Source organism: Cavia porcellus, unplaced genomic scaffold, assembly GCF_034190915.1.
Source record: "Cavia porcellus strain 051 isolate PalLab524CR breed Dunkin Hartley unplaced genomic scaffold, mCavPor4.1 scaffold_17, whole genome shotgun sequence".
Taxonomy (NCBI): Eukaryota; Metazoa; Chordata; class Mammalia; order Rodentia; family Caviidae; genus Cavia; species Cavia porcellus.
In genome coordinates, this window is record NW_026947500.1 from 2,731,132 (window position 1) to 2,803,220 (window position 72,089).

Consider the following 72,089-nt stretch of genomic DNA (forward strand, 5'->3'; position numbering starts at 1 on the left):
TTACAAAAAAAATATTGAATAAATTCTTTCAAGAAACAGAAAATGATACCAAAGGAATGAAGGCCACTCAAAATGTTTTCTTAACTAAAGACACTGGCTCGTGTCTCCCAGATCTTATTAGAGGTCTTCCAACATTAAACTATTTTTTTCGTGGACATAGTGATAAATCTAGCAATGATGACAAATCAGGATACTGATTCAAATTCAGTTTTGTCAACTTTAGTAATGCTGCTCCTATGTCATTTCAAGGGTGTGAGCAACGGGCTGGAGAAAAGCCCACTAACTGTTACGTTACTTTCAAGTAGCTTTCAGTTTCAGGAAGATGAACTTGAATATTTTTTTTAAATCTCAACTTTGGACATTCTTGAAAGAAGAGAACATTGTTGAACAAACATTGCCAAAGAGGTACATTTCAATTTCAGTATAAGTTCCAATATTTTTACAAGCTCAATATATTCTTCTTCATGGCATCCTTTACTCAGGCTTCAAGTATTATAATTATTCAGGACTGGCACTGTAGTGCTATGATTTGTGTGAGTGCTCCCCAAAGGCTTATATTTAAACTTGGTCCCCAGGAAAGCTTAAGGGTATAACCTGCTAAAGGTCAGAGGCTCTCAAAAGGAATTGTGATAATTTCCCCATCCCCTTCCATTTCTAGCTCAGGATATGACCATTCAGCTCTCACATGCACTCTTGCAATGATGTGTCACCTTCACCAAAGGCCTAAACCAATGGGGCTGCCCAGCTTGGGACTGAACTTCCAGAACTATTAGTCAAAATAAAAAGGCCTCTACTTCTACCTGTGTGAGGTATTTTAGTATAATAACAGAAGCTGACTAATAGAACTGATGACTCATATGCCTATTGAAGCATCATATGCAAGTAATACAGTAAAATCACCTTCTTGCCTCAAAATCTTGTCTCTTAATTTAATTGGCCTGTCATGATGAGCAGCCAGATTTGGAGCCATTAATGTTGAATCTAATATATTCCAGTAGTTGCTTCACTACTAGCATATTGGGTTTCTTCGTGGACCTTTTCTATACAAATCTATAATGATTCATGAGGTGTGGAGAGCTTATTTAATCTTCACATTTTACAAAGATTGTTGTTAGAGCTCCTTGGATCTTAGAATCAGTAAAGAAGATTTCAGATGCTGTGTCTTCATGCTCATACTGAGATATCTTTCTTAGATTTGAAGTTCCTAAGCACTATCTTCTTTTTAAAGCACATGATAAATTTTGAGTGTTTTTTGTTTGTTTGTTTTTGTTTTGCTTTGTTTTATTTTGTTTTGTCCATTATATTCATTTTTTGAGACAGAGTCTTGTTCTGTAATTCAGGCTGGCCTGAACTCATTATGTAGCCCAGGCTGGCCTCCAACTTGTGGTAATCCTCCTCCTTCATCCTCCTCAGTGTTGAGATTACAAGTGCACATGACAAATTTAAAAAGATATTTCAAATCTTTTCAACAAATCACATTGGGAAAAATTAGTACCCACGTATAAAAAATGTAGTTTGACCATTCCTTTATATCACATAAAAATGTTAATTCAAAAAGCATCATAGATATAAATGTAAGACCTAAAACTATAAAACTGTTAGAAGAAAACCAAGGAAAGGATTATGACATTGGCTTTGGCAATGATTTCTTATATTTTTTACTTCAAATGCACAGGCAAAAAAGTAAAACTAAGCAAATTAAAAACCTTAGGGCATCCAAGGACACAATCAACAGAACAAAAGGTATCTTTTGGAGGGGAGGAAAATATTTGCAAATAATATGTAACAGTTTAATATCCAGAATATATAAAGAATTTCTACCATTCAACAAAAGCAAGCAACTTGATCTTTTAAAGCAGGCAAAGAACTTGAAATGCATTTTTCTTCAGAAGATATACAAATGGTCAATAAGTATATGAAAAGATACTCAACATCATTAATCATTAGGGAAATGTAATTAAAACCGCAATGAAGTACTATGTCACACAGAATTGCTAAGACAAATGAAATTGTGAAAACAATGAAATACCACCTTATGATAGAATTACCAAGATAAACAAATACACATACATACAAACAGAGAGACGACCGTAGGAGTTGATAGTGATATAGAGATATTAGAACCTTTGTGCATTACTGGTTGGAATGTAAAAAAGTACAACTGCGTGGGAAACGCGTGGAAAATGTAGCTCCTCAAAATATTTAAAAAGAGTCATCATATGATCCAGAAGTTCCATTTCTGAGTATATACTCAAATTAATTGAAAGCTGAGTTTCAGAAAGACTTTTGCACATCCATGTTCATAGCACAATACTAGTCACAATGTTTTATTGATAGTAGTTAAAGGTATAAGCAACACAAATAAATGTCCATCTACAAATAAGTAGATGGATAAATGTGATATAAACACACATGGAATTTAGTCTTTAAAAGAAAGAAATTTTTCATATGTGCTCCAAAGTAGATGAACCTTGAATACCTTGTGCTATGTGAAGTACATTTCTTTAGGAATTGAAAAATACTGTGTGATTCAGAGTGACTCTGAGTGACGGGCCATGGAGGAGTCAGATTCACAGCGGTGGTAGAGGAGCGGTTGCCAGGGTTAATGGAGGTAAAAATGCATAGTTGTTTAATGGATGTAGAATTTCACTTTTGCTACACTAAAAAAAAGCTCCAAGTATTTGCTGTCTACCAATGTGACTATACTTACTTCTGAACTGTCTGCTTGAGAATGGTTAAGATGGAAAACTTTACATTATTTGGCCACAATTAAAAATTATTTATGCCATGTGGCACTCACCAAAGCAGTTCATTATTTAGTTATAACAACACTGGAATCTGACACTACTTTGAAACAGGATACAGCTCAAGCCAAGAGCCGGGGAACCAAGCTGGAGAAGTGAAAGATCCTTGGACCACTTCAGGTTTCTTCCATGACCCACCTCGAAGGAAATGCAGTGATCACACCTTTTCACAATTTGATTAAACGCTACTACCGTCTTCTGGAAACACTAGGGGTTTGGGGTATGAGTGGGACAATATTTGTAGAACTGCAGAGGCACTTTACCAAAAAGAAGACTATAAGTAGAAAAATTGCCATTGTGTCATTATGCTTCTTCTATAAACATTGTCACATTGTTAAAAGGAAATCTGTCTGTTTTACCAGCCTGAGCTGGATGACTATTAATGATAGTTCTGTTGTAAAGATATTGGGGAATGAAACTCCCGACTACTACGTCTGGAAGGAGTTCATGTTCTCTAAAATCAAAGAATGAATTTTAGAAACAACGGAGGTTAAGAGTAGAAATATTTATTGAGAGAAATAAAGCTTCTGTCTGAGAAAGAGAGACAGAAAGGGTCCTGAGTGATTGGCCAAAGATTCTGTATTTTCTCAGGATTTTTATAGAGTAAAAATATGAGGTGAGGCAGGTCTAAACTGGGAAAAACTGGGAACTCGCTATGTTTAGCCAATAAGATTAACAGCTCAGGTAAGATTGATTAAATCAGGAACAAACGGGGAAGCGAGTCATGTAGAAAGTGAGCATTCTTTATGGACCAGTGACTCTTCTTATAAGGGATTGGGATGATGACTCCTGGCTTCTCAAAGTGACCCAGACTTAATCTCTAAGAAACATACTTAAGGGTGTGGTTGCGTTTGTTTTGGCTTCTGTCCTAAGATCTGGCCCACAGCAAGAGGTGTATCTCCTTCAAGGTCATCAAACATCTGTTCCTCTGTGCTGGCTTCTTTTGTGATAGCTTGGACCCTGGAATAAAAATCCAAGGAAGCAAGAAATTAAGAAATTTGGAGCAAAGGCTTTATTTTAGGACAGGCCTGGCAACGCAGCCTCGGGTAGCCGATATGGAAGACTGCGCACCTGACAGCTAAAGGGTAGGGTTCTTATCTTGTAAAACCGCTAACAGCTGCTGGTCTCACAATGCAAGGAGGGGGGCTGGATTTGTGGCGCACTACAGAACAGGAACACGGCGATTACATTTCTTGGGAAGAGCAAGGTTCAGGTAAGGGTTGGGCTAACAAGCAAGTTTAGATTAGGCAAACATCCTCTGGGGGAAGGCACATCCTGCAAACAAGCAAGTTACCCTTCAAACAAATTTAGATTAGGAAGACATCCTGTAATTTCCTTGTAGTTAAACGTTTCTTAAGGAACAGCACATTTTATTTCTGATGGGTGGAAGAAGGCTGGGGGGGAGGTTTACAAGAGGCGGAAACTTAAGGTCTTTATGGGAAATAGAAACTTACCTAACCTAAAGGGATGGGGGGTGCGGCGCATACAGAACAAGAAAGAGGTGCATAGGTTAGAGCTAGGCTACAACATTCCCCTCTGATGTTGTGACTGAATCCAAATCTTTGGCCAGTTGCTTTGGGGAACAAGCTCATAGACTTGTTGTCTAATCATCATTAGTTTTATGCTCTGCATCTGTTGTCTGACATATGCAGTTATACTATTGAGTATACAAGGACCTACTGTGACCAGGAGTAGTACTCCTAACAATGGTCCAAGCAAGGGCAGGACATAGGGCAGGATTCTATTTTAGACACTCCATACAGGGTTTTAAAAGCAGCATCATTCCTGCAATGCCGCACAGATCCCTCCTTGTTCCACCGTTAGGAGGTCTAGTCCCCTTCTGTTTTGGAGAACTACTTCAGCCAACGAGTCTATTTGGTCTTGAATGACCTGAATGGTACTAGATAATGCCTGCACATCACTAACGATCTGGTTGGAAAGTTGGACAGAAACCCCTACTCATGCTGCCCCCATACCTAAGGCGCCTGATATTCCTAGGCCTACCAATAAAGGAATAAATTGAACTGCCCTCTTTGAGCGGCCTGTAATATAATCTAAACTAGGAATGGGGACAGGCTCATCCCCAGGTAGGATCTCTATATCAGGCAATAGAACAGCTGTTACACATATCCCTGTCCAGTTAGTTGGGAGGAAAGTATAGGCCATATTTCCTCCACAAACAAATACTTGTCCTTCGGTGGGATAAAGGGAGATAGTCTGGTTAACTATGTAACTACAATTAGTAAACACAACGAACCGCACGTCAGTGTTGGAGGTATCGTTATGAAAACCTCCTTGGAGACAGAGCGTCCTTGAAGCCTATTGGTTGTACTCTAAAGGGGGGACCAGCACTACAATTTAAGTACTCTTGTTCCTCCAGCATGATCAAAGAAACACTTGTGGGGATTGCAAGGAGCATGGGGGAGCCCTCTGCCATACATAACCAGCAATCTTCAGCCAAAGTTGGGATAGAATCATTTAAGGCTTTATGAGTAACTTCTAGAATATCAGAAGTTTGAGCATCCAGATCAACTCCCCACAATTTAGGCAGCATCAAGGGGTGGTAATGTATCTGGGGAAACATTATTTTTATTAGCTGCTTGACTCGTTCCTCAACCATGAGTTCTCTGATCTTATCTTGCAGGCCGCCCCCATCAGACACATGTATTGGGGCCACCCTGCTCCAGCACACTGATTCACCAACTGTGCCATGACATGAGGTTTGGGCATACTTTGAATTTCCTATTACTGTTGGATTGGTGGACCAATTGCCTCCAGCACTTCCAGCCTGTGTCCTCATAAGCTCAGTAGTGAAGTAAGTTTTGCTATCTATGCCTATACATTCTTGTACAGAGTCATAGCAGGAGGAATGCATTTCTGAATAATAACAATTCTGAGGGCATGGCCCTGGCTGGCTGCCTTTGTTAGGTATCACACAGGGCTTTAACTTACACATCCACATTTGAGTCAAACCCCCTGTAACTGAGGGTATAGCAACAAGGAATGCTAACTTGTCCCCACAATCTGTCTGAAGACTATATCTAATTTATCATTTATATGGGAAAGCTCATGATCCTTTTTTCTATTGTATGTATAATTCCCCCCCCCCAAGCTGGTGTCTTTACCTTTAGTATAGCCTCCTCCACAATCACAGGAGCTCCCATACAAGGATCTCAAAAATTGTTCTTTGCTTACAGGGGGACCAAAGCCACCGTGCAAGGTCGGCATCAATGTTATTAAAATCTCCAGCAGTGGGATAGAAGGAGCAAAAGCAAGCAAGCTAAAGCAGTTCATGACTGGTATAATCTAACTATGTTTAGTCAATTTTAACTTCAAGGGGTTACCAGTCTGTTGTATAGTCCACTGAGTATGTCCTCCATTGTCCGCTGTTTCCAGTGGCTTTACATGAGTATGGTGAATCCATGCAGTTTTTCCTGCTACCTTGATGGCAATGGGGGTACTGAGCACCACAGTGAAGGGTCTTTTCCAGTGGGGTTTGAGGGAGTCTCAATGGTGATGTCGCACCAGGGCAAAAGTTCCTGGCTCAATGGGTGCTTTGAGTGGCATCTCTGAAGGCAGGTCCAGGTGTTTTTGTCTAAACAGCTGGTGGATCGAGGCCAACACAGGCTGGAGTGTCTGCAGGGACTTAATGAGATCTTGGTTAGTTATTTCAACTAATTTGTCCTCGGACAATCTCAGTACCAGTGGAGGGGGCCTTCCGAACATAGCTTCAAAGGGAGAAATTCCAGAAACATATGGGGTACATCTAGCTCGCAGCAGAGCAAAGGGAAGAAGGCTCACCCGATTATCACCAGTTTCTAAAGACAGCTTAGCTAAAGTGTCCTTGAGAGTTCAGTTCATACATTCTACATGCCCTGAGCTTTGTGGCCAATAGGCCCAGTGGAATTTTCCAATTTATCTTTAATGCCTGGACTAACTTTTGGGTGACTTGGGCTATGAAAGCTGGGCCATTATCGGACCCCATTGATAATGGAAGGCCAAATCGAGGTATAATCTCATGCAATAGCTTTCTGGCTACCACTAAGGTTGACTCGGACTTAGTAGGGAAAGCCTCTACCCAGCCAGTGAAGGTGTCTACTAATACCAAGAGATAGCAGTGCCCCTGTAAACCAGGCTTTACCATGTTCGTGAAGTTTACTTCCCAATGTTCTCCTGGAACAATTCCTCAATGTTGGGTGGTCTCCAGCATAGAGCTCTTGGCTGAGTTGACTAATAAGCACTGTGGGCATCTGGAGCTCAAAGAGGCAGTCAGTTTGGAGAGTTTTGGAATAAAAAACCGAGTTCTGAACAATTCAGGAAGTTTAGTTCCCCTTAAATCAGTGATTTGGTGTGCCTGGTGTAGCAGTTCACGTCCTAATGCCTCAGGTAACAGCACTTGCTTGTCTGGTAATTGGTACCAACCTCCTAGGGTGAGGGACTTAGCTCTAAGTTGAGATGCTAACTGCAGGTCTTTCTTTGTGTAGACCGATTCTGATAAGGTGGGAGGAACCAACATCAGAGCAGTTACTTCCTCGGTTGGCCCCTCTGATGTGGTTGCTATTTTTTGAGTGGGTTGATCTGCCAAATTGTTTCCTAAGGTAACAGATCATCTCCTGTCTGGTGAGCCTTGCAATGAATAATAGCAACTCGTTGAGGTAGCCAGACAGCTGCCAGCAAGTCTAGAATCTGTGGAGCATTTTTAATCTTAGTCCCGGCTGAGGTTAAGAAACCTCGTTCTTGATAGATGGCTCCATGTACATGTACAGTAGCAAAAGCATATCTACTGTCAGTATAGATATTTACCCTCTTTCCCATAGCTAACTTTAGCACCTCAGTCAAAGCAATGAGCTCCGTCTTTTGGGCAGAAGTGCCAGGCTCTAACCGCTTAACCCACAGTACCTCTTTTTTGGTGGTCACTGCTGCTCCCACCACTTGTTTGCTGTCCTGGATGAAACTGCTCCCACTGGTGAAATAGTTCTCGACATTTCCTAAAGGCTGGTCAGTGAGATCAGCCCACAGGTTATGCTGCAGTTCGAGGATGTCAGCACACTCGTGGAGAAGTGAACTCTGAACCTCCAGGTCATCATCACACATAAGGGTGGCTGGGTTTAAGGCTGAAGAGGTCTTGAAAACACTGACTCTGGGTCTAGGAGCAGAGCCTGATAGTGTAGAATTCTAGTGTTTGAGTGCCACTTTTCAGGAGGGGTTTTGATAACAGTCTCTAAACTGTGGGAGGTCACCACAGAAATCTTTTGCCAAAAGTGGGTTTCTTAGCCTCTTTAAGTAACATTGCCACAGCAGCTAGCATTCTCAGGCGGGGGGCAGGGGGGAGTCATCCTCCTGTCACCGGATCAAGTCTTTTGGAGAGGTAGGCTGTAGGCCTCTTCCAAGGGCCAATGTCCTGGGTTAGGACTCCTTTGGCAATGCCCCTGAGTTTATCTATGAACAAGGTGAAAGGCTTGGTAATGTCAGGGAGTCCCAGGTCTGGGGCCTCTGTCAAGGCCCGCTTGAGCTGCTGGGAGGCCTGTTCACATTTATCAGTCCAGTTCAGTGAATTTTGAGTATCTCCCTTAAGGGAGCCATATAGGGGGTGAGCTGTTTCGGTAAAATTTAGAACCCATAGCCTACAGTATCCATCCATCCCCAGAAACTCTTGTACTTGTTTGTTTTTTTTTCTTTAAATTCTCTCTCATAGAGCAGTTCTAACACCTTGGTTATCTTCTTGTTGGTAGCTTCTTGTAAATTCTCTCAGTTCTCAAAGATCTTTTGTGCTATCTCTATTAACTGGCTGAGGGGCATTCCCTCAAATCTCTCAAACCTTTGCAATTTTTGTCTAACATGCGGGGCCGACTGAGTTGCAAAGAGAACAACTGGTGATACTGAGGGAATCTCCTTACTTCTGTTTGTCCAATCAGGGTGGGATAAAAGGAAAACATGGTTTTGGCATTCTGGGTCAGAGAGCAGGCTTCATCTGGATGGCACACCGCTTTTTGTCCCAGGGTGCCGTGTGGCAGGCCATCATTTTACTGAAATTATATACTTAACAAAAAGGGATTCAGTCTGCCCTCCCCGTTTTGTAGTATAATCTCATTTTAATGGAAACATTTTGCAGTAAATGTTCACCAATCTTATGAATAAATCTACCAAAACTGATCTAATACTGTCAAATTCTGAACACACTTGCTTCTTTTCAAACCTGTTATTTGCAGGTACTATAAACCAAGACAAATAAAATTCACATCCCCTCGAGCTTTCTACAACTTACTATATACCCTCAAGTTGAGCTTTTCCATCTTCTTTCACATTCTGGCACAGCCAGACATTTTTACTTGAAGACAAAACCTCTTTCTTTGTCCCTCTTTTTCTTACTTATTACCAGTCAATTACCTTCCCTCTCGCTTTTCAGACAACATTAAAACTTTCAACAAAACCCTTGAAGTGACCTTTTTAGTAGTCTAAAATATATGGAATCATTTCATGTGTTTTCGCCACCTTAAAATGCTATACTTTAAAAACTGTAATTTTTTTAACTGGCTCAAAAACAGTATGGGTTGGCTTCACTTGGTAAAGTTAATATGATTTTTAAAATCTACAAATATATATACACACACACACACACACACATTTCAATCAGAAAGAAAAATACCTTTTAAAAAAGGCATGCCAAGGTTGCAAGTAATTAATTGAGAGCTAAAACATTAAACAAGGCACCACAAGACAAGACCAACGTTAAAGATACAAACAAAGGTTGTTTTGTGCATAGTTTGGTGAGCTAAAGGAAATAACTTTTTATTATGAACCTTGAGTCTAATAAGCCATTTGGATACTGCAACAGAAATGGGCAATGAGCCCCTACGTTAGTATTCAACAAGTTCAAATGGGCCAAAAAAAAACCCTCAAAGTTAGTAACAGATTCAATAGGCAGACAATTCTAAAGTACAAAAACACTGAACATAAATATACACGGGCAAAAAGCCCCAAAGTTATGAACGGGCTGAAGCCCCAAATGGGCCGAAACCCAAAGTTATGAATGGGCCCCCAAAGCCCTAAAATACAAAAGGGGGAAAAAGGCCCCAGAAGCTGTCTCATTTTATTTGCAATTAACAAATGTGTGCACTCAGATTATAAACCCCAAATACTTACAGATGTTAGACAAAAATCAAGTCCCTTGGTTCCCGGGGATTGGGAACCTCCCGAAGTGGGCAGAGTGCTGACACCGCTGTGGTGGAGTTAGGTGAATTTGGCCACGGTCTGCTTCGGGTCCAGATCGGACTGGGAAGGTGGGGGGAGGCCCAAATACATACTGACGGTGAGCTTGGGCAGTGCCCTGTCAAAGGACCCAGTCGGGGGGCCAGACACCATTTGTCTCTATCGGCCACTCCAGAGAAGCAAAAATCATTAGTTTTCCTTTGAAAACAGGCTCCTCATAACCCGCAGCCCACCTCTCAAATCCTTTGAAGTGATCAAGCACAAGGCTAAGGGGCATGCTGGATTTAAATTCAGTTTGCCCCATGGCTGACAGAGATGTCAGTTTTTTTTTTTTCCCCCTGTGGGAGAATCTAAGAGACAGAGATAAGATTAAGAGGAGACAGAATAATAAAGAGATGAAAATAATGGTCTAAATCCCTTTGTCTGTTTTGGGCTCATAGAAGGGGTTCCTAGGAGAGAATGTTCTGTTAGATTTGGGGTAACCAAAAGGAGAACAGTTAGACCAAAGGGGCACACAGACAGACATACAAGACAAGACAAGCTGCAGCAAAAATGGCCTTTGCTCAAACGAGATTTGTCCCAAAAAAACCAAATGACTCTATCCTCGGGAGGTGTCTTCACTCCCCAAATTGAGGGTGTCCCCTCCCAATGGAGTAGTTCCCCATCCAGGGCAGAGTCACAAAACGACAAAATTCATCCAAAAAACAACAATTGACTCTGTCTTCTGGAGGTCCTTGCTTCCCAAATTGAGGGCATCCCCTCCTGAAGTACGAATTGACCGCAGTCCAAACAAACCCTCCAGAGTACTTACTTTTAGGTGTTCAGAATTGAGTCGGGAGCCTTGCTTTCATCACGGAAGAGCCCCCAAATGTGATAGCTCACACCCTGGAATAAAATCCAAGGAAGCAAGAAATTAAGAAATTTGGAGCAAAGGCTTTATTTTAGGCCAGGCCTGGCAACACAGCCTCGGGTAGCCGATATGGAAGACTGCGCACCTGACAGCTAAAGGGTAGGGTTCTTATCTTGTAAAACCGCTAACAGCTGCTGGTCTCACAATGCAAGGAGGGGGGCTGGATTTGTGGCGCACTACAGAACAGGAACACGGCGATTACATTTCTTGGGAAGAGCAAGGTTCAGGTAAGGGTTGGGCTAACAAGCAAGTTTAGATTAGGCAAACATCCTCTGGGGGAAGGCACATCCTGCAAACAAGCAAGTTACCCTTCAAACAAATTTAGATTAGGAAGACATCCTGTAATTTCCTTGTAGTTAAACGTTTCTTAAGGAACAGCACATTTTATTTCTGATGGGTGGAAGAAGGCTGGGGGGGAGGTTTACAAGAGGCGGAAACTTAAGGTCTTTATGGGAAATAGAAACTTACCTAACCTAAAGGGATGGGGGATGCGGCGCATACAGAACAAGAAAGAGGCGCATAGGTTAGAGCTAGGCTACAACACTCTGAGGGCCTAGCCCTGTTTGACTGCTTATAATATTTCTAACTAGCTCAGCTGCCTGTAACAGTAATACCAAGTAATATTTAGCTTCCAGGAACCAATTTTAAAAGCTTGCTTTGGGGGCTGGGGATTTAGCTCAGTGGCTTAAGTGCCTGCCTGGCAAGCATGAGGTCATGAGTTTGATCACTGCCATAAAAAAAAAGAAAAGAAATTAAATAAAAATAAATAAATAAATAAATAAAAGCTTGCTTTGTGCAACTGTTGACATCTGTCAGTACAAGGATTTAATTTGGGCCCTGGATGCTGGAGCTTTGGCTAATAGCAGTTACCTGAGGTAATTCTAGCTTAATTTTGGAAGTGCGACAATGGCAGTAAAATATGTAGCTCATATATCAAAATGACACTCAGCAAAAGAGCTCAACATATGGTAGAGCCATAAGAACATGGCAACTGCACTTTCTGTTTTCCATAATCATCCTTTGTTGTAAGTATTTTTGTTATTTACAATGCAAATTACTTTTCAGAAACAAATTCCATTACAGGGAGTATCCATGTAACAAAAATGTGTTCAACTACAGAAGTTTGGGGGCCCAGGATTTAGCTCAGCAGCATAAGCGCCTGCCTTGCAAGCACATAAGTCATGAGTTTGATCCCGAGACAAAAAAAAAAAAAAAAACAGAACTTTGATCCCCAAAGCCTCCATTTGAATTCCTGAGTTTTCAGAACGATGAAAGAAAGAATATAAAGTAAAAGTAGCCTTTATTCCTAGGAGGTGGAGAGAAGTCTATGACCACTGGTAGCTTTCTCTGGCTGAGGGCAGGCATTGATGAGGTTCGAGGAGCTGATTGGAATTTTCTTCGAGCACAAACAGGAAGGGGAGTTGCAGTTAAGGCTGAGGAAGCAGCAGGAAGTAGTAAGCTTCCCACTTTGGCCTTCTGCCACGTTAGACCACTGCCATAATGGGACAGTAATTTACTCTAGGGCAAGAACCTTTCAGTTCCCTAACGGGTATTTTTTTAAATACTGTGATCTTGATGCCAAAAAAATATCAACAGTGTACAAGTACAATTGTTTTAATGATACTTCTAAATTAATTTATCTTTTTGAGAATGGAATGTCATTTCTCTAATAGCCTACTCAACTTTCTTTTCTATGCTTCGTGTAAGCTTAATTATTACATTTTTGTAGTCGTGAAAAACTGAGCAATCGTATAGGAGAAACAAAAGTCCTTGGCTCCTCACCAAAGAAAGGTATAGCTTTTGTTTGTTTGTTTGTTTGTTTGTTTGTACGAGAGGCCAAACTCACAACCTTGCACTTGCCAGGCAGGTGCTTTGCTGCTGAGCTAAATACCCAGCCCAAAAGTACATCTTCTAAAATAGAAGTGAAAAGCACATCGTCAGTTCTCATAATGTGTAGCATTTTATAACCATTAAAAATTTTATTTTAAATTAAATTATATTTTAAAAACACTGCTATATGGGAAATAAATTTTAGTATTATTACAAGTCAACAGCTTTCTAAGTCTTAGTGATTATTCCATATTAAAGACAGTGAAACAGCCCTCGCTACCTTTTGAGACAGGGTCTCGGTACGTAGTTCAGTCTGGGCTTGAACTCACTATGTAACACAGGCTGGCCTGGAACTCACAGCAATCTTCCTGCCTCAATCTCCTGAGTGCTAGAATTATAGGCATGAGCCACCACACCCAGCTGTTACCATATTTTAAGAAAATGAGTCACAATCTCATTGAACTAGAGATTTCAGTATATCCCAGTTTCCTTGTATCAGAAAATAATTACCATCTACATCTGGATAGAGAAAGAGCAGTACAGATGAAGAATGTTTCCTGTTCTTTCTCTGGAAGTCTTTTGTTTTCAAACAAAAAAAGTGCCCCTTAGAGCCGGCATCGTGGCACAAACCTGTCACTTAAACTGAGGCAGGAGAATGACAAGTTTGAGTCTGCCCTAGGGACACAGATCTGCAGTACAGCTCCCTGGGTTCTGTCTCCAGTACTGAAAAACAAATGGCTCAGAGGCGGGTTGTGGGCTTACTGTCCCAGGAGAGACAGGGTGACACTCCTGTCATCAGGGAGGCTAGGATGGAGTTTTCAATGGCTAATTATTGTTCTTAAAACCAGATTTTGTAAAGGGAGGATGAGTAACCCTATTCTGGATCAGCTGCATCAGTTAACATATCAGGAACCAATACACACACAGAACTGTTGGGAGGAAATGCCAGCATTCTGGATCCAGGGCAGCCAGGGGCACTCTGGAGTCCAGGAGAGAGGGCAGTGTTGGGTGAGCCGAGGGGAGAGCTTAGCCCTGGATGGCTCCGGCCCTACAACTCGCATGTGGTTTCCTGGAAGAAAACTTCCCAGCAATGTGTCCTGGGACAGCCTGGAATGGCTAAGGCCAGGCCGAGAGCCAGCTTTGCTGGGTGACTGTGAGTGACGGGCCATTCAGTGTGGCGGGGACCCAGAAGTGCCTGTGTTCCCTGGGATGAGAGAAAAGCAGCCAAGACTCTACCTGGGAACCTTGCCAGAGTGAGTCACCAAGCCCACAGCAAAAATAACCCTGTGGCCGAGGGCACCAGCAAGGAGCACATAAGCCAGGGGATGAGCAGGATCAAGGCCGAAATGCAAGGGCTCTACTAGGTGCCTGGAAAAGGAAGGGACAAGGAGGGCTGGGGATGTAGCTCAGAGGCAAAGAGTGAGCCAGAGGGCAGGACACGAGCCCTCTGCACTCCCAACAGTGAGGACACTGCGGGTTCTAACCCAGCTCACACACCGCTCAGAGAAGAAAGCCCCCCGGAGAAACGTTCGAAGGAGAGAATTTCAACTGGGAAGGAACTAAGTTAGTGAGAAGCACGGTCTCTACATTATTGGGTCGGTTTGGATTTGGCCAGATGGACTAACAGGATTAACCGTGGTTTTCATACGTCCTTCACACTTTTGTGGGAAACAGGACCAGCTGTAAGAAAGAGGCCTCTTTTTTCTTTGTACTGAGTTCAGGGTGCAAACTTACAACACTTCTGAATGATTAACGAATAATCCCCAGCCCCTCTCCCTGTAAAGCTTCCTTTAACTGTTCCCAGAATAGCTAGGGCCCTTTGGAACGCTCCATTCTCCCTTTGGCAATCCTCACTTTCAGAGAATCCACTCCTCTCCTCAGCATTTTGCCAGGAGAGCGTATTCAGAAGGGGCTGGAGCAACTGGAGTTGTGGATCACTTGGGAAGTCAAAGCAGTGGTTGGTTTGCAACCAGAGGGGGAGAAATGCAGTATTTTAACAGTCAGCATAGCCAGACTGCTGTGTGTTGAGCGAATGCCAGAAGTTCCTACTTCCTTTCACATTTCCACTGTCTTAGCTTTTTGGAAGCTGCTGTTTCTCCTGCCCACCCCTTATTCTACCTTCCCCAGCTCCTTGGTGTAGCCTTGGCCTCCCTCTCACAGCGGAAGCTGTTCTGGGAGTTCTGGGAAATAAGATAAAAATCGTAGATTATCTGTAGTTTTAAACTGCAGGTACCGTAGCTGGGCATTGTGGTGTACACTGGTAATTCCAGCACTCGGGAGGCTGAGGCAAAAGAATCACTGTGAATTCAAGGTCAGTTTGTGCCAGCAGTGAGTTCAGGGCCAGTCTGAACTTCACAGTGAGACTTTGTCTCAAAAAAAAAAAAAAAAATTCAAATTTGGCCTTGAGCTCTCTGCTAGCCAAGCAAAGGAAGCAAAGCACGAGTCTCATGATTCCTGAGATCTTGTTTTGTGTTTCTTTCGCAAGAAAAATCCAACTATACCTAGTATTCTAGGCTGGGGAAAAAATCTCTCCCAAGAACCTTCAGCATCCTCAACACAAATCCTCACACACAGATCCTCTGCAGTCGAAGGACAGAAAGTCTTTGCATGGTTCTCCCACTGGCAGTGTCAAAGCATTCAACCACAGAATGGCTAACTTTAAAGGAATTTTCCACATCCTTTGGCCACATCGTTGCCTGCACTTCTCAAAACAGAACCCAGCCCTTCTTCCTTAAAGACACTGAGGCTGGGAGGTGTTCAGAATGCACCCGCTATGCGATGGGGTTCAGGCCACACTGCGTCTGTCTGTCAGTTATTCCACTCCTTGGTATTGAGTGCTGGCCCTAGTGAGAGCACAGTAAGGTCCAGAGCACATTATGATGAACTCAACAGCCAATAATGAAAATGTGTTACAGTAACAGGCATGGTGGTACATGCCTGTAATCCCAAATAATAAAAAATAAATTTAAAAATAAAAACATGACAAAGGTGCATGCCATCTTCATATTGGAAGACCAAGCGCTGTTCGCAATGCAACTTTGATTTTTTTGTATTATATTCCTACTTTGTACTTACCACTAATACCTTACTAGGAGAAAAGTACTGATGTTTTTTTCCAAGGCTACATTTGTGTCCCTAGCAAATAAAGCAGGTCACATTTTCAAAGTTCTACGTTTTCTCTTTGCTATAGATCACAGCTCGTGGCCTGTGAAGAGTTCTCACTGTCTGAAATTCAAAGAGTTGTCAATTATAGAAGATTCTTCCTTAAATAGACTGCTGTTTTTTGTTAAATTTTGCAGCTCTTTGGAAAACAGCATTTCCCCCCTACTTGCAAGAGGAACATTTCCACTTGAAGCTTGTTGGAAATTTGAGGTAGCTTAAAGTTCCATCTAACAAAAGTGTGTTACTTACTTGCATAGTATTTTGCTTTTGTGTCAACTTGAAGAGTGGTATTAAGGGAATGCCCACAAAGCATCTTAAAGGCTAAGGAAGGATTATGTTCAGGGCTAAACTCTGAGACAGGTTTATGTACCCTGCAGTGCACTTTCCTCGGGCTTAACATCTTTTAGCCTATCTGTAAAGGATATCAGAGGGCAAGTTTCTGTCATGAAATAGAACTAATCAACTTAGTTGAATTTATATTTAAGGCAAGGTTAGCCTTCATTAAGACACCTTCAGAAGCAGTGGTCAGCTGTGCTCTTCACTTGTCTCTGAGGAGCTTCTGCAGCAGAAGACAGAAGGTCTAGATGGTTCGCTCGTCGGCAGGGCCAAAACAGTCTGTATAGAAGCTGTAAGTATGCAAATCTACAAATCTGTACATTGATTAGTTCAAAAGGAAGCCTAGCTACTCATAGCACCATGTTGCACATACAAAATAAAAGAATGTTTTTTATATTACATGAAAATACTTAGGTTAATCTATAAATGTATTGGATCCCTTACTAGCAATATGACAAATTAATGAAAAGTAAAGATGATAAACCACTCCTGCCAAAGAAATACTACTTACCCTTAGGATTCAGTTTTCATTTTTTCAAGTCAAGTAAAAGAAAGTTTACTATCTTAGGTAACTCAAAATTGTATATGTGTTTAATAACTCCAAATAGACTAAGTATCTACTTCTGTTTGTTACTGTTATACTCTTATTGCAGATTAGGGAACTATGAAATATCAGAGGAGAAATTTCTGAAAAACATTGAGGAGCAATCAGTGAGAATCATGAAAAAAGTTATGTTGCTATTTCCTAACCTATTCTTTAACACTAAAATGTTTAATATGCAATTCAATTATTTAAGTACTTCTAGAGTTACATTAGTCTATGAACAAATTGATATCTAATGGACTTTGCTCCACAGTTTTTTGAAGTGAACATAATTTATACAAATCATAATAGCATGCAAATTATGTCAAGCACAAATAAAAAGAAATAAATAATTTCTACTTAATTGTGATAAATATTTTTATCACAATAATTGTGAATGTGCCAAAAATTTGACATTTCAAAAAGGCTTAGGTGTGTCTATTGACAATGAGCTTTCTGGAATGAAAAGAAGCAGGAAATAAAGATAGTCCAGCATATAACCATCTGTGTGCAGACACTCTTTCCACGGATGTGCTGAAGTGACATGCATTCAGAAAAGTGCTAAAGCCTATGTCCCTAGTAAAATGAAATAGACTTCAGTACCATTCCCCGTGGCTTCAGTGTTAACTGTCTAAATTGACAGTGCTACCTAATTCTAGAGCAATCCTTCATTTTAATTTATGCTGTGCTAGTACAACAGAGAAAATACCTATTTCCTCTGCTTTCTAAAGTGTATTAAAAAGGACATGAAGTGAAAGGGAATGAAGAAGTCAAAAGAATTAAGATGTAGTATGTACATGTGCCAACTTGCCATGGTGAAGGTAATCAGTATGTACTGCAGACATATATTAACAAAGAAGAGGAGGAAGTGCACAGTTACTGGCGTAACTCAAACCAGCAGACAATAAATCTCTGAAACTGTTCGTCCTCGGTGTAGAAGGGAAGGGAAGGAAGATACAGAAAGATCCAGAGTAGAAAGCCCACCTAGGTGTTACTCAGAGCAGTCTGGGCAGGGAGACCAGTGCAAAATGAAGTAGGAGGAACAGTTTTAGAGTTGTTGGTGTACCATCAAAGAGAAGATAAGAAAACTATGAGAAGCCAGAGCCTGAGCTATTAAAATTGTTCAAAAGAAAGTTTAACAGTGATGTCTAATGTTCAATTAACTGTTTTGACACCACCATGCCCACCCCAAACCCGCTATCAGCCCAAACCTTAACAAAATGGGTTGTGCACACATACATTGCCTATGTGTGGTTTGATGTAACTACTGATAGAAACTGACTGCATTCTGAACCTGCGTAGAGAAGAAAGAAGGGAACAGCCAAAGGAAGTTAGCCTGGGGCAGACAGAGGACCTCCCAAGAGTAGTAACTCAGAGCAGGAGTGTGCCAGCGGGCAAATCTCCTGGGAACGGGGAAAAGCCTGGCAGATCTCAGATGGGGACCGCAGGTGACCTGAGTCGCTCAGATTCATAAAGCAATGTGACTTCTCCTACTATAAATGACTGATACCATTTGGATTGTGAAGATACCTTGAATGTGTAATTTCGTCTATTTGAAAAAGTACTTAGACTAATTTTAGGATTCTCTTGTAGTCTTGTCAGGAAACATATGCATCTATAATTAGAAAGTCAAATATTTTATGCCAAGTTTCTCATGTAATCTTACCATAAACTATTTCAATTAACAAATGTATTTTGGGTGCTAATATGATCAATTTTATTTTACATATTTAAAAAAATTTCCTTACTGGATATAAAAAAAGATTTTTCACCGTGTGTGTGACACTATGGATTGAACCCAAGGCTTTCTCATTGAGTTACATTCCCAGCCCTTTTTTAACTTTGAGAAAGGACCTTACTAAGTTGCTAAATTACCCAGGCTAGATTTGAACTTGCGATCCTCCTACCTCACCCTGCCACAGTATGGGACTACAGCAGGTACCACAAGGCTCAGCTGATCGCTTCACACTTTTAACTACACTATGAGAAATTAGCATGATCACTGTTCCTCCAGCTTAACTTTTCTCCTAGAAGTATTTGATAATGGAATGTTTTTAGGCAGTTCTCTTGGTTTTCGTAGTCTTAGTTTTCTATCTATTATTTTTTAAAGGAAAATATACTTAAGTGTGAATCACATTTAGCATAAATACGCTTTTCAGAACTCACAGGACAGCTAGGATAAGGAATATTTGAAGTTACTGAGGATTCTTTCATACTTTAAATAAAGTACCTTTAATGTATCTACCTTTAAGAAATGTAAGTTCTTATTAATAAATGTAAACATTTCTTTTTCTCAAAATTGTAGAAACTAATTCTACAATCTATTTCTTAAATATAAAACTTTTCATGCTTCATACGATAAGATTTTATACACAGACAATGGCTCAAATTCAGGATTTTGGACTCAGATTGCCCTGGTTTTTATAAACGGTCACAGTACAGCATGGAAACAAATATACTCAAACTGGCACCTGGCTACTGTGCTCTCGACAAGCACTCAGTAAATATCTGCTGATTCGGCAAGGGCTTTGGTTCATGAGGTTCATGTCTTACTGCCCTAACCAGTTGAGACAGAATTAGCACTATCTAAATCGTCTATGTGCTGCCGAGAGGGGTTTGCTGAGGGTAAGAGTCTGAAGGCAGAGATTAGGGAGTCCTCATCCTCCTAATGTGCTGAGCATCCAGGATTAGAGCTCTGGGTCAGAAAAATCCACCTGAATGCAGACCTAAGCACCACTGTACCCCCTTACTTTAGGATTACCAGGCACGCTCTGCCCTCAAAACTGGCATCCTACTCTGCCCTTTAACTCAAGAGTGTCTCGTCTGCTATAGCAAAGTGACCTTCCTTCAGAGTTGGTCTGCATGTATCTAAAGATGGAAACCATACCCTGAAAATGTGAAAGTTAATGTTTAAAGACCCCTCTGCTTGATCATATAACTTTGCACCCCTGAAGTGAAGCAGTCTATGTTGGGAGTAACATAAATTCAGAGCTTGATTTATCTGGTTGATAAGAGGAAAGAGCTCTTGACCTCAGGACATTTCCCTGAAAGTGTTCTGGCTGTATTTGCTTTAAAATACAATTTAGTTCAGGGCAGTAAAACTATTCTGTGCAGTATGATAATGGTGGATAATGTTATTTTATTTTGTATCAAAACCTAGATACCTGTAGAAGAGTAGCCCTAGGATAAACTAGCACTTTGTGGGACAATGAGGTGTCCCTGTTGCCGAGGGGTATATAGCTCTTGCCTGAGATGCAAGAAGCCCTGGGTTCGATCACCAGCACCAAAACCAAACAACAAAGCCAGAAATGGTACTAAGGACAGTTTTAATGGTATGGCAAATAAGACTTGCCTCAGATGTTCCCTTTTCCATTGGCTTGGTAGTGTTAAATCCTCCACTTGCTCCACTGAGCTTGTGATTGATAGTGAAAACAGTGCATTCGGAGCCTATGCCTGGCCATCTGGTGCTTCAGAGGGAAGGCATTTGTGATTATCCAGCCGAACAACATTCCAGGAGGACCGTGCTGCCTCTCAGCAGCACACGGCACTGCTGCTCTGTCTCACATCTCGCTCACTGTCTTCTGGGTTCTGGGTCATGTACTATCTCAGGCCCTGCATGTCTCTGCAGCTCAGTCTGAAGATGTCCTTCCAAACCTCAGGAGCTTGTTGGGTGAAGTCAGGCATAATCCAGATGTGATAGAGTCATGCTGTCAACACAACCAAGGGCCATAAGAAATCAGTGGATACAAGGCCACTTTTTGTTATTTGGGACAATTCTGAGACATGAATCACAAGGTTTCTCAGAGCGTCCCAGAAAGATCTTTAAAAAAAAAATAAATCAGTGGCCAAAACTAATGTTAGGTGGTCTGTGGACTTGACTTTCCAGTTTGATCATGCATGGTTCCAGGTTTAGATCTAAGGGGGAAAAAAGAAACTAGAGTACCGATTGCAATTTAAATATGCAATTATATTTTAATGACTTCAGTATTTAAAAATTAAATACACAAGAAAGGAAAGAAGAAAAAAAGGAAAGATCACTGTAAAGAAAAGTAGAATATTTACTTGCTAATCTCCTTTTTTTCACAAAAATTATCGCTATCTCAGACTTTTTCTTTCAGTAACACCTGAAGATGCAGGAGAAGCTAAAAAGACTTTTTTTTTTTTTTTGTCTTTTTTCCTTTTTATCGGTACCGGGGATCGAACTCATGACCGCCTACTTGCAAGGCAGGTGCTTATGCCGCTGAGCTAAATCCCCAGCCCTTTAAAAAGACTTTTTGACTAGTACTTTTTAATAATTAAAATTATTCAAAAACAGTAATAATTAACAAGAAAATTATGAGGCAAATATTATGCCTTTAAAGATTATCCTTTTTTCTGTCAGCTAGGTTCTGAACGTAAATTACAAAAATACATGTTTTGTAAATTTGGATGAAATTTGGTCACTTGTACTAATTAAACAATCTCATGCAGTCAGCAAATGCCCTAGATAGATATATTTTTAGCCATTAAGAAGATTCACCTTCCTCATTTTCTGTCTTAATCTTATCAACTGTATAGGAATATTTTTCCAAAGACTGAACATCTGGGAGAAGTTATGTGTTTGCACCTCTGAGAATATAAGAATCAAAAGAAGTTGTAAGGAAGGAAATTGACATTCCTGGACTCTTGCAAGGCTGGTTTCTTTTTCCTATTGCATGTAGTGTGGAATGGTATTACCTGCAGACTACAACAAATTTGAAGGGAACATTTATGAAATAGTAAGTTCTACAGCTGTATACAAGTGCTTCCTATAGAAGATTTTCATATAATTTAAATCTTAGTGTAGCCAGTCTTCTCAAGTGTTGTAAAAATACAAAGGATCTTCATTGAGGTCAAAAAGAATTCACATAGTTCACAAAAAGCAGGGTGATTTGTCTTTGTACCTCTCTGGTCCTTTTTAGAACTCTGTCAGAGGCAAGGGAGATCCATGACAAATCCAGTGATGGCTGTGAACCCTTTACTGACTGCAGCCGGGCAGCAGAGGATCCCACTGATTCCCTCACCGTTTGGACCTCCAGTTGTGGACAGGTATCTCTCTGCCGTACAATCATCCAGTCCGAGGAGGAAATCTTGAACCCTTGTGTTGTTCTATCGGGATCTCGATGAAGAGGGAGGCTGCTCTGCTGGCCATATCTTCACGGCTTCTGCCTCTGCTTCCCCCTCTGAGGCCTGTCTGACCTGCTCACTCACCAATAGCTAGCAGGTTCTCCCAAAGAGACAGAGGTTGTGCAGGTGCAAATGGGGTGCTACCCTTCTGGGGTCGCCTCCATAAAATGCCACAGGCTGGGGAAGGCTTTCGTAACAGAAATTTATTTCTCCAATTTTGAGGAAGTCCAGGCTTGCCCTACCGCCTAGTTGACTTCTGGTGAGCCCTTTCTCCCTGCCTTGTAGCCATATATCTCCTCTTGTCTTCTACCTTCTTTTTCTGGGTGCAAATATGGAGAATTCTTGGGAGCCTCTTAAAACACAACAGCTTTATCAGATTAAGACCCTACCTTATGATCTCATTTGACCTTAATGACCTCCTTTAAAGCATTATCTCCAAATATAGTCACATTGGAGGTTAAGGTTTCAATATATGAAATTAGAGGGAGACAATGAAGCCCATAAAAATTGGGTACCCTAGATTTCCTGTCTTGGCGTAATTCTTTCTTTTTAATAAAAGTAAATTTGAAAGTGTTTTGGTTGCTTACTTTGGCAATAGTCTCTCTTTTTTTAGAATATCTTTAACATTCTGAGAAAAAAATAGAGTACATCATTTATTCTTGTTCATCTAGTAGGAACAGTAAGTAAACTTGGGCTTCTAAGGACACTGAAATTTGGCAAAATGCATAAATTGTCCCATACCCCGCCCACCAAATAGTCAGGCATTGATCTCAGATGGCAAAGTCCACCTAAGTATATCCATTAAATGAGAAAAAATTGTGCTTGGAATAGAATATTGGTCATGAAAACTCAGAAACCCATATTGATTTGACTGGATCGTTTCCCCCAGACATCCCTAAAACTTTTCTTTCCTATTTTCTGTTTTGTTGTCAGTTGGATTGTTCTTTCTTTAGTAGAGTCCTTCCACCTCGCCTTTCTCACCATAGAGACTGCTGGACTTTCATACTTCAGTCTGGAAAGAGATGAACACTATTATCTCTTTTATATGACATTTAAGAAAGACAGAACACCTGGCTGCCTAAGCAAAGGACATTTTGTACCACTGTATTCTCATTTTACTTTTCTGTATCTTTTCCCCCCTAGAGATACTTTGCCTTCTGTTGTACCAACTGATCCAAGACAGTTTTGTGTTCCTTCCCAATACGGATCATCTGTTCTACCCAACACAAATGTGCCAAACATGCTGCCCAATCCCGGCTACTCAGGTACGAGCAGGAGACATTGCCTCTTGGCGGCAGAGCCGCAGTGATTGGGAGAGCTGCGTTAAACTGGCCATGCTTTCACTGCAAGATTTTGGAGGCACACCTGTGTGGTGATCATGCTTATAGTTTCTGCAATGAAGAATTTACTGTGTGTCTTCTACACATGAAGAACAGAGGTGGTTGTAAGGAAAGGAAATCTGACGTGTCCTGGTTGGCAATGAGGCTGAGCGGTCCAACACTTGCCTACACGCATGAGGCCATGGGTTGGATCCCCATCACCACAGGAAACAAAGCGAAAACAACAAAAGCATGTGGTGTTGGGGAGCACCTGGCTCTTATTTTGAGTGAAAGGGAAGTTTTAAGGAATTTGAGAAAAGGAGTGATATGGTCTGACAGAATTTACTGGGCTCCTCCTACTGCTGAGATGGGAGTAAACCTAATGTATCAAAATCCAGGGAGTTAATGGGCTATTTGAGTAGACAAAAGATTAGAATAGTGAGGGCTTGAGTAGGAAATACTAAGAAATGGCTGGATTTTGTAATTATTTTGATATTTTGATGGTAGAAACAACAGGAGTTTCTCACAGTTTGGATATAGGAAGTAAAAAACTGGTATCAGGAATGACACCAAGCCAGGCATGGTGGTATATGCCAGTAATCCCAGCACTCAGGAGGCTGAGGCAGGAGGATAGCCATGCGTTTGAGCCCAACGTAGGCTGCATGAGTGAATTCAAGGTCAGCTTGCACTACCTGGCAAGAGCCTGTCTCAAAATAAAACAAAAGAAATCACCAAAAACAAAAGAATGACATGAAACATCTTGGCTGTATTAATGGGAAAGGCAAAATTGCTATTCAGTGAGTTGCGGATGTAAGAAGAACAGAGTTCTTGGGGTGGGAGGCTCAGCTGGACATCTGAAATGCCAAATAGACACCCAAGCAGAGATAGCAGGAAGGCAGCAGAAGTTGGGGGTACTTGTAGAAAAAATTCTACAGTCATATTATTGGAAGTGATCAGCAGATCTGAGATTAGATAAGACCATCGATAGAATGAATGTAGATAAAAAGTATAGGGAAGGATCCCTGGGACATGCGAACAGTCCAGAAGATGAAGAGGAACAAGCAAGGGAGAAATAGATGGAGCAGCCAGAGCTGAAGGAAGAAACCAGGAGAGTATTCAGACCTGGAACAAAGGAAAGAAGTGTGTTGAGGGGCAGAATGAGCAATCAGAGCGAGTGAGATGAGGACTGGGAACAGACCCTTAGGCTTACAATATGTGGGGGTCATCAGTAATTTTTTTCTTTCTGCAGTGTTGGGGGTTAAACCCAGGTCCTCACACATGCTAGGCAGGCACTGATCTCAGCAGTGATCTTGGTAACAGCAATTCAGTTAAAACAATATCCATGAAAGCAAGACTGGTGAGGCTTAAGAGAGGCCAAGAGGTAAGAATGTCCTCACAGCGTTGGAGATGAGATCGCTGAATTGGATATAGAGAAAAAATGTAAGTGAGAAATCTAACAAAAAAAAAGAAACATGATTTGTGCCTAAGCAGTGAAGAGACTGACCTTCCAGGAATTGCACATGTTGCCTTCCATAGCATGTACTCTACCTGCATTTAGAGCATCGATCCAAGTCAGGCCTGGATCTGAAATTAGACCCACTCAGGGGAGTAGGGAAAGACTACCAGAAGTAGGCCTGACAGCAGGTCCCGGATGGATGCTCCAGCTGGTAACAAGACCTCAATAGTCGGTAGCCCATAACATCAGACGACAGGTCAGCAGACTAGCAAAGCTAGTGTTACTGAGTTAGTCACTGGGTGACACAGAAACCAGAAGGGCCAACATTTGGATACGTAAGAAGACAAAACTGCCATTTCAACTCTCCTGCCTCAAGGGTGAGGTGTGAGAGCAACGAAGGCCAGATGAGGCCTCAGCCCTACAGAAACTGAGCTATTAAGTTAGCAAAATAGCACCCAACCCAAGAATCCATTTCAAAAATGGAGGTGTTAGGCAGGAAGTGGATTAATACATTTGAACTAGCATTATGATTGATAATGCCTACTTGGCATAGAGAAAAAGTCTGAAATAGGTCTGGTGAGTCCACTTTCCAAAGGGCCCTAAAATCTAGATCATTAGCCTTGTGCCTCCAACCTGGACTTCGCACGTGGACTTTTTCTGCATTCATGGGCAGTGTGCCATGGGTTAGGAGTTTCATGTGTTCCAGCTGTCTAAGAGGGAATATTGAAAAGCCATTGAATTATAAAAATCTAAAACTTTAGCTTTAGAGGATTTCTAGAGATCACCTCATTTCTAAATTTCATTTCTAAAAAGATTTAGAACTTCATTTCTAAAAAGATCTCATATTGTTCATTGTAGGGTAGGTCATTGGGAGAAGTTTAATGAGCTCAACTAAGTCAGTCTGAAGTGAGCATAAGAAACAGGTTTTCTCCCCATAATTTTACCCTTTTATTAGGAACAACAGCTTTGTACATGTAAAACTATCACTGAACAAAACTGTAAGTATACTCTGCATATACCACTATTATGCTCTGTACTTTACTGTTCTACACTGGCCTGCTGAACACATAAGAGAGAGCAAGGGCTTAGTACAGCAATTTGACAGAGTAAATTTTAGATCTTTAATAGTTTTTAAATCATTTCCTGCATTTGTCCTTGTTTTTAATTTCCTAGAAATTGTGTTGCATTTTTATAATGCATTGGTCCATGATAAGTAAGAAATGTAACAAGAAACAAACTCTTAAGACAAGTGTGGTGGTACATGCCTGTAATTCTAGCACTCAAGAAGTTGAGGTAGCAGGAGAGCCGTGAGTTCAAGGCCAGCCTAGGCTACATAGTGAGTTCAAGGCCAGCATGGACTATATTGCAATACCTTGTTTCAAAAAAAAAAAAAAAAGAGTGAATTCAAAACTGGTCATTCACCATACATAGTTTGAAAGCACCATTACAGACTGTAAGTACATTAAGAATCCTTGGAATATCTTATTGGATATTATTAGGTATGATAGTATAAACAAATTTTCTATGGAAAATGAGATAATATAGTAGCCATTGTTCATTCTCTGCTATTTGGTTCTGAAAGCCCAGTAATGTGTTCATTCTCTTGAATGGTTTTATACTGTTTTGTTTTGCTTGATACTATTGTATATGAAGCTATGCTCAGCTATTTCAAAGAAAGACACACTATGGTAGTTACTGTTAATTAAGGGTTGTCTTGTGGTAAAATGCTGTGTTACTTGCATTGTTCTGATCTGATCTGCTTTGTTATTTCCTCTCTTGTCTTAATCTCTTTAAAATAAAAAAAAATTTTTTTAAAGTACATTAAGAATCCAGAGAAAGAAGAAATCAGTATAACATGTAGTTACTAGGAAAAAGAGAGTGTTGAAATCTGTAATGCTGTTGTTTTTCAAGATAATCTGGAAGGTTGACATAAAAAAGAATGTAAATGCTTCTCAACCCCATTGAAATCATTCTGGAAAATGTGTTTGCTTTCAAATGCACCCTTTTAATTTGTTTGTGGGGTGGGCTGGTGGCTTTCTATTTTAAGGTTGGGGCATTGTACCATCTGAATCCATAAAGGCAGTGACCAGAAGGAATGAAATGATTCAAAGGCACCATAATGCCAGGTAACGATGCCATTTTATTTATTTTCTATTTATTCACAGAATAAATGTCCATGTGTAACAAGTGAATATGGAATACATACACATAGTCATACACACTGTGATTACTTACAGAAAATATTTCAAGCAGATACAAAAAGAAGTATATGAACATCTACACAGGTTGGCTAATAATAAAAGCAAGATTAAAAATCACATAACAAAGCTAATGATGGTATTATGGAGAGTATAGTAAAAGTTCATCAATATTCCATAATTAAATGTCCAGCTACGATTTTGTGAAACTCATATTGGCATTTGTCTTAAATTTAAGACTTTATTTTTGCCTAAAGATAGGAGCCAGGTTTTCCAGCCCCGCTTTAGGCTACGTTGTCAGAGCCCAAACAATAATATCAGTCCAAGAGTAGCCTTTACCTGTAACAGCCAAGGAAAGAAGGCCCAGTAATAATGACTGGGATATGGCCTGAGGATGAAAGAAAGAATACAGTCCATTTTCTCATCACTGATGCCTAAGGAATCCAGGTGATGACTGATAGAATTGTGGCAGCAGCTGAAAAGATAAGAAGTATGAAATATAAATGACCTTTATTTTAAGAATGCGGGGAGAGACCCCCCCCAACCCCTGGGGCGTGGCATCTCCCCAGGGTCTGCGATCTCTGTGGGACACCTGGAGTGGAGGCATACATGTAGCTTTGGTTTGGGGTGGAGCCTGAGGGGCATTAGGGATGCACAGGTAGCCCATTGGTACTCTTTTGGCACCAGAGGTAAATTCCTAGGGGTGGGGGAGATGGAGCTCCTTGGTTTTGCCTCTAAGGCTTTACTGGCTACAGTGTCCTGTCTGGGCCAAAACTCTTTCAATGACCGTTAAGCAAAGTGAGTTGGCAAAAACACAAGCAAGTCTTCACCCCCTCAGCCACTTACATTGACAGACAACTACTGAGACTTATACTAATCATTTCTTGAGTTCTAGTAGGATTGTTTTTAAAAGTTTTTAAAATGTCTTCCTAGTCCTTTGGTTTGTTTGCTTATTTTTGCTTATTTGGTATTGGAAATCAAACTCAGGACCTTGTGCTTGCCGGGCAGGTGCTTGTGTCACTGAACTACACCCCCAGCCTCATTTCTTTGAACATTAACCTATACTCTGCATTACCGACACCCCTGCTAAATGTGCAGGGGTATTTATTAGAAGTAACTTTCTAAAGACTTGGAGTCTCAGTATGAGATCAGGCAAACCCTTTACCTTCACATCTTCCTCTAAAGACTCCTTCCTGCCGGCTTTGTGGGGAATTCCTGTTCCCACCAAACAAATTTCAGATAAACTATGAGCACAGGGAGAGCAGAGGTATTTATCCCAGGGAAGGCAATAAAATGGCATTTCTAATGGCTTTCATCTTTCTTTCATTCTATCGGTTATGTACATATTATTTTATTTTTAGATCAGAACTAGAAATGTATGCGATTTACCAGCAAAGGAGAATGGAAAAAGTGAATCCCAAGGGACTAGCTGCCCTAGGGGTACCATTTCTTTATGGTTCCGGCATCCCTTCTGGCCCAGTGGCTTTCCACGGCAGGAGCATGCTCCCTGCCAGCGACCTGCACTTTCACAGAAGCGCCCTCAGGCACCTTCCGGAAAACCCCATCCTCATGGCAACCAGACCTCACCTTCTAGAGAACTGGAGACAGAAATACCGGTCCAGGAGAGGCACCGGGAGTCAAAAACCTCTGGACAGTGACACTGAGAGTTCCAAAAGTCAAGCAGAGGAAAAAGTCCTCGGCCAGATGCCTGCAGTTCCCTATGAAGAGGATGAGTACGCGAAAGGTCCAGAGATTGAGATATGCCACAGTCAGAAGTCAAGCGAAACCAGTGAAAAGACAACACCACCTCTCACCAACCCCTGTGCAGCACTCCAGCCCACCCCTAAAAAACCCTGGGGTGTTCACTCCGCGCCCCTGGGAAAGGCCTGGGACTGTGGGAAGGAGGAGGCTGCAGAGCAGGCGTCTGAAGAGGGCGGTGAGAAGAGCAGGGTTTGCTCTTCGGTTCCTCCGCTGGGTCTGCCTGGTGAGTGTCTGGGGCCAGGGGCAAAGCCCCAACTCACCACAGGCTGCAAGTCCCTGCCTTGTTAGATAGAAGGCTATGAGTCAAACCTTGGTTTATCTTGCTTTATCTTAATCCATTTAGAATGAATTCTTCTTAAAATCATTTTATTACATCAATTCTAATAAGCTACGCTAGGGACACTAGTCTGTATTTTTGTTAAATAGAGAACTTTTAGCAAAGGCTAAACAAAGGTAAGTATAGGCAAGTGTGAGAAATATCTACCAGAATTTTAAATTCTTTTTTTAACTAATAAGGAAATTTATTTGTAATAAAAACTTCCAACCAAGAAAAGGAACTGACATGAATAAATTAAATTCTTAATTAAATTTACTGTTAATTTTTCAATACAAACAAAGGAGCTTTTGAAGTATGAATTCTGTCTCCCTTTATAGGTATAGAAAACAATAGCAAATAAAACAGAGGCTTTACCTTTCAGTGTCTGTTACTATTATGACACTATCTAATCTATTTTTTTACTTTAAAAATAGCAAAATCCAACAAAGCAAACAGACCAAAGCCAATCAAAACAAAGTAGCAAAATTGGTACAGAACTTCAAAGCAGGATACTAAGAAAACAACAATAGCTACTATATCTTGTTACCTTCACAACAGTTGTCCATTCCATCAGGTATAGCAAAATAAACCAAAAACAAAACAGAATAAAACCAATCAAAACAGAATATTGAATAAAACAAAACAACCAGAACAAAGCAAAACAGTGAAAATAACATTGAATTTCAAAGATAAGACAGAAGGAAATCCCCCGTATTTGCTATATTGCATACAGTCATCTTCCCAAGAGATGCTCAGACCACTGGCCCCAGGCCTGCAAAATCAACCAAACAACACAAGCATTCAGTTGCTTTATGCATCTTAGTTGCTATCAACTCAGCCAGTCCTCCAAACCAGCAAGTTGCTTGGGGCAGGGGTGTTGATTCTCAGCTCCCTGATTTTTCTTTTCCTGGAAGCTGCGGACTTTGCATGGCTTACCAGAAAGGCTGGCTGGTTGGCTTCTTGTTGGAGCCTCCTAGTCCCAGCATCCACACTAGTCTAAAAGCATTGTCTTACCACTGCCCAACAATACCACTGAATATTCTCCTAGGATTAAAAAAAAAAAAAAACTGGTAGCTGGGCATGGTAGTGTACAATTGTGATCCCAGCACTCAGGAGACTAAGGAAGCAGGATCCCATGAGTTCATGCACGAGTTAGCTAAATTCTTACCTAAAGAGCACCATCAGACCCAGAACATCACAGAATAGCATTATGAGATTCACAGGGCCTTTCTCTTGAAATCTGGGAAAAGATGCATCAAATCTGGAATTCTTCCTTTCTTACAATGATGCTGTCACTGAGGTTCCTTCCAGAGGAGGAAAAGAAAACACAGCAGCTAATTTTTTTTTCTTTTTTTTTTTTTTTTTTTTTTTGTCTTTTTTGAGACAAAGTCTTGCCATGTAACTCAGCCTGGCCTTGAACTCATTATGTAGCCCAGGCTGGCCTCAAACTTGCAGTGATCCTCCTTCCTCAGACTTGTAGGTGGTGGGATTATAGGCATGCGCTATCATGTCCAACTAAACTTTTAGGAAAAATCTCTCCATGACTCTTAAGTACCTTCTGGGAAGATTATAAATTCTCATGCATGAAAGGACACTTTGTGATGGCAGAACTTGAGGAACTTTATATAATCATATGTAAACCTGTGCTCTAAGCACTCCCTTTCTCTGGAAATTTTATACCACAGAGTAATTGCCTTTCTGTTTTAAAGGAACACATGTCCTTTTTCTACCTGGGGAAAACCCTCCTTTGGATGAAGATATTCAGAAATGGACCGTAGATGACGTTCACAACTTCATCAAAAGCCTCCCAGGCTGTTCAGACTGTGCCCAGGTGAGCTAATATTTAAATATTTTCAGAAAATTTAGGAAGTTTAAAATAGATTTCCTGCATAATAGGTTTTTTCAGACTTGTGCTTTATCCCAGAGAAAATTCTTGCTAATCCCCCCTTCATATCATTATCTCCCTGGACCTTTTGCGTATTCATCCTCTTCATAGGGAACTGCAGGCATCTGGCTGAGGACTTTTTTCTCTGCTTGACTTTTGGAACTCTCAGTGTCACTGTCCAGAGGTTTCTGACTCCTGGTGCCTCTCCTGGATCGATATTTCTGTCCCCAGTTCTCTAGAAAGTGAGGTCTGGTTGCCATGAGGATGGGGTTTTCGGGAAGGTGCCTGAGGGCGCTTCTGTGACCCAAGCCTCTGTTGAGGGACAAAGAGGGCCTGGCTGCCCCCCTGAAATCAAAGGAGCAGGAAAGTCACTGTTAAGCTTTGGCTTGTCTCATTGAGACTCCTGAAAAATGGGAATTATTCCAAAATTAGAAGGTTTAGCATCAAAAAGTTAAATGAATGAGAAATGGTTGCTGTATTCCTTAATCATACATGCAACAAACATATTTGGAGCACTTTGGTATCAAAGTTGTTGGATATTCACCCTAAATAACAGAAATATTATACGCCTTCTAAAGATGACAATGAGGGAAGGAACTGAAAAGAAAGAAATTAGGAAATTTCATGTCATTTTACTTTAATTTTTGCTGTGCTAGTGACTGAACCCAGGGTCTTACTCATACTTGTAAGTGTTCTACCACTGAGTGGCATCTCCAGCTCCTTAACTATTTTTAAATTCTATATTTGTGCTGCAAAAATACATAAAAATGAACATACACATCATTCAATCTGGTACATAAATATTTCTGAAAATTAAATATATATAAAAAAAGAGATCTGTCAAGACAGATGGAAAGGAAACCAGCCTCAATTGTATGGAAAGGTTGGTAACAAAAACCATACATTATAGTTTTTGAAGTTTGTATCAGTGCTACATTTTTACAGAAGTCATTTTTTGAGTGATTTAATAACAATTTTAAGCAACAAACTGCCTATGATAGCTCAGACCCCAGAATAAAACCCAAGGAAGCAAGAAATTAAAATTTGGGGAGCAAAGGTTTTATTTTAGGCCAGGCCTGGTGACACAGCCTCCAGTAGCCAATTTGGAGACTTCGTACCCCAGAGACTGAAGAAGGGGATTTTAAGAGCAGGAGAGGGGGGAAAAAACAAAAAACCCGCAGAGCTGGTAAGCTGTTGACTCAAGTCTAGAAACTGTAAAGCTGTCCACTTAGTTCTGATAACATCGGGAGCCTTTGTTGTCTTTCAAGTTACTCCCATTCTGCAGATAAGCATTATCTCAGAATAGCACATCTGCAATAACATTTGGAGAAGAAAGTAGAAAGTTAATTATTTTGGGACAGCTTGTTAGCAATAACATGTGGAAGGGGGGAGGCAGTTAATTATCTCTGGACAGCTCGTTGGCACTAACATGTGAGAAGGGGTCGAAAGTTACAAGAAGCTGAAACTTAAGTTTTTACAAGGATTTGAAACTTAACTCTTTCAGTGCTTACAGAACAAGAGGAGGCGCATTGGTTAGGGTTAAGCCACAACATTCTTCCTGTAATTTCTTTGAAGTTAAGCATTTCTTAAGAACAGTGTAATTAGCACATTTTATAACAGGCACATTTTATGACAGACCACCACTGGATAGGGAAGGGGGGGTACCAGAAACTGAAACCTAAGGCCTTTATGGCTTTTCAGGAAATTGAAACTTACCTAGATAGATAGGGAGGGGGAAGGCGGAAGGGGATGCAGTACGGCGCATTACAGAACAGAAATACGGCGAGATTACTTTTTTGGTGGGGGGGAGAACAAGGTCAGGTAAGGGTTGTGCTAACAACCCTTGCATACAAGCAAGTTACCCTTTAAACAAGTTTAAATTAGGAAAACATCCTGGTTTCCTTAGCAGAGAATAGAGAAGTCAAACAGTAATTAACAACCCCTGTTAGTTATTTTAGCACCACATCTGTTATTTGTAGAGGGCAACAATGGTTAATATATCAACTAGGTAAGATTTTACAATTCTTTACAGAGGAGAGCATTGATTAACATATCAATTAGGTCACCCAGAGGGAGAAGGAAAACATATATACAGTATGGCCGCGTTACAGGTAATTTGCTATAATACAAATATAATGAAGCTATTTTTCTTAGAATACAACATTGCCTACTAAATCTGGCATCATTATCTTTGGTTTACATTTGAAAGGAAAAGAAAGAAAAAGAAAGCAAGGAAAGGACTTTGTGGTTTAATTGGGGGATTCTTCGGTTTGGTTTGATTTTGGGGTTTTTGTTTTGCTTTTTCTTTTTTTGTTTTTTTGAGACAGAGTCTGTATTCCAGGCTGGCCTTGGACTCACAGTGAACCTCTTGCCTCAGCCTCCTGGATACTGGGATTCAGCTGTACACTACCATGACAAGTTTAATTGTATTATTATTAACTGGTGCTAGAGTTGATATTTTTCAGATCTGAGTTTTGTGAAATGTTTTCCTACAATACAATACAGCACTATCAATTTTTCTTATTGTTTTCTGTCACTTCTTTTTTATAATTTTATTTATGGGACATCCAAAAAGCCATATGAAGGAGTAACTAACAGTATGGTTTCTGAAGCCAGAAAATACAAATTCAAATCATGACTTTTTCACTTTCTAGATATGTGACCTAAAACAAATTAATTCTCTTTGCTGTACCTCTTTATTATCACCTAAAAATGAAGATAATAATAACATTGTAAGGGGTTGTAAGCATTAAAGAGACCCTGGTTGCTGGATGTGGTGATTCACACCTGTAATCCCAGTACTTAGGAGGCTGAGGCAGGAGAATCACCACCCATTTGAGACCAGTCAGGACTACATAATAAGTTCAAGACCAGCCTGAACTGCATAGTGAGACCCTGTCTCAATAAAACCAAAAGAGAGATGGAGGGAGGGAGGGAGAAAGGAAGAGAGAGAAACAGAGAGAGAACCTTATACTTTTTAAGTACTTAATAAATTTTGATCTGATCATTTGCATAATTCAATAAACTTTTTGCTTATGCTCTCCTGCTGAATGGGTATAGCCTTATGTTTTACTGTTAATTGCTAGTCATGGATAGGTCCCTTTTTAAATGTATTTATACTACTGGCCAAAGGGTCACACCAACCACAGGTAAAATGAAGTTGTTAAATTCTGATAACAGAAACAAACAACTCTTTGTGTCATAAGCATGTGACTACTGACTTTGGTGGACTAAATTTATTGGAACATTAATTACTATTAATCAGTGACCATCATTATAAAAGTACAGTTTATAGTAAATAGTCTTGCAATCATGTTAGGTCTATTTTACACTTTAGAATCATTTTAGTCAGCTTTACCATTGCTGGAACAAAATACCTGACAGCTGCAGCTTGAAGGAGAAGATGTATGATTTGGCTCCCAGTTCCAGAGGGCTCACTTGACTGGTGGCTCCACGGCAGAGATGTCATGGCAGAGGGGCATGGTGAAGGAGAGCTGCTCAGTTCATGGTGGCTGGGAAGCAGAGGGGTTGGAAAGAGCCAGAAGAAGAACCCAGAGGCCAGATAGAGTCCCCAGAGGCACACCCTGGTGACCCACTTCTTCTATAAGGCCCCACCTCCTAACAGCCTATTCAAACATGACTGGATCAGTGTCCTCGGAATCAAATCACCTCTCCAGGAGTTTCTTAATCCAGTTAACTTGACAATGAGGATTAGCAGCACAGAATCCCAAATGTCCCTTTGTAAGTGATGCCCAAAAGGCTCATAAACACTGCAAACCTCCCCAGCCTCCGCTAACTCACTAGCTGTCATCGTCAAGATGTCAGTAACTCATAGAAATGATAACAGTTATTTCTAGATGTTTCTCAAATGTGCTTAGGAGAAGCACATCTTAAAGTCTTCTCTCTCCAAGCTGCTACAGACGACATCAGCTGGGTGCAACAGCCCTGCAGCAGCACTGTCTGCACACAGCTCTCACAAGGACCCTGGCGGGAACTGTCCCATCAGCTCACCTTCACAGCCACTCCCTTTACTAAGTTGGTCCTTGTCCCTAGGACTCATAGGAACTGCATCCACTGCCCTCCATTCTTTTCTTCCTCCCTGCCACTGCCTCAGGTGCTGTTCAGAGATGTGCAGCACCTGTGCTTCCTGCAGATAAAACAAGGAATTCAAAGAAAAAACAAATTCAAAAAAGACCACAACTAGAACCCCAAGCTCCTACACCACAATTGAACCCTTTTAAAGAGACATAGTGAGAAGATTGGTGGCTCAGCTACTTAGGGACATATAGAGCCCTGAAGCATCTCATTTACTCTAATGACTGTCCACTTCAGAGAATTTGGCATATAAAATGTTCTGCCTCTAAAAATAACTGAACTTACTAAAATATGTGCACTTTTCTATCATGTGCACATCCCAAAGTGATCTGATGAAAATGAAGCTGGCACATCTCAGAGACAAGAATGTGTTCGGTGCCCTGGTTCTAGTCCCCTGTACACTCAGCACGGCTAGGGCGCAGGCCTGCACACAGTCCAGTCCTGGCTGCCAACCTCCTGGAAATTTACCGATGGGTTTCTCCTTCATTGGAAGCTTACACGCGTCCTTTACTGCTCACTGGAATCCCTGCAAAGGAAAGATAAACGAGCTGAGATTTTACCGCCAGTATAATTTGCTACTTTCATCAGCACTTCTTTTTCTGGGTAGTAGTTGGATATAGCAGGAAACATGCTGGATCAGAATCATGAAGGATGGCTCATTTTACAAGTTGTCTTACTGTGTGTCTTGCATAACTCAGCAGTTTCTATCCTGGCTCTCTCACTTATAAAAGCTGATAAGAATAATACCTGCTCTTCATGAGGCATTGTCATAGTCAGGGGTCATGCGAAGAACAATTAGAATCAGGACATGGAGTTTATAACATTATATTATAATGGTCACCAAGAGCTAACACAAAGTGCAGGAAATCTGTCCACAACGCTAAAGACGTAGAATATTCATCCAAGGGCCTGGATCCCACAGCAATGTCCTACAGGAGTCCAGATGAAGACTCAGAGGCCATGACAATGCCCAAAAGTCCAACAGAAGGACTCACGCCAGTCTCTTTTATGGATCTGTGTTGGGAAGGCCCAAAGGTCAGTGGTGGAAGCTAGAAAGCCTGTGCCAGCAGAGTCAAGCAGCTGTGCTGGTAGGTAAGGGTTCGACAGTGGAGCCAAGAAGTCATACTCAAAACAAGGACCAGGGCGTCCTGAAAAGCACCATAGCCATCCTCAGAGACATGGAGGCCCCAAGCTCCTCCAACAATAAGAACTGTTGAGTACATGCCAGAAAACTAGTGTGATGAGTTTGTCCTGGAAATGAAATGGCACATGTCTTCCCCTCTGGAATCAGGAAGCAATGGTCTGTCCTAGTAATCTAGCTTATCTTTTAAATGTAATTTGTACCAGAATTCTGCAAAATACTTACTGACACTTTTGTACCTGAGTAAACTGAGCGACAAGCCGGCTAAAAAATAAAGTACTTAGAGCACAAATCTGTCACTTCCCATTGCAACTACACTTCACTGAGAATACTGAACCCTGTGGTTTACAGACAAAGATATCTGAGCCCCTAGGAGTTCACAAAAGAAACACTTAATTGTTTTCAATATTTCAAAAAAGACACTTCCAGGAGAAATCATACATTTCTCCAAATGAGGCTATACCACAGCCAGCTTTTCTAACTATGGCCTAAATTAAATTAATTACATTACCATTCTATGACTTAAAATAAGAAAAGAAACAATTACTTAATACATATAGCTTATAAATGACTCTACTAAAACACAAGTGCTAGTATAGGAGATTTCCAAACAAACCTTATTTTGTTTGCAGGGGCCGTGTAGTACAAACATGACACGTGTGGCTTCTCTTCTCATGGAGCACATAGTTCAGAAGAGGGAACCAGCAAGTGAGGCCACATCACCGGGAGCACGTTCTAAGAGGGGAATTCACAGTGTGCTGGAAACACAGAGGAGGAATCATGGCCTCTGGAGACAGGGACCTCTAATATGAGATGGGAAAGTGAGGTAGGCAGTGGAAGCAGGACAGATGTTATGGAGGAGCTTCAGAGGTAGGGCTAGAAGCCAGAGAGAGTATAGCATGGCTGGAGACAGAAAGGGCCAAATTACAGGGAGCCTTGCAGACCCAGGATAGGATCATGGGTTTATTCTAGGAGCAGTGAAGGTTTTACAGATGCGTGATTTGCTTTATACTTCAGAAATATCACTCAGATTGCTTTTGTGAAAGTGAATCAAATGAAACAAGACCTGAGGGCAAGTCTCCTTAGATGAACTACACCAGAGTTTCAGCCAGGGTAGGAGCAATGGTAGGCAGATAAGAACACTACCTGGGCTGTGTCCTGCCACCATGCCAGCATGCCGTACCATACGTCGGCCTGAGCTACCAGGTGGGCACAATGTGGAGCTCTTCTTTAAGGGCTATGGCAAGATTCTGGAGGTGGCGCTAAGGAACGGGGGTAGTTTTGTGCAGTCCAATGATCTGCGTGATGCAGATGATGCTGTCCATGAGCTGAATGGCAAAGACCTTTGTGGCGAGAAGTGCCCCATGGCAAGATAGCAGTTATGGGTCTGGACACAGTGGATATGGTTATAGAAGAAGTGGCCAAGATAAATAAGGTCCTCCCACCCACAGAGAGAACAGACTTCTCATGGAGGATTTGTCAAGTCAGCTCAGTTGGCAAGTCCTAAAGGATTGTATGCATCAGGCAAAAGTCATCTATGCAGATGCTCACAGGGATGCAGAAATGAAGGCCTGGTTGAACTTGTGTGTGAATTTGTGTTATTCTGATATGAAAAGAGCTTTGGGAAAATTGGATGGAACTGAAGTCAGTGGCAGAAAAATCAGATTGGTTGAAGGTAAGCCAGGTCCTAGACGATGCCAGTCCTATTCCAGGATCCAGAGTCATTCAAGGTCTTGTTCTCGAAGCAGACATTCCCGGAAGAGCAGAAGCTGAAGTGGCAGCAGCAAAAGCTGTCGGTCCTGGTCCAACCTGGCCTCCCACTCCCAGAGCAAGAGTGGCAGCCACAGCCAGAGAAAAAGAAAAGCAGGAGCCCCAGCAAGGGTGACAAGAGCTGCAACCATAGCCTCAGCACAAACAAGAGCCCCAGCAAGAGTGAAGACCGTGCAGAAAACAAGATCCAGAACAGCGGCAGCACTGGGAGCCGAGAGCGGAGTCCCAGCAGGCACAAAAGCAAGAGTAAAAGTAGGCGCAGAGCAGGAGAGGAGATGGAAGAGGAGAGGCAAGGGAGCAGGAGCAGGAGCAAAGAGAAAGCCAGAGCCGGGAGGAGAGAGGGCGGCCGCGGCCAGAGCACAGCAAAAGCAAGGACGCTCGGAAGGGCAGGAAGAGGAGCAGGGAGGAGAGCCGCAGCTGCAGCAAGAGCCAGAACAGGAGGCGACAAGAGAGACAGAAAAGGGGCAGCAGCAAGAAGCAGGGGGAGACACCCTCCCGGGCCAGGTCACACAAGAGCACCCCGAGGCCGAGTCAGGCCAGAGGGAAGGCCGAGGGGCAGTGAGGAGGCCCGATCCCGGGGCCCAGTCAGCTGGGTCCACATCTCCACCCAGGTCTGCTTCGGTCGCCCTCTCGGTCTAGATCGAGGTCCCATTCAAGGTCCTAACTGGCTGCCACCAGGTCAGAACCACCCGAGAGATCTGCCCGTGTTTGGTGGCCATGGCATAAGTAACTGAGGGCGAACATCCGTCACCGCTGTACATTAAGTCCCCAGTGGTGTGTCCGTAATTAGTGAATCTAAGTGCTTCCTCTCAGGGAGGCCTCTGGGTGTCAGGCCTTCCTGCTCGACTGAAAACAGTCTTCTCGAAAATGAAACTCCCTGTCCTCACAGGCCACAGTAGAACATCCAGAATGCCTGGGCTTTCAGGCCTGGCCTTTCCTACAGGGAGCTCAGTACCTGGACAGCATTAAGGCAGGCACAATGGCATTAGGCAGGTGTGGTGAGTTCAACCTTTCTTTGCCTTTGAATCGATGGCCTTTGATATATCCCATTTAGTAAAATGCTAAGTCTTCAGTTCCCTACCACCCTGGTTTCATATTGTTGGGCTTAACAAAATTGTGAATAGTACAGTAGAGGAAAATTGATACTTGTAGTTTCCCATAGGAAATAAACTGTAGAGTTTCATATTCTCATATGGTGATTATGTTGCTTTATATTTAAAAATTTTTTTAATTTTAGTTTTCCCTGTCTTGCAAAGAATAGTAACCCTTGTTTCCATTAAATTTGGATAAAGATTATTTTTGCTTGACCAAAAGAGAGAGAGAGAGAGAGAGAGAGAGAGGGAGAGAAAGAGAGAGAGAGAGAGAGAGAGAGAGAACACTACCTGAGTGTCAGAATTGGTTTGATTTAGTTTCTAAGCTAAAGATATGCATATTAGGGAGCCTTTAGCATGCAGAGATTGTCACGTCCAGGCAGGAACTGTCAATATTGTGAAATACAGCCAAGCATTTAGCAAATATAAGAGAAAGAAAGAAAGAAAAAGAAAGACAAGTGGAAAGTGTCCAGTGTTCAGTACAGTACAGCAGCGGTACCAGGGAGGCCAAGGAGAACAGGTTTAATGGAAGGGACCCAGGGCTCAGACTGAAGAATGACCAAGAAGTAAGAACACGAACAGGTATAAACAGGAAAGCATCCAATATCTTTTAAGAATCGTGGTTGTGGAGGGGACAGGAGACATGAGCAGAACCTAGAAATGAAATGTGTTGTTGCTGTTGTTGCTGCTATTCATTTAATAATGGAAAATTAGTGACATGCTAATGGGGAAAAGCCAGCAGAAAAGAATAGATTGGAAACAAAAGGAGATTTTCTACTGAATGAGACTCCCAAATATGAGTGTAGTGGGTGGGAGATGAAGACTTATGTACACAGGGCAACACTGTCTTTAAACCACAGAGGGACCCCTCTCCCATCCTCAGGATAATGGGAGAAAATGTTAGTTCCTAGGTTCCCTATTCATATTTAGAGGGAATTCTTATCTACCGGTTTCATTTTCTTTTCTTTTTAAGTCAGGAAGCTATGTGATCTGCTGAACATGAGGAAGGACTTCATAGGGTCTAAGCTTGGAAGGCAGAGAAGGTTTAAAAATAGGATCTCATGAGTGAATGTAAAAGGCCTGCCAAGCAGGTTGACAATGGAGATCATGACATTATGGTCCTCCCAGTCTGTCCAGCTTTGCATACCGCTCTCTTTATCTTCCTGGAACCTTTGTCCACCAGCAGCCTTCCCAAACTTTGGAAGAAAGGAAGGCATGGAAACATCCACGATGGATCAGAACAAACAGGCCCTGCTGGAAAGGTCCAGGATGACCACTCTCACCTGAATTTCCTCTCCTCTCCTTACCTTGTGTATCTGTCTAGTCAGTGTACAGAAGACACTAACTACATCTGCAAAGTCAAGAGATAACATTGGTCTCTTCATTATTTTCTACATTGCTGGGACAAAAAAAGGGGGGATAGGAAGGAATGGGAACAAAGGCAAACCAAAATCCAACTGGGCAAATGTGAAGTCCTGTAGTTCGTGTCTAGCATCCGTCATAGTCTGTGGCAAGATTTGAACACCAAAGGGCACCCATGGCTCTACCCCTATAGCACTACCAGTGGCTCTGGCTCTCTCTCATGGCTTCTGTCTTGGACCAGCTCTGCTCCCTCCTTGAAGCTTACCTCAGATGATCTATGTTCCTGACTTCTCCAAACTTCTAGGGTCTCCACTGTATCTTTGGCTTCACACTCAGAGCTTCACACACTGCCTTCTCAGGGGCACACTGCCTGGCTCCCCAGGCCTTCTTTTGAAATCTGGTTGGTACCTTCCTGACTTCACAATTCTTGCATTCTGCGCCACATGGATGATACCAAAGTCTGCTCCTAGGGAGGGCACAAGCCAGGATTCTTTCTTTCATGACTGTAAAAGTTGAGTGCCTAGGAACCAAATCCTGAGGAGCAACTTCCTTGGGTGCCACCATTCTGGAACATGATGCTCTGGTGCTTCCTCCTTAAAGCAAAGTCTTTCAGTTTTGTGACTGCAAAGGTAGTCCTGTCAGTTCTTGTGATGTCCTCAGGCTATCTTGTATTGTCCTCTTCTGAAACACTTGGTTTTTTCCTTACTAGTCTTTTCAACTACCAGTTTTTCTTCTGTTTCACCTTTGCAGACCACAGCTTTACTGGAACGTCTTTTCTGGTCAAAATAAAATGTTTTAAATCATTCTGCTGGGCTCTTTGCTCTTGATTCTCAATATAGATCTAGCTAAAAGTCCTTAACAATAGCCATGCCACAGCCTCAACATTAGACAGTTTTGAAACTTTTTCTGCAAGATTAATTAGCCTGCTGCCCTTAATCTCAAACTCAGCCAAAGTCTCTGGACATAAGCAAAATGCATACAAACTTTCTGCCAAGGCATAACACATATTTTTCTGGAGTCTGGCCACGAATACAGTCTTTCATACTAGCAAAAACTTCCTGAGCCTAGTCTACCAACAGCATTTCTATTAGCCTTCTGGTCTTCTGAGCTCTGTCCAGAATCTCCCATCGAGTGGAGCTTAAAGCCTTTACCCCCATTCCTTTACTCATAGTATTTTCCTATTGATAAATCAACCCATCAATGTTTATTGCACATCTTCTTATTGTGCATATATCACACAGTATAGGGATACATTGACAAATAATACATGTACTCTGCCCTCAAATAATAGCTATTCCAGGTTGAAACTGAGTTATATAAGCAGACAATAATCTACTCTGTTATTAAAAGCACAAATAATATGTTCCTGGAACACAGAAAAGAGTGCAACTACAAATAGTTTTGGGCTGAGGGTTTAACTCAGTGGTAGAGCATTTACGCAGCATGCATGAGACCCTGTGTTCAATTCCTACCACCATAAAAAATGATTATAATAAAAATAATTTTTTAATTAAAAAAGGATTTTTTGGTGTTGTCCTCAGAGTAGTCTGAACATTTCTGCATAAACTAAAATCTGTAAATAAAATAAGAACTTTTTTTAAAGAGACATTTGAGCAAGGCCAACATCTTTTGTTTTTCATAAGGTATTTAAAGATCATGCAATTGATGGAGAAACTTTGCCATTACTCACAGAGGAGCACCTCCGAGGCACCATGGGACTGAAGCTGGGGCCAGCGCTAAAAATTCAGTCACAGGTATGGTGATTTCACATAAGCACGTACTTGTGGTAGAGACTTGGATAAATGTTTATTTACAAAAAAGTAAACAGTGATCTTTTTAATACACAAAACAAACCATGTCACCCTTTTGCTCAAAACCCTGCATAGTTCCCTGTTTCTTTCTGAGTCAAAGCCCAAGTCCTGTTTGACCTGCACTCCTCTCTGCCCACCGGCCTCCCCCTCCGCTTCCTTCCCTTCCAGCCTTTCCTCTTGCTCACGTGCTCCTGGTTGCCCTTGAGCGCTGAGGACACACTCCATGTGAGGCCCCGCCACTGGCCATCTCCTCTCCTGAGATCTTCTTCTGTGTCCTCATTGTCGCTCATCTTCCTCTTTCCTCACGTGTGCTTTCTCACGGAGGTCACTCTGATCACTCTAGCTAAAGTTGTACACTGCCAGTGTCCCACACCCCCGATATCTCTCTTCCTCTATTCCTTTCTTCCTCATACTACCCGTCATCGTCACCGTAAATGTAATCTATTTATGTTATGTTCATTGTTGATTGTTGATTTCCCTTTATCCCATTAGAATGTAAACTCTTTGAGAGAGGGGATTTTTATCTGACTTGTAGATTTATGGATTCTTTGAAAATGTAAAACATACAACAGGTCAATAATTATTTTTGAAAAACTGACTTTCTCAAAAGTGAAATCATAACACAGAAACTAACTTGTCCCAGAATTTATACAGAATTATACCTACTTATAATAAATATTTATGCCAAGAGCTGATGTTTCAGATTGTGTTTTAAAAACTACTTTTTGTCTAAAAATTTTAAAGTAGAGAAATCTCTTCTTTCCAGTGTAAATGCTTTAATGTTTCCTTTTTTTTTTTTTTTTTTTAGTTTTTATTTTGGAATAATTTTAAAGATAGTGAAGTTTCAAAGATAATCCAGAGAGTTCATCCAGCTTTCCCCAAAGTTAACATTCTGTATGACATGGCACATTGCTCAAAATTAAGAAATTAACATTGGTAAGATGTTTTTTTAAATTAATCACTTTTGATTAGTGAGAAACTGTATATCTTGGCATACTTACAATGATTTCTTCTCAAATGTGATCTTCTCTGGCTTTGATTTATCACTCATTTTTGAGCTATCCTCTGACAGCACACACACTTCCCCAGAGCCCTGCTGAGCTACTGTATCCCATCTCCCCGTGTCTTCCCAAAAGCCTTCCCAAAAGCTGAGAGAAAGGCCCAATTAATGCCAGACATTAATGAAACAGGGTGGTCAGAGGGTCCTTGGGATTGAGAACTGAAGCAGCAGAATTGGAGCAGCATTTGGAATTCTAGAAGCTGAGCAGGAAAGAGTCCATCACTGGATAGGATGACAAGGTCTCAACCACCAAGATGGAGATTGAGGATAAATCTTGATAGTAGCAAGCTCTGCCAAGCAGGAAGCCCACCCCCAGAACAGAAACTCAGAAGGTAGATCGGAGCAGGGTGTACAAAAAAAGGGATGGGAAAATGAATTTACTGGGATTTAGTGACTCAGATATATTATCAGAATGGAAGCAACTTGCAATCTGAACTGTGCCAGTGAAGCCTGAGTTCCATCCAGGGTCAGCTTGTAGCAAAGACAACCAAAGCACTCACTGTGTGGTATCCCCAAGCAGTCTGGTTTATGCCTGCCTGGTGACTGCTGGGTGCAAAAGAATTCTGGCTTTAGTCAGGGTGGGACTGGTCAGCTGTGGAAGTGTGATGGGATGTTTGTGAGATCCTTTGTAGGACCACAGAAGAAGGGCCAGAGGGTATGAAATCACACAGTCTAGATGAACCACAGCAAACTAGGAAGGGAATTAGATGTCAGAGCCATCCTGATACCCAGTTTGAAAGCTGTAAACACTGTCTGATTCTGAGACAAAGAAAAGCCCACCACATACTAGAATTGTGACTGTTACAGCTCTGTGTTTCGGGCTGGAAATTACCTCAGCCTTCCTGTCAACTGTGGTTCAGGTACGATATTGAAAGAATTCATAGGCTTAATTACTACCTTATTTTGTCTTCAAAGGTATCTCAGCATGTGGGAAGTATCTTTTACAAGAAAACTCTTTCACTTCCTACTCACACAAGACAAGCATTGGATCAACCAGCAGATATATCCCCTCTTTTGGATTTTAATTCCTGGAGTGATACGTTGAGCATTCCTTGTTCACAGGATTCATAATTCTTCCAAGAATTGAGGCAGATTGTATGAGAAGTTGAAGACCCGTAAAGACCAAGAACAGCTGGTGGATGTACTTCCATGGCAAGCACCTGCCTAACAAGTACAAGATTCTAAATTCGATTCCCAGTACAAAAAAACCCAAGAACAATCTTCATCAGTTGTCAAAAATAACCTAAGAATATTAGCAAGGACATATTAGAGGACAAAATGGAGAGAGAGAGAGGGACAGACAGACAGACAGACAGACAGACAGAAACCAGCCTTCTTAGGACTGTTGTAGAAGAGGCTCAAACACCCAGCTTCCTTCCAGGGCTGCAGTGATTCCAGTACCAAGAGGCTAGAGAATTCATAAAGAAAGCTGCAGGATGTTTCTAAGCAGAAGACTCCAAAGAAACCAAAAGAGATGAAAGTGGGGGGAAAAAAATCCTTTTTATTCCACTCATTTCCCATCACCTGACTCTGACAGAGACAAGGACTGGGGTCTGAAGGACACAGAAGAGAAGGTGGAGAAAGACATGACAGAAAGTGGAAAAGCTGGCCCTAGGCTTCCTCACAGAAGTATGCAGCTTCAAGCTGGCCCACCTAGAAAATGGAGGAAGCCTTAACCTTAAAGTTTCAAGCTTGGACTGTGATAAAAACAGCATGATACTGGGAAAAACAAACACACACACACACACACACACACACACACACACACACACACACACAAACCCCAAGGATCAATACAACAGATTAGAAGATGTAGAAACAGCTGCAGACATACATAGCTACCTTATCTTTGACAAAGGTGTCAAATAACTTCACTGGAAAAAAAGCCTCTTTAATAAATAGTGCTGGAAAAACTGACTTTCCATTTGCCAAAGATTAAAACTAGACCCATATCTTTTGCCATGAACTACACTAAAATCAAATGGATCAAATATCTAAATATTAAAACAGAGAAACTAAATCTTTTGGAAGATAGAATAGGTAGAACTCTTGGAGACCTTGTATATGCAAAGACTTTATGAACAAAACTCCAATCACACAGGAACTAGCACAGAGATGCAACAACTGGGATCTCATCTTATTAAAAAGCTTTTATGCAACAAGAGAAACCACCAACAGAGTGAAGATACAACCTACAATGTAGGAAAAATTTTTGGCAGCTGTTCCTCAGACAAAGAACTACTGTCTAGAATATATAAAGAACTCAAAATAGATGCCCCTCAATTTAAAGACTCAACTAAAAATGGGCATCTGAAATGACTTTCTCAAATAAATATATGAAAATATGTTCAACATCATTGATCATTTGAAAAATTCAAGTTAAAACAACACTGAGATCCTATCTTACTTTGGAAAGAATGGCTGCTATCAAGAAATCAACCAATACCAAATGCTGGAGGAAAAAAGGAAACTTTTCCACTGCGGGTAGGAATGTGAGCTGGTGAAACCATGCTGGAGGTCAATGTGGAGATTACTCAAAAAACTAGGACTGGAGGTTCCATTCAACCCAGCTACTGCCCTTCTTGGTAGCTTCCTGAAGGAATTAAAAACATCATACCATAGTGATATATGCATACCCATGTTTATGGAAGCACAGTTTGTAATAGCTAAATCTTGGAAATAGCCCAAACCCATCGGCTGATGAGTAGATAAAGAATATTTTTTAAAAAAATACTACTCTACCATAAAGAAGGATAAGCTTGCGACATTTCTAGCTAAATGGATGTGCCTTTAGGCCATTCTCATAAGAACATGTGTAAACACTGCATTGTTTCTCTAGTGTGAGAAACCGAAAGTATAAATAAGGATCAAAATGTATGATAGATACTGTGATATAGGAAGAAAATGTTCAAATGGAAAGGGGAACTAGGGATGAGGGAAACGGGAAGGAAAGGGAAAGAAAAAAACATGAGAAAAGAAAGAAAACATGGAAACGAAGCTTTTGGGGAAAAAAAAAGGAGGGAAGGGTCCAGGGATATAACTCAGTGGAATAAGCGCCTGCCTGAAAAGTGCGAGGTCCTGAGTTTGAGTTCCAGTACCCACCAAAAAAAAAAAAAAAGGAAAAAGGAGATTGAAGAGAAGGGTAAAGGAGTGTAAAAAAATTAAATTGTGTCTTGTACAGGTACAAATTCCCTGTAATGAAGAGATCATTATGTATACCTAAAATGTACCAGGAAGTGTAATTTTAAAAATAAATAAAATAAAATATAAAAAAGCTTGAGGATGTGTTACTCAAGAGTAGGTGTTTTACTTATGGAATGAGGCTATGTTATGATGCGAGGATTCATGATATAATGGGGAAATGGAAAGTTGTAGGCGCCACTCAAATTTTCTCCAAGGATGAGCAAGGAAGTATCTTTGCAAAACAGGTCTAAAGTGACAAGAGGGGGAGACTACCGCCTCTTTCCATCTGTGGAGTCCCATCTTCCAACTTAATATTTCACAGAATGGCTCTGAAAGGGTAACACAAGAACAATTTGCTCAAGAAGGGGTCTGGCTGACAGGGTATGGGAAAGACTTTACTGTATACCCCATTGGACATTTTGAATTTTTAACCACAAGAATGCATTTTGTATTTAAAATTTTTTTGTTTAAAACAAACAAACTGTAGTAGTAGGAAGCCTCTTCTATGGACCCCAAAATCTCTCTTCCTGAAATTCTTGCCCGGATGTAATCCTCTCTCCTTGAGAGTAGGCGGGGTTTATTCTGTCTTTTCTCTTACCTGAAATGTGGTAGATGATGGGAGGCCCCTTCTGAGGCCTCAGCCTTGGCCCTGACACTGTCCTCGGATTGTTCATTCTGTGAAGCCAGTTTCTGTGTGCACAGGCAGCCCTGTGGAACTATGATAAACTTGGCAGTGGACCTTCTGAAGCCTGCCAGCAGCCACTTGCCCATCAGGCAGAGGAAGGCACTGTAGCTCTGCCCCATAGCCGAATGGCAGTTCATGAGACAGCTGATCCTGAGGCTCAGGGCGTCTTGCTCTTCAATTCTCACATTACAGAAACTGAGATGATAAGTGTATGATGTTTGCAGCAACTAAGCTTTGGAGTAATCTGTCTCACAGCAACAGAAAAGAAAATAAATCACATTTAACAAACACAAATAGCATGCTACCCACCTGGACTTCTAATTTAGATGGTGGGCTTCTGACATCACTTCCGAACAAGCCATGCCGATTTAGTTGAGTTTTGCTTTATTTTTACTATGAAGATCACAGATCACATAAAAGTATATTATACCAACAAATACACTTGTAAATTGTTCATGTACTCTCTTAGTCCCTTGCTGAAACACAGAAAGAGGAGAAAAATAATCCCCCCACATTTCAGAGTTTTATTAATTTTATATAAGATAATATGACAATAAGCTGGTGAATAACAAATGCCAAGTTATTTGAAAATAACTTGAAAAGTATCTCTTTTTCTATTTCTCCCTTTTTCTTCATCCAGGGTTCAGTGTACCGAAGAAATTCTGTCACACGACCTTTTACCTGTTCTAATCCCTATGATTTAGAAAGTTCATGCACTATTCAGGGTAAGTTAGCAGATGCTATGGTGAGGAATAAAAACAAAACCTTAATTAATACTTTTAGTGGCAAGGGGATTATATGGCTTAATTCATATGATGACCTGAATATTTTATTCCTACTAAATGAGTCAATTCAGTTGGTAACTGATTTGAACAGATGTGTCTCAGTGTTGCTCTCAGGAAAACATTCTCGTATGTCTTTCTGGTGTGTACTATCACACAAAAAAGCACTGGGCTTAATGTTATCACGCAGTAAAAGGAGAAGAAGCCGAAGCAGTAGAGACATGTAAGGCAGGCTCTCTCCAGTTCTCAGGAGTCCTTACTGGAGGAAGAGGAGGCTGCAATTACTGTACTCGTCCAAACCAAGATTGCTTTCTCTGCAAGTTAAAGATTCCTAACACCTTTAACAAAATGGATACTTCAGTAGCAGAGATGATTTTGGAAGAAGAAAACTTGACTTACAGTATCATCAGGCAGTTTAGACTTTTCTTCACATTCGGCTTTAGTCTTGAGCATACTCTGAACTGTCTGTGAAAATAAAACACAAATAGCAAAAACTACCCCAAAAATCTCTTTTTGCGGGGGAGTAGCAGATAAAGAGCTTCTCTGAGAGTCAGTGTACAAACGCTGGACTATAGCAACATGGGGAAGACAAGGAGGGAAGTGTATTCTCTGGATCCAGGAAGACTCTGAAGTGTGACTCAAAGCTCATGGAGAGAGCGAAGAGAGAAATTTCAGTGAAAAGGAAGGAGGTAGTGGGTGATACCTCCTCCTTGAGAGGGAATTCACTGCATGAGGGGAGTGGTTCAAACCTGCACACAGTGACAGCTGGCGACCCTAGAGGCCTCCTTGGAGACATGCAGCAGAGGAGGGGAGAAGCAGCTGTGAAAGACTGCCCTGGCTGGTGGTGAGGGCCGAGGGCTCTGTCATCCCATGTGGGAGAGTGATTGGCCAGGAGCAATACGGAGATGAGCGGGCTGAGTTCGGAACTCAGAGCTACTGCTGGCTCAATCCCATTGACTCCCACAGAAGAGGCACAGACAACTGTAGGCCAAAAGAGTCTGCCTCTTGGCCAAAAAGCTCAGGTTTTCAAATTATTCACTACCCTGCCAAAAAGCTCCTGCTAGCTTGCTGGGATATATCAGCACAGATTGGACATTGACTCCACATATCCTCTAGCGCTGACAACAGAAAAACCTGGAAGTGACCTCTCTCTCTCTCTCTCTCTCTCTCTCTCTCTCTCTCTCTCTCTACTCTCTCTCTCTCTCTCTCTCTCTCTCTCTCTCTTACTCTCTCTCTCTCTCTCTCTCTCTCTCTCTGTGTGTGTGTGTGTGTGTGTCTGTCTGTCTGTCTGTCTGTCTGTCTGTCTCTCTGTTTTTTGCTGTGGTGGTGGTTTTGCTTTTTGCTTTTTTTCTCCTTCATTGTTTGCTCTTGTTTTTGTATGCATGTGAACATGGTTCCTGCCTCTTTCTGGCTGTGGTTCTATTCTGTTCTTCTTTTTATCTCTTCTTTCTCTCTTTGCTTCCAGTCTTCTCCACAATTTTCAAAATTAGTGTGATCCCTCTTCTCCCCCATCCTTACTTTTAATCTCTTTTCTTCTACTTCTCTATTTTCTCCTTAATCCATTTCAAATTTTAACCCCTGAGGGCAAAATTAACATATTAAGGATTTATATACTGCATATAATTTTCTAGTTTGTTTTAGACTTTGTTATAAAACCATAAATCTAGTTCATATGGTTAAAAGTGGCAAATTAATGGTTAGCTCAATTTGTCATTTTTTAGGTTGTGTTTGATGGTATTGGTACCACTATAATGAAAGGTGACATAATTGTTCTAAACAGCTATTCTTCCTAGTATTCCATGACTGAGATTGACTAAAGGTCACAAAAAGTATTGTAGCACAGTGCCAAAGAATCAGGGACTGAGCCCAACAAGCAACAACTTCTCCTTTCCAACAAACTGAAGAGGTTAGATCTTCCAACAGACTCAAAATCCCAAAACCAGCTATATTTACAGGATACCTCAGAAAAGTCATTACCTAAGAGTCCTAAACACTAGCAATAAAGCAATCCACCATACACAACTTACAAGCATCACCCCAGGAATTAAACTTGAAAAAGAGAGAAAAGAAAATGAGAAAACACTTAAGCAAAATGCAACCCCAGACATCTAGTTCACCAAAGGCAAATCCATGGGGCAATGGGGTTGGACAATCCAGAAGCTCCAACTAGGTCTATCTGAAGTGGAAACATCAAGGCAATTGAATGAAGCTCTGGAAAATATACGCCATTATTTCATTACAGATGTAAGAAAAGTCCATTTTCTAGACAAGTTTAGTCATTTATTATACTTATCCTGCCTCTTCTTTGGAAAATAAATTCCTCTTTAAATAGGTAATGCAAGTTCCAAGACCTTCGTTGTATGTGACAATACCTATAGGATGTTGTTGTACAGCTAGAAGAACCAAACTATCCACTAAAGGAAATTGTTCACTTGAACACCATCGGGTGCCATTTTTTTTTGTCAATTTTGTTAATAAAGGATTTTATTTAAAGAGGAAAAAAGGGTAGAAGTAATACAGAATTTCAAAAAAACAGTAAGAAATCACTAGTTGATATATTATATATTGTCATCTTAGAAGTCGCTGTTCAAGTTACAAAATTAAAGCATACATTTAAACAGTGAGACTGCAAACAGTTCTTTCCAATGATCCAACAAAAACTTAGTAACATGGTTACCTGTCTTACACACTTAAACATACATGTGGTTATATCCTTTAGAGCACTTTCTTTTCCTCTCTTTTTTATAATAACAATTACACATTTTAGGTTTTATTACTCCTATAGTTCTTATTACTTTGTTTGAAAAGAATAAAACCAAATGTGACAAAGCAAAATGGAGTCATTTAAAACAAGAATAGACATAGTATATGATGTAAAAACAAAATACAAGGTGATCAACAATGGCTACTATAATGCCTCTTGCTATCTTCAAAAGAATTGCCCATATCTTTAAGAGGGTAAGATTAAACATACCAAAACAGAACAAAACAGATCATAAGGAAACAATTTGAAGAAACACTGATTTCAAAGCAAGTCCACTGGAGACCTTCACTGTCTGTCTTATTGCCTCTAGTTTTCTTCCAAATAGTTGTCCCCATCTTCATACACAGTGAATACATACTGAGCCTTATAGAACTAATCTGATCACAACAGGGTGATGAAGGCTTTTTAGGTCAAGACCTGACATTGGGGAAGTCAATAGTGACTGCCATAATGTCCCTCATTCTCTTCATAGTAGCTGTCCTTATCTTTACGTACACTGAAATTGAACATGAGACTAGTCTAATATCACTCTGAACAGTGAATAATAGTTTTGCTAGATTTTATATCATAATGCTACAGAATTAGCACTGGGTTTCTTAGTGTCTCTTCTTCTTCAGAGTATCTGTTTGTTACATCGTACATTATATAATCTGTTCCTGTAAACTGTTTAGAAATTCTCCCCATGTGTGAATCTCTTCTACATGTATATCTATCCTTTCTGTATTATAGGGAAAAATAGATCATAACAAGACAAAAAAACAAATTCCTAGAAAAACATGAAATGAAAAAGACATATAAAACCACATTATTAGGTGATCCCCAGTAGTTACTATGCTTTCTTTTGTTATTTTCAATAGAGTTGTCCACATCATCAGACATATAATAATTGAACATAGCATTACATAGCTGTTTTAATAAAAACACAACTTTGGAGACATTGTATGACTTCAAAAGCAGTTAATAATCAAACTGGAATGGGTATCTTATTACATCTTGTCATCTTCAGAGTGGTTGCCTCTACTCTTAGACTCAATATTATCAAGCATACTAAATTCGAATAAGATCAGTCAAGGCAAAACAGCAGTTTAACTAACCAGCTTCAAATAAGATCAGTCATAGTAGACAATGTAAGTAATACAGGGCTTCAGTTTAAGTTAATAGGAAATTAAGGATAGTTACCATGGTATAGTTTGCTATTTTGGGGATAACTATCTATGCCCTCAAATTTAGTATGATTTAACTGACCTGAACAAAATAAAGTCAAACTAAGCAGAGCGATAAGATTACTGTGGCTTTTAAATCCTGATACACTGTTAGCAATGTCCTCTGCCTTCCTTTTTCAGGCAATTCCTCACCTTTCCCTTTCTCCAGGATGCTTTGTATATTTTGGGTCCCACTAACTCCTTTAATTTTTAGATTAAGGGGGCAACATGTTATCTATCTGAGTGGTGCTGAACCTTTTAAACCCCTGAGCTTGATCTTGAGCTGTACTCTTTTAACTTATTAAAGCCACAAGGTTTTCCTTCCTTCTAGCTTTGTAGTTCTACACTGCACAAAAGTGTTATAACTTTCCAACCTATCCGCAGCTGCTGGACGAGTTGTCGCTATTCCTCTCTGGTTCCCTGTCACTTAGAGCTTCATTTTCTCATCTTTGACTTTCAGTTTATTAACCTTCTTTCAGGTTGAATATATTTCCTATTCAGAGCATCTCAATGGATCCTTCCTCCTAATCTACTCTGCCTGTGTTTCTTTTTGTTAGTATATCTATGTTAAAAATTATAGCCCACCTTCTCTGCCTCGATTTTGCTATTCTATTTTTCTGCTATTATTTGTCCATTTTTCTCCTTCATTCCACTGTCCTCCTTGTTCACTGAGGCCTCTCTGCCACTGTTGCTGGAATCCTGGTATTTTTTCTCTCTCTCTATCTCTAGAATATCCTTCAGTATTTTCTATAGGGTTATGTTGGTGGCCATGAACTCCCACAGTTCCTCTTTGTCTTGGAAACATTTTGTTTCTCCATTAATTTTGAGAGAGAGATTTTCAGGGTACATTAATCTTGGTTGGAGGTTATTTTCTTTCAGGGCTTGGACTATTTCCCCCAGGCTCTTCTCAATTTAATAGTTTGTGTTGATAAGTCTGTTATTTTGATGATTTGTCCTTTGTAGGTGACCTGCTTCTTTTCTCTGGCCACTTTTAATATTCTGTTCTTGTGGTGGATTTCTGGCATCTTGATTATTATATGTCTGGGTGTAGATCTGTTTTGGTTGTAGCCAGCTGGAGTTCTGTATGCTCATTTATCTGGGTATCATTTCTTTTTCCTATGCTTGGGAAGTTTTCCTTAATTATTTCTGTGAACAGTCTTTGTAATTCATTTGTGGTTACTCCTGCTTCTTCGCTTAAGTTTTTTATTCTTAAGTTATAGATCCTCTTGTCGTCTTCCAGCCTTTGAATTGTTATTTCTTGGTTCCTTATTATTTTTAATAGGTCTTTTCTTTCACAATCACACATTGTAAATCTCTCTTCAAGTTTCAAAAGGCTAGCTTTTGTTTCTGTCAAGGCATTCTTCCAGCTTCCAATGGAGTTTTTAGTTTCCTGGTAGTCTCTTTGGATCTGCTTCATGTATTCTAGGCTTTGTTTATATTCTTCACCAAAGGCTTCTCTTCCTTTTCTGGGTTCCTCCCTTCTTTCCTCTGTGTTTTCTTGAGGGGGGCTTAGTATTTCTTTAATTAACCTTTTTATTTCTTGTCTCATTTGGGTTAGAATTTCAGTTTTAAGTTCATCTATGAAGTCACGAATGTATTTCTTTATGTCTGCTGATGTTGTGGCTAATGATTGCTGGACTGGTTCTCTTCGTATTTACCTCCCCTTGGCTTATTTTCTCAGGGTTAGTGACTGGAGGTTTTGTCTTATCTTTTGCTCTTGTCATGTTTCTGGATTCTTTCAGACAGGTGTGTGGAGGAGGTCTTAGGCATCTCTATATTCCTTACAGTTTTTCTAAAGCGTGCTGGCTAGGGGCTCGCTGCTCTCTCCAGTTTGCTGATATCTGAGGTGGCACACAGGGATGCTTCCAGGTTGGCCCCTCCCCTCTGAGGCAGTCAACCTGCAACTGCCTTCAGCACTTTACGCTGTGCTGTGGCAGATCACAGGGGTCAGCACAATTTCATCCCTGGCTATTGGTTCCCGACCAGCGGCGTGGTTCAGCCCAAGCTGCTCCCACCAGTCCTCTCTGGGCCAGGGGCAATTGACTGACACCACCGCAGCACCTGGCTCTGCCAAGATGTCTTCCAGTCAGCCTTCCACGTCGTGGGACCCAATCCCCGGCACTCACCGGGAATCAGTGTAGTTCTCCACCTTGGCTCCACTCCACACTGCACCACATCCTTCCACCAAGGGCTCGGGACTCAACAATTGCGTTATTGGCAGCCGCAGCTTCAGTGTAACCTTGAATCATCTGTCTCCATGACGCTCCCAGCACAGCATGGAATGGGTCTCAGTGAGTGTGTCTGGCTTCAGCCCTCCATCCGCGCTTTTCTTTCTCTTCCTGGTTTTATTTTTCTTTCAGTTTCCTCCTGGGTTGTGAGAATTGTTCTCCAATCATCTGGCCCTCTCCATGTTGTCAGATTCTAGCATCTGGGCTATTTTCCCCAGAGAGGTTCTCTATCCAGCTTCTTAGCAAGCTGCCATTCCCCACCCCACCCCCACCCCTCCCACCTCCCGTGCCATTTTTTAAAAAACAAAATCTGAATGCTTTCAGGCTGTGCTCATTTCAAAAAACTATTCTTTAAATATATTGCACCTCCTTCTTTACCTCATTCCCCATTAGATGATTTTTATATTAGCAGCTAGAGTTACAAAAAGTTTATAAAACTTATTACTGACTTAAATTATTTTTTTCCTAGTGTTAGGAATTTATTCTTGTCAAACAAAGTAAAAGTCTCAAAAGTCTTAGTGTAAGAAAATTGTTACCTTCTTTTTAAAAGCAATTAGCCCTTAGTTCTTGGTGGAAGGACAAGGAGATACACTATAAGTTTTTGGCTATTTCAAACCATTTTAAATTTGTAAATTTCTGATTATGTCAAACCATTTTGAGAAACCCTGTTGATGTCAATGTTTTTTACTATTATAAAATTAAACTAATCATTCTGCAGTTCCCAACTAAAGCTTGCCTTTTCAAGGCAATGTGAATTGCCTTGAAATGTGATTATTTATTTATTTATTGCTACTGAGACTCGAACTCAGGCCTTTGTGCTTGCCAGGCAGGTTCTGAACTACATCCCCGGCCTGAAGTGTAATTTTAAAAACGCTATGAATTTTTAAACTTTTAAACTTGCTGCAGTAGAAGCCACATTACTGTAAATCCCCCGCAGAACTCTCCCCTGGACTTCCAGCACACTTACCTCCCTTCTCGCCACTTTCTGACACAGTCCTGTCTCGTCTCTTTACTTGCACTGCTGTGACTGCCTACCTCCCTGAAAGGACGCGGAACATGACTTTCATGGTCATTTGGGCCTTGGGAAAGAACCAGAAGTCTCATGGTACCAGATCTGGTGAAGAAGGACACATCATTTTTATTTGACAGTAATTGCCATAAATGTTCGATTGACGAGGACTGATCATAAAATATAGAAAAATGTTTATGTTTTATAGTAGAAGACATGTCACCACCAAATACTCACAATATTCCCTCTTGCCTTGAAAACACTTATTCTATCTTTGGAAATGTGTCTTTTACTGTAATAAGTTTGTTTTGTTTCATTTTGCTTTGTTTTGTTTGAGACAAAGTCTCACTGTGCAGCTCAGGCTGACCTTCAGAGCAGTTGTAACTCAGACTGGTCTTGTAACTCAGACTGGTCTTGAACCTGAAACAATCCTCCTGCCTCAACCTCCTACATGCTGGGGTTACTGTGTGTGCTACCACACCCAGTTTAAACTTTTAAATATATAAACATTCACCGTGTCTTTCAATCATCCATGTATGCATCGTACTGGGTCTCTTTTGAGTAATTTACAGATTCTCAGAAATAATTAGAAAACTTTCGGTTCTTCAGTCTTCATGCTGAACAATTCATTCACCCAATATATATTTACTAACAACCTATGGGAAAAAAAAAGAACCTATGAGCCAGGTTGGGTGTCTCAGGTTGAGGTGAAAGGTGAATTACATAGATCCTCCCTTCAAATTACTTGATCAAAATGTTTTGTAAGCAACAATAGTCTTCTCTCTCTGCATGTCTGTCTGTCTGTGTGTGTTTATGCAAGCCAAATTTGAAAGGGGAAGAGAGTAAATATTGGTGTCTACCAGGCAGAGTTCAGTTTTATGTTATTATTAATCAAACTAAAAGTATAGTGTGCCACGGTGCTTTGGAGCATAGACTAGAAGTCATCCAACTAGTTACTCTCTGAACACTACAGAATGACAACTGTAGACATTTCTGTCCTTCAATATGGGTCAGGCTGATAAAGGGCTGATCAGCTAACCTGTTCTGTGACATTTGTGTGAGTAATCCAACAAGTTCTGAGCAGGAAGCACAGTGTTTGCTGGAGTCGTTTCAAATGCAGTGATGTGCTGTCCTTTGCTTTAATAATAGAAACTGCGGCAGTCTTCTTTCATCTACAAAACAGAGATTACAAGTTTTTAGAGAAAGCATTGGTACAATTTGATAAATACTAGTTGAGAAAAGTTTTCCCATGTTTTCAAGACTTCAATGCAGTCTTCTGGCATGTACTTATTTAGGTCCTCAAACACCAAATAAATAAAAACAGATTCATTCAAAACAGCAAAAAGAAGTTTTGCCCATGATGTTTTTTCCTTATGAATGAGATGGTGATCAGGTAATTGTTAAATGAGATTGTAATTACTGTCATAATCCAACAATTGATTCAGAAACTTTTAGTACTCAGCTTTTCTTAAATCATCAAGTTAGCTGGTTGCGCTTTATGGTAACACCAACAGTCTCTGTCACTGAAACCAGTCACTTATTGAGTAAGTAAATTAGTAAAGATTCATAGGGCGGGGAACTGAATGAATTAGCCCACACCTGGTTGTTTCGGTCATACAGACATGAGGAGGATATCAGCAACTCCAAAGGACAATTCTAAACAGAAACAAAAAATAATACATTTAGTCCTGAATGATTTGGGGGTAAATCTTTATTCTAATCTGACTACTGTTTTCACAATAACGGCATAACAAATCATTATTTACTAGGCTTATCTATTCCTGCCAAACTCTGGAGGCAAATGACATCTACTGTAAGTGTTCTAAGCATTGCTGCTTTCTTTACAAAGAAGTTTTCCTTTTATTTGTTTGTTTGTCTGTGTAATAACAGGGATCAAACCTAGGCCCTCGTGTAAGTTAGGCAAGCATTCTGCCACTGAGCTTCTCAGTCTTGGGAGCTGCCCAAAGTGAATAAGCAAGCAGGTTTAGTTCTTATGCATATTAGTTATTAGCACTAAAATACTCAGGTCATGAATTAGGGTTTTATTTTTAATATTAAAATGGCAAGATATGGTGTGCATGCTTATAATACTAGCAGTTGGGAGACAGGAGGATTGCTGTGAGTTGGAGGCCAACCTGAACTACACAGTGAGACCCTGTCTCAAAATAAAAAATTAAAATAAAGGACAAGAATAAGAACTTTCTAAAAACATATAGATTAGTATATAAAGGAAATAAGCCTGTGTAGATACTATAAAATACAATAATTCTACAAAGATTCAAACATTTTTCATGAACATTAAAATCTGCAATTTAAAAACAGTACCTTCAACACTTGCTATCATCTACAGAGAACTGGCTTCCTTAGTATCCACTGGGATCTCCAGGATACCAAAATCAACTGATGTTAAAAACCTGATATGCCAGGCATGATGGCACATGCCTGAGATCACAGCACTCATGAGGCTGAGGTGGGAGGGTTGCTACAAGTTTGAGGTCTGGGCTACCTAGTTAGTTCAAGGCCAGCCTGAACTGCATAGCAAGACCTTATCTCAAAAAAACAAAATTAAACTGAAGTCCCTGATCTAAATGGTATAGTGTTTGTATACACACAATCTCTTGTACACTTTAATTCATCTCTAAATTACTTATAAAACTTCTACAGTGCTCACTTCAGCAGCACATAGACTAAAATTAGAACAACACAGAAAAGATTAGCATGGCCCCTGGCCAAGAATGAGATGCAAACTTGTGAAGTGTTTCACATTTTTTTGCTAAAAACAAAACCAATGAGGTCAGTTTTAGAGCGATCCCTTCACATGTGCTTTCCAAAGTGTGCATATATTTTACCTACAAGGTTTGCTACACTGACAGCTCCACCTAGATTTCTGAATTTCCCTTCACACCCAAGATAGCACTGGAGCTGCTGATGGCTGTGAACTTCCTAGATTTTTACATAAAATAAATTATAATTTAAAAAACTTAATACAATATAATGTTTATATATAATATATATATAGTTATTCTATTGCATTGTTTAGAGAATGAAGACAAGAAAAAGTTTGTACATACTCAATGTAGATGAAATTTTTTTAACCAATACTTTAAACCCACAGTTGGTTGAATCTACACATGCAGAACCCATAGATACAGAGGGCTGGCTACAGTTCATTTGATTTTTTTTTTTTCAGTGTGGCATATCAGTTCGGATGTTCTATAGTCTCACAGTGACAGAAAACTCAATTCAAACTAGCTTAAACCAGAAAGGAAATTTGTTTATCTAGTAGCCAAAAAGACTAGACATCTGGCTTTGGTCAAAGATTAATTTAATTAATTGATTAAAGTTCAAGTGCTATCACCAAGGATGCAGTGTCTTATGCTGCGTTGTCTTCAAATTCAGAAGTGATGTCCAAGCCCAGCTCCACCCACCCCCCTGTAGGCTGCTTCCTTTACAAAGAAGTTTCTCTTTTAATTGTTTGCTTTTGCAGTACTGGGATCAAACCTACGCCCTCATGCCTAGGATAATAAAGTCTTCATCGCAGTGCAAACCTAACAGGTTCAAATTACAGGGCTGGAGGGACGAGCACATGTTCCAATACAGTCAAAGTTTTTTGGGGTCCCTTTATCTCACTGAACCTTGGGCCCAATCACTGTAGCCAAGAAGACCAGATACACTGATTGGCCCATCTCTCAAGCCTAAAATTGTTTTTAAATTTTTGTTTTTAGCCCCAAAGATTGTTTTTCATTTAATACCTTGAGAGCAACAATGATGTCTAAATTCTTTGCTCTACTTTAAAGCCCCAAAACAGCAAATACCCAAAGAATGAAACTGAGTGATTGAATAAAGTAATTGTGATGATCATGGTAGTAATGTCTTTGGATATGAACCCATATCTAGTGAAAGAGTTTTGGCCCAGACAGGACACTGTAGCCGGTAAAGCCTTAGAAGCGGAACCAAGGAGCTCCTATCTCCCCCACCCCTAGGAATTTACCTCTGCACCAAAAGAATACCAATGGGCTCCCTGTGCATCACTTAACTCCCCTTAGGTTCCACCCCAAACCTAGGCTACTTATATGCCTCCACGCGGTCCACGGAGAGATTGCAGACCGGGGGAGATTCCGTGCCCCAGGGGATGAGGGTGTCTCTCCCACATGCTCAAAACAAAGGTCATTTATATTTCATACTTTTTATCTTTTCAGCCACCGCCGGTCCTCCACAGTCCTATTATCTAGTAATCCCAGGATGCTTTGTAAAGCAATGTGTTAGAATCATAAGATAGGGGCTGGGGATTTAGCTCAGCGGCATAAGCGCCTGCCTTGTAAAGCGCGCCCGGTACCGATAAAAAGGAAAAAGACAAAAAAAAAAAAAAAAAAAAGAATCATAAGATAATGTTCATTGTCTTCCCAGGGCCTTTCCATTGTGCTTTGTGCCCAAGAGGCAGACTTCAGAAGACTGAAAGAGTTTTGTCCTAGAATAAATTACTGTAGGGTTAGGAGGCAGTGGTCTAATGCGGTGGGAAATCTTACCACTTCCTGCTTCTTCCTCAGCCTTAATTGCAACTCTCTTCCTGTTTGTGCAAGAAGAAAATACCAATCAGCTCTTAGCACGTCAGCAATGCCCGCCCTAAGCACCACCCCTGCTCAATATGGGACATAGAGACCCACAGCCACCATGGGGTGTGTGCTTCTTCACACGTCCTCATCTCAATAAACCTGTTCTTTTTGTACTTTTGCTTCTCTATTGTGCCAGAAAACTCTTTCAAAGACTACATCAGCCTCCCTTCTCTCTGACTCCGACTCAGCTCAGCCAATGGAAGCCAGAAAAAGGAGGTCGAGGGCCAGGAAGAAACAGAGAGGGAAGAGTGTAGATTATTTGACGCCCTTCCTACTTTCTTCACAGAAGCTGCTGCTTCTGGCCGGCAACTGTCTTCTGTAGCTACCATCCTACTCTCCCAAGTCCTGTTTCTGGGGCACCCGGCCCTTTCCTGGTCATCTCAGGCTAAGGGCTGGGATGGTTGTCTGCCATTGTTAGTCCATGTTGGTTTCTTCCCACACGTTTGTAATTGGTCCTTCACTATCTTGTGAGCAACTCATTTAGATGTGCTTTGTGTGCATTGCCAAGATCCTGACTCATACACACATTATCAGAAAACCCAGCTCACACAGGCTTAAACATAAATGAAATTTATTAAATCGTGTAACTGAAAATGTAGACATCTTGCTTTCGGCTGATGTAGTTGCTCAAATGATATCAAGAACTGGAAGGGATTTTATTAACCAGATAGCCACCTTAGTTATAGCATAAGTAAGTCTATGTTGCAGGAAGGGGGAAAGGAAGTTTTTTGTTAGGGTGTATTGTTTGTTTGTTTGGTTTTGCTTTTTGAGACAGGGTCCACTCTGTAGTTCAGGCTATCTTAAACTCACTATGTACCCCAGGCTGGCCTCGAACCCACAGTGATCCTCCTGCCTTAGCCTTTTGAGCTTCGAACTCTTTTCTAACAGCATTAATCCCCCCTTGAGTGCAGAGTTCCTTATGTCCTAATCACCTCCCTAAAACCTCACCTCTTCATACTATTGTAGGCAGCTAAATTAGTTATAAACATTACAGGCAGTTAGATAGGGCTGGGCCCTCAGTGTAGAAGACAGTCCTGGCCAGGTGTGGTGGCCCATACCTGTAACCCCAGCACTTAGGAGGCTGAGGCCAGAGGATCACTAAGAGTTTGAGGCCAGCCTGCACTACATAGTGAAATCGTGTTTAAAACAAAAAAAGATTGTGGCAAGAGGCACATTCACTAAAGGCCAGACTTCAAGAAAAAGAACACTAACCCACATAGTTCTCCTAAGGATGGACATCAGTGATTGATATTCTAATTAGATTCCAGTCACCTTTTTGATGGAGGACCCAAACCTCCTTAATCCATTTGTTCCAGGAAAGTCTTGTTCATCCCATGTGCGATTGCTACATGACTTGCTTTCTCATTTGATTTCCTCTTAATCAACATTAACCTAAATCATACTTGTTATAATCTTATTGATTCACCATAGTTTTGTCCCACCTTGTGATTTCCCATTGGATCAATATTTCTTAAGCTACTACACTTGTAACCTTATTAGTTGACTGTAGTGTTTTGTTTTGTTTTCTTTTGTTTGAGACGTGCTCTACCACACCCAGCTAAAAATAAACTTTTAAAAATTACAAAAGCAATGAATGTATTTATTATGTAAAATACAGAAACTTGGAGAAACCAGAGATGAAAGGTAGTGGTCTCTAAGTCTATCACTTAACAATTCAATATACATTCAAAGCTCGCTCACACTTCCTCTGGAATCTTACTGTAAAGATTCCTTATGAGCATCTTTGAAAATTCTTTCTTGAATATCTTTATGCACCACTAACTTATTCATCTCTCATTTCTCACAGAACCTAACACAGTCCTTCATGATTAGGTTGTAATAAAAGTGTGAATAATGTAATGTCCATATAGCAACTGCTGAACCATTCTGTTCTCATGCACCTGCCAAAGGAGCGGCAGTCAAGGACTTACCTCAAACCTCCCAGAAAACACCATACTGCGCCTATGCTCTTTGGAAAACTACTTAAAAAGCACAGGACTGGGGCTGGGGATTTAGCTCAGCGGCATAAACGCCTGCCTTGCAAGCAGGCAGTCGTGAGTGCGATCCCTGGTACCGATAAAAACGAAAAAGACAAAAAAAAAAAAAAAAAAAAGAAAGAAAGCACAGGACTATTGGCAGTGCTTCACGAATGAGACTGATACAGGGAAAAGAAACTCCTGCTAGATGTTCAGTGTGAGTTCATGTTCTCTAAAATTGAAGAATGAATTTTAGGAACAGCAGCAGTGAAGAGCAGAATATATTTATTGAGAGAAAGTAAGTTTCTGTCTGAGAGAGAAACAGAAGGGGTCCAAAACGGGTTGCCAAAGACCCTGCCTTTTCTAAGGATTTTTATAGAGCAAAACCACAAAGTGAGGCAGGTTCAAGGTAGGGAAAATGGGAAGTTGCAAACTGGGCATGAGTTGAGACACAACTATGTCAACCAATAAGATTACAAGTATATTTGCTCAGGTAAAGGATTAAATTGGGATCAAGTACGGAAGCGAGTCGTGTAGCAAGTGGGCATGAATACAGTACAGAGCCTTTCCTGTAAGCAGGTGGCTTAGTGGCTTCTTCCGACTTCCTCGTGGTGATCCAAACCTATTTAGAATATCAGTCCCTGATGTTTATCCTTAGGAAGTATTAAGTGCTACTGTTTCATCTTTTGTCTTAAGGGTATAGCCCTATCTAACTGCCTATAACATTTTTACCTAATTTAGTTTCCTATAACAAAACAATTTGGAGCCAAAAGATCTAGGTTTGAATTCCAATTGAGCCCTTTTATTTCTCATTTTACTTAGTTATGCTTCTGTTTTCTAATCTATGAAATGAAAGCATTGTCTTTGGCCTACAAAATTTCTAGCAGTTAATGTTCTGAGATGTACTTACTTAGCTAAACATACATATGCATGTGTATCACACATATGCAAACATTTTAGAAAAGAGGCAGGAACTATGCCTTGAAGTGCTAGTACAACAAAACCTGGTTTGGCAACACTCGTGTTCTAAATAGTGAAAAGTCTTATAGGAAATCCAGCCATGTTTTTCCTGCCTGTGAATACTTTCTGCAGTTAAATTGGAAAAACTAAAAACAAGAAGCCCAACAAGGAACAACATAAACAAACAAACAAACTGGCCTCTTCTGTGTGTGGCTTCCATTACTTCTCAGTCAGAACATCAGGCCATCGTGGTAATTCTGTCTGAGATTCCCTTCCTTGTTTCAGGGCTGCACACTTTGTTTTGTCATGTCCAAAATACTCCCTCATTTTCAAGGTTATAAACAGATAACAGCTCTTTGCTCACTTGAGAACAATGAATTCTGTTTGAGAACTTAACACCTAAGCAAAAGAAATCCAAGACATTTAAAACCCCACACCAATTCCTCTAGAACATGCAGAGACAAGACGTTTCTGTGTGATCTAGGTTATGCTGAGCTGCCTCCTCCCCCTGCCTTTGCAGGAGTAGGTTGAGCGGTGGAGGGAGCCTGTCTACTCCGGTGCATGGAGCTTTGGAAACTCACCATCCTCAGAGTGTCTGCTTTCTTCAATCAGCCAATACAGCCAGGTTTGTCCATTCCCCATTCTTTGACATCTCTGTGGCTTTGAATACTCTGTCCCTAGACTAGTGTACCAGAGAACCAAGCTTGGTGGAATGGTGGTATTTCAGTGCTGTCCACACTATGGAGGTGGAAGTTTTAGCCTGGCTTTCAGTGAGGGTGGGTGGCTGCACCTCACAGTGGGAACACATGTCAGAAGAACAGTCACATCTCAAACTGGAGCAGAGAGAGACAGGCCTGAGTCCTACAATCCCTTTCAATAGCGTAACCCCTATGACATAAGGTATTTCCAAAGCCCTCACCCCTTAAGACTCAAAGCATCTTCTACCATCCTGGCTAAAGAGTCTTTAATATTTAGACCATCGAGGAATATTCAACCTCCAAACTGTATCACTTTTTCGTGAAAATGGGAACATACTACATTTCACTTTTTTGGTCATACATACAGTCTCATAAATTTGTATGCATATCTGTAGGAGTGAAGGGAAGACTAAATTTCATTAAAACAGAAATCGTGACCTATCTGCAGCCATTTTTGTTCAATAAAGCTGTTCTCAGCAACTAAAGTCAACTAAATCACATGATTTGCTATGAAACTGAAACTTCTATGAATGTGTGTCAGCCCATTTGGGGCACCCAAAGAAGATTTTCACAGGTGAGTTCTCAAGGTTAAAGAACATGTATGTGTAAGACATCAACAACAGCAGGCAGCATGGAGCAGAGCAGAGCACAAGAAAGCAAGAGCCACCTGCATCTTTATTGTATAATTCTTACGCACATTTTAATCTCATATTTACATTCTTACACAGTGCCGTAACCAGCACATGCATGTTTATCTGTGCTAAGTCATGTTACATAACTGTTATCTCACTGTGCACATGCATCAGACAAGCAGGGCCATGACCTTGGGTGTCTTGAGATGCCCCTGAACTTTGAAACAGTCTGAGTGTTTCTCCATAATGTGCTAAAAACAACTTTGCTACCTACAACTATGCTCACCGCAAAATACCCACTGTACAATAGCCTTCAGCTAAAACTTAGCTAGTTTTTGTAACTTCTGTCTGCTACCCTATAAAAAAGACAAACTCCATAAAAGGAGCAACTCAAACTTTAGAGATTATTCCTCTGGGATCTGCTGTGGTTAATAAAATTTCCTTTATTCTCCTGAGCTCCTGGCTACTAATGTCTTTGAGAGAAGACAACTCCAGCCCTGCATAGCCCTTGCCATGGGTCATGAAGGCAGGTCTTCCCCACTCTGAATCCCAACAGCACTGGGACAGGAGGCATGCCCCTCTAACTGACTTCTGAGGTCCCTCCACAGTCTCTAGGACGGCCTGGCACACCTTACCTCCATTGCCAGCTCTAAAGGAGCACGAAACTGAACCATCTGGACTTTTAAATCACACTAAGGCCATCCTGGGTTTTTTGTTTTTTGGGTAGTCAGTCCATCCCAAATATAGAAGAGCTTAATCACCTCCTAGTTAGTTTCTGTTTTATGTGTGGAGGGTGGAATGTTTTAACCTCTGAATAAATGTGTGAGTGAATTTACAACATCTCTGGTGAATTCACATGCTTCAGATGTTCGTTTGTATAGCTCCACAGGTTAGGCTATGGAGTTTTGTGGGCTTGTCCTGCAGGTCTAGGATTTGTCATAGGGCTTGAAGGTGACTCACACCTCCATAGTGGGGGTCATTGACTAACCTGGAGTCACAGATGCACCTATTGCTAAGACAGATCTTTACCCTCTAGAAGGGAGTGGCCAGGCAAGCATCTAACTGATCCTCTATCAAAGACCCCACCTTTGTCTGTCTCTTTCAGTTCCAAACCAAGGAACATCACATACATGTAACGGAGTCAAAATGGGACCTAATTCGTCAAAGCCTACAACTTTGGGATGTATCTTGAAGATTTTTTTAAAGGGCTTTTCTGGTGATTATGGAGTTAAAATGAAAACAAACCAGCTCTGCACCTGAACAGACTCCCTCACAAAAATCCATGCTCCCTGAGGATTCCTCCATGGCAGATTTTACACTCCACTGAGGGCCGCCACAGATGCTGCTGCCACCTGCAGTTCTACTGGTCCACCCTTCTCCTCCCACTCGAGACTCCACTTCCAGCCTCACACCAGCCTGCCCCATCTCCTTCCAGTCCAAGCGTCCAGTCAGTCTTTTCCTGCATTTGGCCGCAAACCCTCCCACCCTCCCCTGCTTCACAGCCAATCTTGACCCTGTTAAACACTGAGAAATGTTACTTCACCTTGAGAGGGAAAAAAACAACTGGTGAAGGGAGAGGGCCCTCCATGGACCATCAGCCCTGAAGGATGAGTTGCCATAGCCTTTCCCAAAAATTGCCTCACCTAGGATTACAACACCTCTGCAAAAAAAATAAACAAAAAAACAAACAACAAAGCAATCCAGAGAAACAATCAAGCCCTTCTCAAAGGTATCAAGGGGGGGGGGGAGCCAATCGGTATGCCAAAAGTTACTACTATTACCCGAAGCCTAGAGAAAGTCCTTCAGACTTTTATGACACTCTGTGAAGCCTACAAAATCTACACTCCTTTTGACCCTGAGACCGCAGAAAACCTACAGATGGTAAATGCAGCTTACATTGTATGAGCAGCACCTGATATCCACAAGAAAATCCAGAAGGTAGATGGCTTTGCAGAAATGAATGCAACCCAGCTTCTCCCAGATGCCAGTAAAGTCTATACCAGTCATGAACATGAGGAAAAATGGAAATAACACTGTGAAGCCAACTACCACACTAAATGAAAATCCTCTGTCCTTACCATGGCTCCTGACAGACCAGTTCCTCCCCAACCACAGCCTCAAAACCCATCAGCTGTCTCCTGAACCTCAGCCATTCCTCCTTCTCTATGACCCTAACTCCTTGCAGTCTGGTAGATGGTCATAACCTCTGACCAAGGACCAACACACAAGATATAAGGCCTACAAACACTCGAAGAATGAATGCCCAGTCAGACTAAAGGATTCTCAAAATTCCCAACTTGGAGTAGATGACAACTTTCATTAGTCTGATGAACTCAGGCTAGGGCAGACCAGGTTCCCTACCTCAGCTGGGCCCCTGGAGCCCATGGTCTACATCTGTACTGGGGGCCAACCTATGACTTTCTTGGTAGACATAGGACGAAATGCTCTGTTGTCCAACCTATTGCTCCTGTCAGAGACAAGGTTCCCATCACTGGGGCAACTGGGACCCCTGCCTCCCGCTCCTTCTGCCAGGCACAAAGCCTGAGAGAATATCAAATCACACATGAGTTCCTTTACTTTCCAGAGTGCTCAATCCCACTCCTGGGGAGAGACATCTTATCTAAGTTAGATGGTCTCCAGGACAGTCTGCTGCTCTGTCCCTTCCAGCTCCACAACCACATTTCCTGCTTGCTGTCATAGACCCCCAAGAAGAAAAATGGCGATTAATGGACACACACACAGATGAAACCAGCTCTGAATTTCTCAAGATTCTCTTTCCTTAAGTTTGGGCTGAAGATTCTTCTCCTGGACTAGCCATCAACTACCTACTTCTGACTGTGAAGTTCTATACTGGGACAGCTCCCACTTGTGTCAAAATCTACCTGTCTTGATTACTTTTCTCTCATTGCTAAGACAAAATACACAACATCCAAAATGAAGGAAGGACAGATTTATTTAGCTCACTGTGGAGGTTTCAGTCCATAATCAATTCACACTTCAAGGCAAGGTGATGTAGCACACTTCAAGGTAGTAGCCAGCAAAAGCAACCAAAACAAAAAAGAGAGAGCACAAGCCTCTTCTCCTCCCCTATACTGTAAGCAGACCACACACCCCGCCCCCATGGGGTGGTTACAACACTCACCACCTCTGTGCCCTCCTCTTGCACAGGCTGAGGATATTTACAAAATAGCATCCTGGCTCACTGCTGAGTCTCTTAGTTAAATTTCTAAATTTCTCAAGTTGCACAATGTATCAACCGTAACAATCCATGCCTTGTCAACTTGGCAACCAGACATATTTTGTTTAAACCAGCCTCCAGATACCAAGACATGCTTATTCTTACCTTTTTACAACTTGAACATTATAACAGTTTTAACAATCCTTAAGACCAGCATTAAGTTTATCAACATTATGTTACATTAGAACCATAATATTTTCCCCTTGACCCCCTCAAAGAATCATGTACATCCCTTTATGCAAAAGACATTTAGTCCATCTTCAAGAGTTGCCAAAGTCCTAACAGTTTCATCACTGATGAAAAGTTCAAGTCCCAAGTATCCTCTGAGAACTAAGGCAAACTCTTAGCTATAACTCCCTGTACAAATGAAAACAAAGTTAAATACTTCCAACATTCAAAAGCACTATATAAACATGACCATTCCAAAGGATACAATCAGGGACATACAAAGGAATGGGACCAAAGCAAGTCCAAAATCCTGCAGAGCAAACATTAAGTCCTAGAGTTCCACATCTAGCATCTGGAACAATCCAGTTTTGAGCTTCAAAAGGCTTGAATGACTCCCCCCCCTACAGCACTTGTGGTGGTTGTAGCTCCCACAGTTCTCTCTTGGGCAAGTTTTGCTCCCTTCTTATAGATTTCCTTAGATGATCTATGCTCCTGGCTTTTCCAAACTGTTGGAGTCTCTACTGCACCTTCAGCTTCATGCTCTTAGCTTCACACATTGTCCTCTCCGGGCACATTGCCTGGCCTTCCAGATCTTCTGAAATTGAAGTGGAAACCTTTTTAACCTCAAACATCTTGCATTCTGTGTGTACCTACACCTAGCACCACGTAAATGATGCTGAGGTGTGCTGCCAGCTGGAGCAGTAGCCAGGCTTTCCTCTCTCTTAGCTGTAGAAGTTGAGTTATTTGTCTCTGCTCTTGTGTAAACCTCAGGTACAGGAAATCAAGCAAGATGATTCCTAGAATCTCTCTTCTTGCATAGGGAATTCTTCCTTAACTAAATCTAAGGTACATTCTTTCTAAATTGATTTTCTAAGTGCCTGGATTGATGCTGAGTTTCTTAGCTGAATTTCTAAATTTCTCAAGTTGACACAATGTATCAACCATAATAGTAGCCCATGCCACAAGAGAATCAACTAGGAATTAAACCACACAGCTGGAAGTTTTAGAACTATGGAACACTCATAGACTGTCAGTCACCTTGGAATATATTTCTCCTGCCTGTAAAAAAAAAAAAAAACAGATGGAGAATATTGTCCAGTTTAGGATCGCCAAGCTGTCAATGCTCGATTTTCCCAAGACAACATGTCACATGAAATATAAAATGTCATATTTCAGTACTTTCTTATGTAGATCCTCAAGGGAAAATAATAACTAGTAACTGTAATTTGATAACATAATTAATTTGAGACTCATAATTACCACTTGTAATAGTTTCCACTGAATTACTTTAAAGCTAAATTACCCAACCTATACATTCATTTCAGAGACATCTCATTATTAGATATCAGATAAATATCAACACTTGAGCATAAGAGTCGTCAGGAAATTATTTGAGACCATTGGAAGAAGGACACAGTGTTGAGATTTGACCCCCAGTCTCCATGGGAGGTCTAGATCCAGAAGTCCCAGGTTGTCCGCTTGTTTTCATTTTTGTTGCTATGACTTCAGTTTCACGAATTATGTGTCAGCTAAACTTCTGTCACACTTGTCATCCCTTTGCTCTCTTCCCATGAGTACTGGGTTTACACAGAAAACAAGCTTTGAGTATAGTAATAATCTGCTATGTGAGATTTAGCTGCCTTTCCTTGTGTAACAGGTTTTAATTTAGCAGATTTACTTTGGTCAAGCCCTGTATTTTCTCTCAAATTGCTGGGTTAGAAGTAGGTTGGGTGAATGGATCTTTATTTGTCTCTGTTTTTGTGTAAATCTACAGGTACAGGGAATCAAGCCAGATGGTTCCTAGAATCTCTCCTCTTGCATAGGAAATTGCTTCCTTAACCATGTCTATGGAATATTCTTTCTAAATTGGTTATCTGCATATTCCAGAGGACCATATAGACAATAGAGATGCACAATAAAGCATCCCAATAGAACTTTGCCTGTTCTTTCAGCATTTTTCTCTCACTTACTGAAGCTCCCTACCATTTTCATCATTCGCTATTCACTCCACCAACACGCATTTACTCTGAGCCAGGCACTAGGAGCTACTGAGAGCAGAAAACTAAGGCACAGTTCTTGCCTTTAAAAGGTTCAGTCTGTATCATGCATGCGAAAAATAAAGAACTGATCAAAGTATGATTTCACAAACCACACATATGTTGTCCTACAATGTTTTCTTGAATTCACATAAAATGAGGAGAATAACTTAAACTTTGTAGGGAAGACATTGTACAGACGAAGCATATTGATTACATATGGAATGAGTACCAAAATTGTTTAAGTCTAATTGCTCAAACAAGATGAAAACTGGCCTCTATGAAAAGTCAAGCTAGTTAGAGATGTGCTTTTCTACCAGCCTTCTTGGGAGAAATTAGCTTGACCACCACCAGAGATCTGAGTCAACACATGGGGAAAACTATGTAAGTGTAGGAATCATTTCAAAGTCACATAACAGTCTGATGAAAAGAAAAGCAACAAGGGCTGGGGATTTAGCTCAGTGGCATAAGTGCTTGCCTTGCAAGCGCGCAGTCGTGAGTTCGATCCTCGGTACCAAAAAAAAAAGGAAAAGCAAAAATTATAACGTACATTATATAAACTATCTTGAAGATTTGTACAGAATATTTCAGAAGGGACAACTGAGTCTGCTGAAGAAAGAAATCTAGGAAGATTTCACTGGAGAAGTGACAAGTTACCTGACCCTTGAAGGATGGGCCATGTAGAAAGGAGAACAGGAAAAACAGGAAATACATGGGGGTTGCTCACCTCTCCTTCAGGAGATAGATTCCAGATCTAGTCTGGAGTAAAGAATTGGATGAGAGGCCAAAAATGGTGCCAAAAGTTTATCTGAAAAGTGATGGGTGAAGGGATATGAGAAAAACCAGTTTTGCAGAATGAACTTGGGAAGAACAAGGGAGAAAGAAGATCAAAACAAAAATAAAAGTACATGCTGCATCTGGGCTGCTATGAGTAGTCACGATAGCGAGATTTTCTTGGCATCTGGTGTCCTTTGTGCCATCCAAATTTTGAGGAAACCTGAGACAACTTCCACATAGGGGTCCTGAGACAAGGAGCTGGAGTTTCACACTAATATAGGGGAAACACTAAATGTCAAATATGCAGACATGTTCCCAAAGCCAAAGGATTAATTCTAAGGAACAACAGAGACTAAGAGTAGGAAAAGTTATTGGAGAAAAGGAATGGAGAATAAGAACAGCTCCTGAGAGATAGGAGGAGTCCAAAATGGGTTACCATGAGCCCATCTCTTGAAGTTTTATAGAGCAAAATTAAGAGGTGGGTCAAAATTATGACCAACCAATAAGATTGCAAATATAGTCACTTAGGTAATATTGATCTAATGGTAGCATGGGTGACATCATTGACCTTGGTCGATAATCTGTAGTCTTAGCCCTATCTTTACTGTTAGCGTTTTAGTCCCAGTGGTTTTATGGGGGGTTAGCTCAGTGGTGTAAGTGCCTGCTTCACAAATGTGAGGTCATGAGTTTGATCCCTGGCACCAAAAAAAAAAAAAAAAGATATATTCAGTCTTAGTGGTTTTATTCAGTCTTAGTAAGTGGGACATGATGGCCCACCCCTAAAGAGATGCTAGGAAATTTCAAAACGGTGATATTGATAATCCCAAGTCTCCATTTATCCCTTAGGGAAGTATTCTAAAGTAACCATTTGATATTTATATTTAGATACTGCTCCAGTCACAGTCCTGATGCATTCTTATCTTTTGCACTGACTTTCCCAAAGGCCCATACCTATCTGACTTCCTACTGTATTTCTACCTAATTTAGCTGTCTATAGGAACACCTCAGGAAAGGTCAAGTCCAGGCTACCTTATTGAAAACCTGCTTGAATTCCCATAAGAAGTCCACGAACATGGGTTTGGGAATTGATCTGTCCATGTGTTCTGGGATGTTTTTGGTTCTTTTGGGGTTTTTTTTGTTTTGTTTTGTTTTGAGACAGGATTTCACTATGCAGTTCAGGCTGGCCTTGAATTCACTTTGTCACCCAGGCTTGCCTCAAACTCCCAGTGATCCTCCTACCTCAGCCTCCCAAGTGCCTCCCAAGGCTTCAGGCATGTGCCACCACAACTGTCTGGCATGGATTTTGTAATTAACAGGTCATATCTACTTCCCTAGCCAATTTTGTCACACCCTAATTTCCTACCTCAGATTTACAGTGGTCAGGAACATTTGAGAGGTGGATAAATAAAGAAAAGCCAAAAAGAAGTCAGAAGGGTTAAGCTGCACAAGTTTAGTTGCCCTTATCCAAAATGTTTGAGAACAGAAGTGTTTCAGATTTTGAACTTTTTTCTGAACATTTGCATATGCAATGAAATATACTGGCTTCATAAACACTTTATGTGTAGCCTGAATTTTATACAGTATTTTTAGTGTCTGCATTTTGACTATAATCCATCACATGAGGTCGTGTGGAATTTTCCACTTGCATTTTCATGTCAGCACTTAGTGTACCTGTGCTGCTGCACGCTGGGGTGGGTAAGTGGGGACAGAAGCCAAACCTGGGCCTAAGACCTCTTGGCACCTTTCCTCCGCCACAGCATCTGCTTAGGAGAGATGTAGTTAAAATCAGTAAAGACAATTCTAAAACCACATGACAGTGGAGGATGTTTCATAAGAGAAGACGGATATAGAGTGGTGGGCAGAGTCCTGTCAGAAAAACACCTTCGCTATACAC

At 41.0% G+C, this 72,089-nt stretch overlaps 1 protein-coding gene, 1 non-coding gene and 1 pseudogene across 3 annotated transcripts; all 3 read left to right on the forward strand.

Moving 5' to 3' along the window:
• The first annotated feature begins 16,307 nt into the window (after positions 1 to 16,307).
• On the forward strand, positions 16,308 to 46,525 carry Samd7 (sterile alpha motif domain containing 7). Of its 2 annotated transcripts, XM_063227128.1 has the most exons (9): positions 16,308 to 16,543; positions 21,775 to 21,901; positions 23,123 to 23,244; positions 26,802 to 26,880; positions 28,314 to 28,936; positions 30,739 to 30,860; positions 42,017 to 42,127; positions 42,993 to 43,120; positions 44,160 to 44,278. In XM_063227128.1, exons 2-8 carry the CDS (start codon positions 21,801 to 21,803, stop codon positions 43,113 to 43,115), a joined length of 1,281 nt encoding a protein of 426 aa, XP_063083198.1. In that variant the 5' UTR covers positions 16,308 to 16,543; positions 21,775 to 21,800; the 3' UTR covers positions 43,116 to 43,120; positions 44,160 to 44,278. The 2 variants fall into 2 exon arrangements, with proteins under 2 accessions (XP_063083198.1, XP_063083197.1); XM_063227127.1 differs by lacking the exon at positions 42,993 to 43,120 and having other exon boundaries at positions 44,160 to 46,525.
• LOC134470834 (serine/arginine-rich splicing factor 4-like) lies at positions 36,898 to 42,010 on the forward strand (annotated as a pseudogene).
• An 11,235-nt stretch (positions 46,526 to 57,760) lies between the features above and the next one.
• On the forward strand, positions 57,761 to 57,867 carry LOC111755138 (U6 spliceosomal RNA). Its single transcript, XR_002789719.2, has one exon. It is a non-coding gene; the product is annotated as a U6 spliceosomal RNA (small nuclear RNA).
• The last annotated feature ends 14,222 nt before the right edge of the window (positions 57,868 to 72,089 follow it).

Coding starts and splice junctions, on each gene's coding strand:
- Samd7 (XM_063227127.1), top strand. CDS start 21,801: ATGACAAATCCAGTGATGGCTGTGAACCCTTTACTGACTGCAGCCGGG. Junction 23,245..26,801: donor GCCCAATCCCGGCTACTCAG/GTACGAGCAGGA, acceptor TTCTATTTTAAG/GTTGGGGCATTGTACCATCT. Junction 42,128..44,159: donor CGCTAAAAATTCAGTCACAG/GTATGGTGATTT, acceptor TTGTCTTCAAAG/GTATCTCAGCATGTGGGAAG.